The sequence below is a fragment of the Pseudorca crassidens genome, chromosome 1 (assembly GCF_039906515.1).
Source record: "Pseudorca crassidens isolate mPseCra1 chromosome 1, mPseCra1.hap1, whole genome shotgun sequence".
Lineage (NCBI taxonomy): Eukaryota > Metazoa > Chordata > Mammalia > Artiodactyla > Delphinidae > Pseudorca > Pseudorca crassidens.
The window spans coordinates 71,090,473-71,162,561 of record NC_090296.1 but is presented as its reverse complement, the minus strand read 5'-3'; the positions used below and the strand labels follow the sequence as shown (position 1 = coordinate 71,162,561).

The window sequence follows — 72,089 nt, the reverse complement described above, 5'->3', positions numbered from 1 at the left end:
ATGCAAACCAAAATCACACTGAGATAACCACCCCTAAGATGGTTAAAGAAAATTTTTAAAGATATATAGTAAGAAGGCTGGCAAAACTGTGGAGAAAATGGTAACCCTCATACATTGTTGGTGGTAGTGTAAAATAATACAGCCATTTTGAGGCGGTTTGTTCCTCAAATTGTTAAATCTATAGCTATCATAATCCAGAAAGTCCACTCCTAGGTACTTTTCCAAGAGAAATGAAAACCTACGTCCATATAAAATTTTGTATGTGAAAGTTCATAATGGTATTATTATGATAGCCAAAAATGAAAACAAATATTCATCAACTGATGAATGGATAAACAAATGTGATCTATTATTCAGCTATACAAAGGAATGAAGTATTGATACATGCTACAGTATAAATGAGTCTTGAAAACATGATGCTAAATAAAATAATCCAGTCATAACAAACTCATTGTATGATTCTATGTATATGAAATGTCCAGACTAGGCAAATGCGTAGAGACAGAAATAGATTAGTGGTTGTTAGGGGCCGAAAAGAGGGACAGATGCAGAGTGAATGCTAATAAGCATGAGGTTTCTTTTTTTAGGATGATGAAAATATTCTGGATTAGATATGACGGTTGAACAACTCTGAATTTCCTAAAAACCAATGAATTGTATATTTTAAAGAGTGAATTTTATGGTATATGATTTATTTCTCAGTAAAGCTTTCATAAAAATAAAAACAACCCAAAGTAATTGTCTAAAGTGAAAATCTAACCTTGTTAAATCTAATTTTTAGAAAACGCTTTCCAATGGCCTCTTCTTGTATTTAGAATAAACTTCAAAGGCTTTGACTTAGGCTTCTTTTTTTGTTTGTTTTTTTAATAAATTTATTTATGTATTTATTTATTTTGGCTGTGTTTGGTCTTCGTTGCAGTGCGTGGGTTTCTCATTGCAGTGGCTGCTCTTGCGGAGCATGGGCTCTAGGCACGTGGGCTCAGTAGTTGTGACATGCAGGCTTCAGCAGTTGTGGCTCACGGGCTCCAGGGTGCAGGTTCAGTAGTTGTGACGCACAGGCTTAGTTGCTCCGTGGCATGTGGGAAATTCCTGGACCAGGAATCGAACCCATGTCCCCTGCATTGGTAGGCGGATTCTTTACCACTGTGCCACCAAGGAAGTCTGACTTGGGCTTCTTGTACGCTTTGTATGGTGATCTCTGAGTAATTCTAGTTTCATTTCTTGGCATTCCCTGCCCCAAATATAGATACACCAAACTCTATGGTTCTGTCATATTCAGCCTCCTTCAAGTCTGTACCTCTAGAACTTTGAGTATTTTATGCTGAAGTTTTCAAACAGCCCTTCTCCATCTTTTAGTCCACTATGAAACTTCCTTTGTCCATCACTCATTATTAATAGGTTAGATATACTTGTTCAATTATTCCATAATATACTAATAGGTACTCTACTTGACTATAATTGCTTGTTTAATTTTTTGCCTCTCCCACTAGACTGGAAAATCTATGAAGGTAGAAATTGTGTCTCTTCTGGTCCCATTTTCATTCCCAGTGCTAGAAGTAACAAAACACATGTTTGTTGAATGAATATATCAGTGAATGAGCTCACACTAGTGTTATTTTCTGAGTACTCTTTTGGATGATGGCTTTAGAAATAATTCTAATTAATGAAGCTGGACATTTTTCTAAAAAATATTAAATTTTTCTTACAGAAAATTTACCTGAATTTGTATTCCATATTTATGATGTTGCAAAACTGCTACCTTGATAGACATTAGAGTAGGACCATGGGTACATTTCTAACTATGAATATCTGTGTCTTCACAAGCATCCTTAGTCTTCATGCAAATAATGCTTAATCATCTGAATAATTAGTTTCTGCTTAATAAAAAAAATAATAATATAAATAAATTTTCACAGCATCATATAGCTTGAAGGATGAACAAGAATTTGAGTTTTCTTTTCAAAACAGCTCTATTCTTCCCGTCTAACATCAAAAACTTATTTTGGTCAAACAAGTCAGTTTCCATAATCCTATGTCTGCTCAAAGTCAGCTATGCAGAGATCAAGATTACATAGGCCTCTTAACAGATTTCCAAGTCAGCTCTGCAGTTTGTTTTAATAAAAGCATTTGTGTCAACTTACATTTTCAGGTGGGTTATATTATTAAAACAGACAGGCACAAAGATGGTAGAATGCTTGTTTAAAACCAATAAAGATGGGACTTCCCTGGTGGTGCAGTGGTTAAGAATTCTCCTGCCAATGCAGGGGACACGGGTTCGATCCCTGGTCCAAGAAGGTCCCACATGCCACAGAGCAGCTCAGCCTGTGCGCCACAAGTACGAGCCTGCGCTCTAGAGCCCGCGAGCCACAGCTACTGAAGCCCGTGTACCTGGACCCCGTGCTCTGCAACAGGAGAAGCCACCGCAGTGAGAAACCTGTGCACCGCGGTGAAGAGTGGCCCCCGCTCGCAGCAACTGGAGAGGGCCCGCTAGCAGCAACAAAGACCCAGCGCAGCTTAAAAAAAACAAAACAAAACAAAAAAAACAACAAAGATGATGATGTTTTCCATCTAAATAATGGGGTTTATTTGATAATGCTGGATTAGTAATTAGTGATTTGTTAGATAATGCTTACTTGGTGATTAATGTAACGTACTGTGATACAATCACAGCTTAACAGGTGTATTAGTCAGGGTTCTCCAGAGAAACAGCCAATAGGATGTAGAAATGAGAGAGAAAGAGATTGACTGATTGATTGGTTGATTATAAGGAATTGGCTCATGCAGTTGTGGAGGCTGATAAGTTCTAAGATTGGTAGCTTGCTAGCTGGAGAGCCAGGAGAGCTGATAGTGTGGTTTCAGTCTGCAGACCCACAGACCTGAGACTCAGAAGAGCCAGTGTTTCAGTTTGAGTCTGAAGGCAGGAAGAAAACAAAACAAAACAGAACACTATGATGCAGCTCAAAAGTAGTCAGGCAAGAGGAATCCCCCCTTATTTGGGAGAAGGTCAGCCTTTTGTTTTATTCAGGCCTTCAACTAATTGGATGAGTCCTACTTACATTAGGGAAGGAAATCTACTTTACTCATTTTATTGATTTAAATATTAAATTCATCCAAAAATACTCTCACAGAAATGCCTGTAATGATGATTGACTAAATATCTGGGCACCCCATGGTCCAGTCAAGCTAGCACGTAAAAGTAATCATTACAACAGGCACTTATTATGTGCATCTATTAGGTATTTTCCTTTTTGTTATTATTTTATATTTTTCTTTTTTGAGGAGTTGATAATAGGTGGACTTTCGAGGAGGTGGTAATAGGTGAAACTCCTTGTGCTTCAGTTTTCAAATTTGTATCTGTGGTAGGCAGAATTCTAAGATAATCCCCAATGAGTCATGCCTTTGTATAATCATCTTGAGTGGGAATTGAACTTGTGACTTGCTTCTAGCCAATAGAATATGGCAAAGGTAATCGGAAAGTCATTCCCTTGTTGTTATACAGTACCAGATGCTCTTCTGTTTTAGCAGACTGGAATAAGAGTTTCTCCTGCTGGCTTCGAAGAAGTAAGTGGCAATATTATGAGAGCACTAAGTAGCAAGGAACAGCCAGGGCCTCTAGTTGCTGAGAGTTGCTAACAGCCAGCAGGAAAGCAGCGACCTCAGTCCTACAACCACAAGAAATTAAAATTTTCTGACAATCATGTCCGCAGCCTGGCAAACAACTAGATTGCAACCTATGAGATGCTGAGCAGAGGACCCAGTTAAACCATGCCTAGACTCCTGATCCATCAGAACTGTGAGATAATAAATGTATGTTGTTCTAAGCCTCTAAGTTTATAATAATTTGTTAAGCAGCAATATAATTAATGCAGTATCCCTGCTGCAAAACTCTGCTCTGACCCCAGCATTAAAAACTTTTCTAGTCATATTTTGTAAAGTGGGTGGGCAAATTGCATTTAATTATAGCATACTAGGGCAGACATAGAAGGTCCAAAAATCAGATTGAGAATTGAGACCTGTGCAGGGGCAGGGCTGAAAGAAATTCCAGTCTGATAAACAGTAAAGATTTGACTTAGAAATTTAACATGAAGCAAAAGCGTGTTGGCAACAAGTGCAAAATGTATTCAAGTATAGTATGGGGGATAAGAGAGTAGGCATATTTTGATATCTAAGCAGGCTCTTCATGTTGCCAAGTTTGTAAAATCATAGCAGGGGTTTGGCTTCCAGGCATAACACTCAAATATCTAAGAGAAACTACACAAAGTCAAGGCTCTATTCTAATGAAAGCCAGCAGCCTAAGCAAGCAGGAGCAGGATTTAGGGCTGTTAATAAGACAGTTTCTCACTTATGGGAACCGGATTACGTGTAACAAATTCTGAAACTCCAGTATCTGTAGTATAGTTACTTTTAATTAGGTTTAATTCAGAGAGTTCTAGATTTCTTCCTCATCTCTGACAAAATAAATATCATTGACATCTAAACAGTTAAAGCAAAGATCTTTGTACTAAATTGCAGAGTAGAATACAAATACATATATACATAAAATGACCCTTTTATTCCTGAGTAGTCCACATGTGTTATAGAATGAGGACCTCCCTTAGAGGTTCCAGCTGCCTGATTATCACCGAGTACCCATAGTAGGGGAAGGAGGGTTGCACTAAAAGACAGATTTGGGCCCAAGCCCATGTCTCTGATACTGTTCAGAAAACATCCACAGCAACAACCCAAACTATTCTCACAAGATGATTTAATGAAAAATATTAGCAGTTGAATGAAATATTATGAATGAAAAATATTAGGCAGTTGGTCACTGCCTACCTCGTTCCAAACTGAATCAGTTCATGAAACATTTGGAGTTCTTTTTAACTTTTTTTTTTCCTCATTTGTCTAACAAATCCACTTATCTCTGTTTGCCTTTATTCAATGAGCAGCAACCCTAGATTTTTCTTGCTACTCTTAGATGCACATTTACCTAATAAGTGATTGTAAAGTTATACAAGTTTTTAAATGTTTGCTGAGGAATTCTCAATAAAAACTCATTTTCACATCATCTCTTAATACCGAGAGTACATAAACAGTACAAGCATGCAGGCACAACTGGATGGAAAAAACAACCTAAGATTATTTTGTCACATTAGGACTCCCTGTCTCAGGTCAGGCTGGTCCTAGAGAAGGAACCGAACAAGTCAAATGGCTGCGGCTTAGAATAAAAGGAATATAGAGTCTAATAATGAGGTTCCAAACAATATTACTGGAGCCAGCTCTTTGTAAGGCCAGCATTCAACTAAAATTTCTCATTTAGGTTCAGACAAAATTATAAAATTTTCAGCATCATATTCCCAATTCCCCACGATCTGGACACACTGTATATTTCTAATCTTAAGTGTTGCTTTTGATTTTTGTACTCCAGCCAAAAATAGATACTTTTCATTTTAGTCTAGGATGTCCTATCATTTTTGACCCCTTTATATGCGCTCTCTCTGTTCTTTTTGTCTGGAACACCCTTTATCTGATATTACTTGCTGGAATACTTCAGTTTCCTTAAGTTTTACACCTTATATTCTGCCTAAAAACATGGTAAAATGTTTTTGTCCTAAAAGAAATATGTCCTAAATGCTGTTCTTGCTTTAAATTATTTCCCTATCTTTCTTTCATTTATACCAAAAATCATCTTATATTATCACTGCCAGCAAGATAGCTGACTAGATAGCCTAGAAAAAAAAGTTCCTCCCACTGTAGACATCCTAAAAAATGCTAAGTAAAATACAACCACCAACCTTGTGCTCTCAAGAAAATAAGTGAAATCTGCAGGTGGTTAGAGTGATAAAGTAGAAAACAAGTTTGTTATGAGGATGCTGAAACCACAGGTGCCTTGAGGCTGTTTACAGATCTTACTAACCTAGAATCTTGGGAAAGTAAAATCTTTTTCTGAGATTTCACATGTGAAGGTCTTTCTCCTTTTACTGGGGATTGAAATTTGTTATTTATATTACCTATATGGTCCAAGAAACCCTAAGTTGGAACATTAATTTAAAAATTATTATTGCCTAGTGGTGCCTAACAGAAATAAAAATATTCTCTGAAGGGATTCACCTCCATTTAGGACACATAGATTCCCACATGTAAAATCCTGCCAAAGTTGAGCTCACAATAAAACATTTCCAAAAGTAGAAATAAACAAGCCACCATAACTAAGAATTACTGGAAATAACAAGCAGCAAAATGAGAAGCCAAAAAAACTACAGATACTGAAAATTTGGAAACAGAATATATGCTGTGTTTAAAAGATATAAATAAATAAAGATTTTACTTGAATAAATAAAGAAGAAACTTTGAAAACATACCTAGCATTATTCAATGTAGGAGAAAGAAGTTACGTCCACACGTCAGAAAAATAGTCCAACTGGAAAAAGGTTTCCATGTAATATATGAAATAAAGTACTAGGAGGACTCATGGAAGAATATTTTATAAACTCTGAGTGTATAAATTCTTTCTGAAAATAAAAAAAAAACATTAAAGAAAGGACTGAAAAATTCCTCTATAGAAACGTAGAAATATTCTGCATGGTGACATCCAACAACAACAGATTGAAAAGAAAAATGACAACGTGGGAAAAAAATTGTGACTCATATCACAGAAAAAGAAAGGTGAGACAGCCTCCCTTATATTAGTAAAGTATGCCTACAAATTGAAAAGAAAAAGAATAAACTTCAATATAATATGGGTATAGGATATGAACATGTAGTTCTCAGTAAAAGAAATATAAATAACTTTTAAACATGAAAATGTCTTTCAAACACCAATATAAAGGCAATGCCAATCAAAACAACTAGGAAGTAGCGTATCTCAGATATCAGATTAATAATCTTGCAAACATCTGATGATACACTGTACTATTTAGACTGCAGGTTACTAGACTCTGTCATACATTGCAGATGGAACTGCAAATGACTTTAATCCTAAGAGAGTGCAATTTGACAGAATTATTAAGACAATAGAGTCATATAACTTTGACCCAGCAAATCTACATGAACATTGATTTATACATTAAGTTATTTATTGAAAGATCACTAGTAATAACATGATATAAATAATCTAAATATCCATTATTAGAGGGTTGAAAAAATGAATTAACGTATATTCATAAATGGACTACTATGCATTTATTAAATATCACAATGAAGAAACTCCCTATGTACTGGCAGGATCACCACCATAGTATATTATAATAACAAAAAAAAAGATACCAAGTTGAAGAAAATTGACTATTGCATATCAATATTGTATATGCAAATGGTGATAATGCTTCTCACCATTTGTGATAAAAAAAGATGAGAACTCATAGTTTAACTGCTTTAATAGGTATAAAAATATCTCTATATTAGCTCCAAATAGCATTAACAAAAATATTAGTAGTAGGTAGTGGGAATCAGGTGAATGGGGTTCAGAAGAGAGTTTTCATAGTATTTCTTTGTGTCATTCAAGGTCATGTCAAGAAAGTGAATTCAATAGATGGTTAAACTAAAGATATTTTTAACCAGGAGGTTTCAACTAAGCATTAGGCAAAGTTGAAGAAATTAACAAGAAAATTTGAGGCACCTAGAGATTAGCAACACTAGGAAGCCATTATACCTGCTACCAATAGAAAAGGGGAGGGAATAGTTTTGTAGGAATTCAATGACAGCCCCTGTAATAAAAGACCACCTGATCAGATCTGTGGTTGGAGTGGGACTCAGCAACTGGCAGAATCCCTATGCCAAAGCAGAGGAAAGGAGGAAGAAATATTTATATTTCTTTTCCCTCCAGCCCTCTCATCTTCTCCCTGTGCCTTTCATTAGACAAACTCAACCAGAAGCCAGATAGCAAGGAACCCTAGCAATGCAGTCCGTAAGGGTGAGTTGGAGCACAGAGCAGGAGAAAGAATAATAAAAATATATTCTTATATGCAAATTAATATCAGAATTATATACTGTGTGGCACAGAGATTGAAAAACTTGTCTGACGACTCTGTGTTAGTAAGACTTTGGCTCAAAAGCAATTCTTGTACATGACCAATGGATAGGTAAATTGATAGACCCTTTGGAAAGCAATTCAGCAATATCTAAATAGTTAAAGTTGAAGACGTACATTCTTATGAACCAGGAATTCCATCCTACAATAAATCATTCTAAGGAAACACACTCATTTGCACCTGGAGACATGCACCAGAATGTTCACCACAGTTTCTCTGTAATAGTATAAATGATGACAAATCACTTGAATATCCATTAACAAGACAGTGGAAATTTGTGCCATCTTCATTTCATACAACAAGAGTGGACAGCAGTGAAAGTGAATGAATTAGAACTACAGTCTATCAAACACAAATAGCACACAAAGAAGACAAATTGCTGATGATACTATTTATGTAAAGTTTAGCAGCATGTAAAATTATATATTGTTTAGGGATAATAATAAGGATAATGCCATATTCAGGATAGAGGTTAGCTCTGAGGCCTGAGAGATAGGTATGCAGAAGATTTTCTTCTTTGAAAACTGTTTCTTTTTTCTTAAGTTATGAAGTGAATATGATAGTGCTCATTATATTTTGGTAAGTTCTTAGGTATATCTGAAATATAATAAAATTTAAGAATATATTAAATAGGACCAAAGTAAAAAATATGTGTATATATGAGTGTACATGTGTGTGTGTGTGTGTATATATATATATATATATATATATATATAAAATAAAAGAATACATGTGTTATAAACTGAATTCTATCCCCCCAAATCCATATGTTGAAGCCCTAACCTCCAGTGTGACTCTACTTGGAGGTAGGGCCTTTAAAGAGGTAATAAGTTTAAATGAGATCATAAGAGTGGCGCCCTAATCCAAGAAGACTAGTGTCCTTATAAGAACAGGAAGAGATACCAGTGCGTGGGGTGGTGGTGAGGGCACACAGAAAAAAGGACATATGAGGTCGCAGAAAGAACGCGGCCGTCTAAAAGCCAAGGAGAGAAGAGTCAGGAGAAACCAAACCTGTCAACATTTTGAGCTTGGACTTCTAGCCTCCAGAACTATGAGAAAATAAATTTCTGTTGTTTTAGCCACCCAAACTGTGGTATTTTGTTATAGCAGCCCTAGCAAACTAATACAGCATGCAGTTTATTTTTTGGTATCCACAGACATTACCTCTGAAATTCTGACATTTCTCTGCCTTTCTATTGAATTTCCTTTCATAATGCTTCCTAACAGTAAAATTCAGTGGTCCTTTAAGTTTTTTTTTAATATACCTCAGTGTACCTCTGAAGAAATGACTGCCATTACACCTTCTTTTATATTCTTTTTTGTTTGTGTTCATCCTGTTGAGTTTTACTGATTCTCCTCCAAAATCTATAATCTGCTATTTACTTCCACATTTGTTCATTCTCCATCTGCTGAGAGATAACTTCCCCCAGGTCTGTGTCTCGCCTCTCTTGTGTCTCTTCACTTTTCTTCATAGAATATCATTAAACTAAATTATTTTCATTATCACACTCATGTAAATAATTCTGAAAGCCATATCTGAAAGCCTTTTCTCTCTCTTATTTCCCAAGGACAGAAACTAACTTCCGCTGGGCACTATGACTAGGTACTAGGTCATTTTATTATGCACTGACATATATTGTCACTTAGTATCTACAACTACTCTAGGAACATTGAGGGCTCTTAGTCACTGCTATTACAGTAGCAATGGGTGATACAATGTCACAAATAATGTAGTTTAACCAAAAGGTAAAATAATCCCAGCTAATAATGAGAAGACAAAGGCAGAAAGGATCTCAGAGCTAACCACACGTAGAAGTGTGTTTCAACCCATACCCTTTTTATTTTTAATTGGAGTATAATTGCTTTACAATGTTGTGTTAGTTTCTGCTGTACAATGAAGTAAATCAGCTATATGTATACATATATCCCCTCCCTCTAGGATCTCCCTCCCAACCCCCCCATCCCACCCATCTAGGTTGTCACAGAGCACGGAGCTGAGCTCCCTGTGCTATACTGCAGGTTCCCACTAGCTGTCTATTTTACACATGGTAGTGTATTTATGTCAAACCTAGTCTCCCAGTGTGTCCCACCCTCCCCTCCCACCCGATGTCCACACGCCCATTCTCTACATCTACATCTCTGTTCCTGCCCTGGAACTAGTTTCATCTGTACCATTTTTCTAGATTCCACATACATGCGTTAACATGATATTTATTTTTCTCTTGCTGGCTTACTTCACTCTGTATGACAGACCCTAGGTCCATCCACATCTCTACAAATGACCCAATTTTGTTCCTTTTTATGGTTGAGTAATATTCCATTGTATATATGTACCACATCTTCTTTATCCATTCATCTGTCGATGGACACAGGTTGTTTCCATGTCCTGGCTATTGTAAATAGTGCTGCAGTGAACATTGGGGTAAATATGTCTTTTTGAATTATGGTTTTCTCAGGGTATATGCATAGTAGTGGGATTGCTGGGTTATATAGTAGTTTTATTTTTAGTTTTTTAAGGAACCTCCATACTGTTCTCCATAGTGGCTGTATCAATTTACATTCCCACCAACAGTGCAAGAGTGTTCCCTTTTCTCCACACTCTCTCCAGCATTTATTATTTGTACATTTTTTTATGATGGCTATTCTGACTGGTGTGAGGTGATACCTCATTGTAGTTTTGATTTGCATTTCTCTAATAATTAGTGATGTTGAGCAGCTTTTCATGTGCTTCTGGCCATCTCTATGTCTTCTTTGGTCTTCTGCCCATTTTTTGATTGGGTTGTTTGGTTGTTTTTGATACTGAGCTGCTTTTGAATGCAGATTTTGCTACTGATTCTCAACCTCTGCTTATAATTTCCAGCTCCACATTCCATTAATACCTCTAAAAACATATTCTAAAATTGAATTCATAATTTTATCCTCATATCTGTTTTTACATTTTCTTTACCACCTTTATTTCCATTGCCATCTTCTGAGTCACTCAAGCATAAAAACTTTGTATCATTTCTAATTCCTTTTCCTCTTTCTTGCTTTCCACATGCAGTAAATTACTTCCATAAGCCCTTAATATTCATTTCCATCTTTCTCTTCCTATTGCTTTATTTCTTATAAGGCTGTTGAAATCATATTTTAACTGATCTTTTCTTTCCAGTCCCCTTCCTCTAGTAGCTTAATTAGCAGAGTAATCTTCTTGAAACCTAACTGCAATCCTACCAAGCCCCTGATGTAAAATTTCTATTTCAGGACTAATACATTCCCGTGCTCCAGGGAAAATTTTCTTTTAAGGCTTTGCCACAGTTTCTTGACTGTCTCACCAATCCATCATGATCTTATACATTCACTTTCATACCAGTTCCTGCTCGCTTCCCAATGGCCTTGAATTTCCATTTGTGAATGCCATTCGTGTCTTGGTTAAAGTATGTCCTTGATTTATGATTTATTATGAACATAGCTTAATTTCTGTCTTCAGGTCCTATGTATTAAAATATTTTTGTCTTGGTATCAACCATATATTTGTAACATCTCTTCAGTCACTGAGGGATTTTTCCAGCTTGTTTATAAACTTGACTATTGGAGGGAGACTCAACAGTTGGTTTGGGATTTTAATACATGTGGTCAGCAAAAACAGTTCCTTCACAAAACAGTTTAACATACTTTAATATTTTCTCCAACTTTTCCCTCTTATGTACATGATTCTCCAACTTTTTATAACATAGCACATGCAGAAAATTATATTTGTGTTTATATGGACTAATATCATGAATGAAGGCAGATGCTGCAGAAATGACAAGATGAGGCCTTCTGCTAATCCACACAAATTAGATGCACATTTTGGCACACAGTTAATTCATTCAAGATATGCACATCAATTTCTAAAGCTCACCAGTTAGGAAGATTTTCTTTAAGTAACATTGATTATTGAACACTATATTTAATAATTTAATTAAAAACGGAAAAAGTTACAAATCCTTTGTATTTTGACATTTTTAATATTTGTGACACCTATACCAGAATTATCAACGTTCACCAACATTAATTTCTCCTCAGCTCTTGAGTACAGGAACAATGCCACTGTCTATCCACTTAATTCATTGTCAAGGGGATTGTTTCCATATACCATTGTTTGTTCATTTTAAGATGCCAATGATTGCAGGACACTCTGTCTCTTTAACAGTAGCATGTTGGTGAAACATAAAGAAACATTACATTAAGTGCATTTATTGACTGTCTGAAAATTCTCAATGTCAGAAATATTTATTTAAATAAACAGTTATGTCTGTAATCAAGGAAATACAATGTTTAGGAATTATCCATTTATTCAAGGGAGAATGTATCTTTACACTTTGTTTCCAGGTGACATTTTCTGGTGGACAGAAGCTTTTAATTTTCTTTGTAAACTGACAAACCTAGTAGCGGTGTAACCATGTCTATTTAATTAGCTCTGTGTATTGCCTGTTTGAGCCTTTTGTGTGACACGTATGTTCTCTTTGTAGTTATGTGAAAATTAAAGTAGATCTCCAAGTGGCTGTTAAAAGCCATGCATGAAATACCCAAAGATACAGGACAGAATAGGATTCCTTCCCAATCATAGTACATATGATTTCCCCTCTTTCACATTTGTGATCTCCATTTGAAAAATGGTAGGTAGGTACACGTGTGAGTGCAAGTACCAGCACCAGGGCTCTAGTTGTGAAAATTAAGTTCACTATCTAGACAATATATGTACATTATCATGTACAGTTTCAAAATTCTCAATACTATTAATGTCAGCAAAACGTTGATTTTTAAGCTTACTTTTTTTTTTTCCCTGAGGGCTTGCTAGGGTTGCCTCGCTGAGAATTCCAGATGGAGAAGGACTGCTCTCTGGCTCATGAATGGAAGCCCGCCAAAGAGGGAGAGGCTGTAGTTTAAATTAATCTTCAAGGGGGTGGGGAAGACCTCAGCAGTCCCCTGGAGGGTTTGAAAAACATATTTACACCTCCTGTTTGCCAACAGCGACAGCAAAACAAATCATTGCTCTGTACAGACAGCATGATGGAAGCATATTTAACTGAGGGGAAGTTAAAAACAACAGTTGCTCAGATTACCTCAGAACAAGGCATTTCAAGAAGGCACTCCATTTTTTTCTGTCCCTTAATTTTTTCAGAGATAACAGAACATTCTCCACCTTATTCTCCACCCCTCCCCCATTCTACTCTAAAGGATACTCTGATCTCAGAAAGGGTTCTTTCCTAATACCCTTTCCCTAGTCCCTACGATTCCAAAGCAAATATATCATTGACATATTGTAATTGTCAAAGGGGTAAAGACTTGAGTCTGGCTTCTGTAATGTCTTTGACTCTTAATCCAAAGTTAACAGATGCAGTACTGAGTTCATGGAGATATTATTGCTAAGAGTCATAATGACCCATTCCTCTTCCCCGTCCTTGTTTTCTTCATTCAGTTTCTTGGTGTGGGATGGTAAGGAATGTGTCAAGATTTCAGGAAAATGTTTCATGCATTTTATCTCATCTTTTCTCTGCTTGTATCCATTTACGCATGTATTTAACTCTTATGTTGTATTTCATGTTGCAAATTTGCCAGCCTGTTCTCTCAAATCCTCAGAAAGCCAATCCACATGACAGTTTTGTGAATTTCAGCAGTCCTGTAGACATCTGTGATATTACTACGTTTGTGAACACGATATCACAAACAATTCCATGGAAGTAAAAACTTACATTCCATTATGCAAAGTCTCCTTTTGTTTAAATTTTGTCATAAAACTATACTGATACATATTTCTCATAGAACTATTTAGTCTTCAGAATGGAAGAGCCCTGAGTGACCTCATGTTTTTTTTTCAATATAAGAGATTGGCTGGTCAATATATAAGAGATTGGCAGATCAATATATCAGTTTTCCAGACTTATAATCAAGTGCTTTGCCTACATTAGCCTTGCTTTGGGACATATTTAATATTTCTCAGGTGCCCCCAGTTATAATTTATCAGCTTTGAGAAGCATTCATTCTGAAATGGTGTACCAGGTAACCAGAATCAATTCTGGATGATGGCAAATTAACAAGCATTTCAAAACTGGACTTTGGAGAACTCTTTGGAACAGTTGGTGATAGAGTCAACTCATGAAGTGACAAAGAGAAGAGAGCGGCAAATACTGTTAAGAAAAAAATCAAAGTCTCATGCAAATATGCACTCATGCCAAACATTCCGAATACCCACTCCCCGTTGATCACACAGATTGTATAGCATGCCCTCCCATTCTCCTGTGTACCACCAGGCTGTATGATTACTCTCTGTAGCATATTTTCTCATTAAAGGGTATCCTTGATCTTGATTTAATCTGTAGAGTCATAAAATTGTTGTAGTCCATAAAATACAACTTTAATTAGAGGAAATGTTCAGAGTTTGACTAAGTAATCAGACATTCCCAATAGTGCTAAATATTTATCCATAAAGAAAAGTGTACATTAAATATAACAGGAAAATCTTTATTTAAAAATTCACTACCATGAACCTTAAATGACCCTTTTTCATTAATTATTTGAAAAGTGAAATCTTTTTGGAAATATATTTATCATCTAGAGTGTCATTAGGATTATATTTAAAGTAGAGGATTAATCCATTTAAAATAGCCTTGAAAAATACATTCTCAAGAACCTGTTTCACCACCCGAGTTACTAGTTCACAGAGGAAAGTAAAACATCCTTTAGTCATTCAGACAACAACTGAATGTTGAACACTCTCAGAGTTCCAAGTGGTATGGGGGACGCTTGGTATAAATATATAAGGACAGATACTTTCCTCTAAAATCTAACAGTGAAAAGAAAATACAGGCCTACCTTGTTTTATTGCACTTCACTTTATTGTGCTTCACAGATACTGTGTTTTTTACCAGTTGAAGGTTTGAGGCAACCCTACTATGAGCAAGTCTGTTGGTGCTATTTTTTTCCAACAGCATTTGCTCACTTCATATTTGATAATTCTCGCAATATTTCACTTTTTCATTATTACTGTATTTGTTATGGTGATCTGTGGTTAGTGATCTTTGATGTTACAATTATAATTGTTTGGGGGCACCACGAACTGTGGTCATATAAGACAGCAAACTTAATTGATAAATGTGTGTATTTTGACTGCTCCACTGACAGGTTATTCCCCCATCTCTCCCCCTTTCTTTGGGCCTCCCTATTTCCTGAGACAACAATATTGGAATTAGCCCAATTAATAATCTTACAGTGGCCTCTAGATGTTCGAGTGAAAGAAAGTTGCATGTTATTTCACTTTAAATCAAAAGATAGAAATGATTAAGCTTAGTGAGAAAGGCACGTCGAAAGCCGAGGTAGACCGAAAGCTAGGCCTCTTGTGCCAAACAGCCAAGTTGTGAATGCAAAGGAAAGTTCTTGAAGGAAATTGAAAGTGCTGCTCCAGTGAACACATGGATGATAAGAAAACAGAACAGGCTTATTGCTGATATGGAGAAAGTTTTAGTGATCTGGATAGAAGATCAAACCAACCACAACATTCCCTCAAGGCAAAGCCTAATTTAAAATAAGGCCCTAACTGTTTAATTCTGTGAAGGCTGAGAGAGGTGAGGAAGCTGCAGAAGAAAAGTTTGAAGCTAGCAGAGGCTAGCTCATGAGGTTTAAGAGAAGAAGCCATCTCCAGAACACAAAAGTGCAACTTGAAGGAAGCAAGTTATCTGGAAGATCTAGCTAAGATAACGAAGGTGGCTACACTAAACAACAGATTTTCAATGTGGACAAAACAGCCTTTTGTTGGAAGAAGATGCCTTCTAGGACTTTCATAGCTAGAGAGGAGAAGTCAATGCCTGACTTCAAAGTTTTGAAGGACAGGCTGACTCTTGCTAGGGGCTAATGCAGCAGGAGACTTCAAGTTGAAGCCAACACTCATTTACAATTCTAAAAATCCTTGGGGACTTCCATGTTGGTGCAGTGGTTAAGAATCCACCTGCCAATTTAGGGGACACAAGTTCAATCCCTGGTCTGGGAAGATACCATGCCACGGAGCAACTAAGCCTGTGCGCCCCAACTACTGAGCCTGCGCTTTAGAGACTGCGAGCCAAAACTACTGAACCCGCACGCCACAACTACTGAAGTCTGCGTACCTAGAGCCTGTGCTCTGCAACAAGAGAAGCCACCACAATGAGAAGCCCACCCACCACAATGAAGAGTAGTCCCTGCTTGCCGCAACTAGAGAAAGCCCACTCGCAGCAATGAAGACCCAATGCAGCCAAAATAGTAAATTTAAAAAATTAAAAAAAAAATCCTTGGTACCTTAAGAATTATGCTAAATCTACTGTGCCTGTGCTCTATAAATGGAACAATATAGCCTGGATAACAGCACATCTTTTACAATATGGTTTACTGAATATTTTAAGCCCACTGCTGACAACTGCTGCTTAGATATCTTTCAAAATATAATAGCTCATTGACAATGCACCTGGTCACTCAAGAGCTCTGGAGGAGATGTACAATGAGATTCATGTTGTTTTCCTGCCTGCTAACACAAAATCCATTCTGCAGCCTATGGATCAAGGAGTAATTTTGACTTTCAAGTCTTATTATTTAACGAACATATTTTCTAAGGCTATAGCTGCCATAGATAGTTAATCCTCTGATAGAACTGGGCAAAGTAAATGGAAAACCTTCTGGAAAGGATTCACCATTCTAGATGCCATTAAGAACATTCATGATTCATGTGAAAATATCAACATTAATAGGAGTTTGGAAGAAGTTGATTCCAATACCCATGGATGATTTGAGGGGTTCAAGACTTCAGTGAAGGAAGTAACTGTAGATATGATGGAAATAGCAAGAGAACTAGAATTAGAAGTGAGCCTGAAGATGTGACTGAATTGCTGCAATCATGATAAAATTTTAATGGATAAGGATTTGCAAGTGGTTTCTTGAGATGGAATCTACTCCTTGTGAAGATGTTATGAAGATTGTTGAAATGACAACAAAGGATTTAGAATATTACATAAACTTAGTTGATAAAGAAGCAGCAGCATTTGAGAAGATTGACTCCAATTTTGAAAGAAGTTCTACTGTGGGTATAATGGTATCAAACAGCATTGTATGCTACAGAAAAGTGGTTCATGAAAGAAAGAGTCAATGGATGTGGCCAACTTCATTGTTGTCCTATTTTAATAAATTGTCACAGTCACCCCAGCCTTCGATAATCATTATATGCAGAACCAAATAAATAATGAAATTATGGGGGGAGAGAGGAAGGGGGGGGAGGGAAATCTTAAGTTGCAGGCATATCAAATAGAATTCAAGAAAAGGAAGTATAGTTGAATCTCGCAAGGCCCAAATCCAGCAAAGTGCTGAAAAGATATCAAGAATTAGGGGTTCCAGCTTCTCTTTCTCTCACAGGTCACAGGGTCTCCTATGACAGCTTACAGCTTAGATCTTTGGCATTGTTTTTCTCTTTCTCTACAAATCAGTTTTCTCTCAACTTACACAAGGCCCAAATAAAATTCCTAATATACCTTCATACCCAGTAATAACAGCTAATTGATAGAATCTCTTTGTGTCTCAATTCCAGACTCCTAAGACAAGTTTATCATCTTAGTTTGGTGCAGGTGACTGCCCTTCATCGGGTTAGACTTGTAAGCTATTTTTGAGTAAAAATTATCTATGAAATTGGCACACAGATAGTTAAGAAGAACTCACTTCAGGAGATAATAATTGGCTGGCATTTCTAACATATTCTGATATAGTCTCATTTATTCAATTATTAATTGAGCACTTCTATGGAAAAACACTGCTAATTTGACAAATATAGAGATTAACAGTTCATAGTTCTTGCATGTAAGGAGTGGGGTGGAGGAGACAAAAGAAAACAAATTACCAATTTCAGGGATATATATGATACCAATGGTCCCCACACTTTAGATATATCCACTCTGGTTGTCTCTTGTTGACTCTTCTCAACAGAGTGAGGAGTACACAGAGCCCAGATGTCACAGAACTCTCTTTGCATATCCTGGGATAGAATTAGCCTCCCAGATGGCCTGAGGCCATGTGTAGGCTTCATCTACATGATTGTTTTCTAGAGGATTGTCCCACCAGTGTGCATTTCCCCTATGCCTGAAAGGTAAGGCAAGGATAGTTGTTTGGGGAAAGGGTATGTAACTCAACTTTGGAAGAAACCTGTGTTTAAGGCCCCTGGAAAGGAAGGGTGTAAAATAGAGATAGGGTGGAAAGCTAAAGAACATGGAATTTGAACTGGGCACCTTTCTTTCTACTCTGTCCTAGATAACAAATGTTAGGGGCTAGTCTGGATACCTACTAAGGGACTATGATATAGATATTTTCTTTGTGTTAAGGGAAGACAGAAGACAGTAAAAGCTGGTCAAGATACATTGGAAAACAAGGTGACATTATATCTGAGTTTTAAAAGGCTATTAATAGTTATGTGAGCAAAGTGATGAATTTCTTAGAAGGTGCAGCATGTGAAAAGGCAGGCAAATCTATATTTATCTGCTGTGGTATGACATTCATAAGGATCTACAGAGGGACTTTATGCGTGGCACAGAATTCATACATGTGAATGGATACTAAAAGTTGTCATCTTCCTCTGATATCAACAGTGGCCTAAGTTATTCCCCTTCCTTCCCATCTGTGGCCTCACAAGTTTTCTAACACTCCTTAGTTGATGATTTCCTAGGAGTAAAAAATATTCACCTATTCAGAATATTTAACAATCATTACAGGACAGACACTCCATTCATCTGAGCTTTTCCTCTGGCAATTATTTATGGGCTGGTTATTTCATTTGCTATAAGTGTGAATATAAGAGCACCCTAAGGAGTAGATAGTCTACGTGTTCTCCATACAATAAAGTAGAGTTTCAATTAATGAAGATTTAAATAAATATTAGGGCATCCAGTTAAATATGGTGGATTTGTCATACACATTATCTTCCATCCCTTCCTGAAATACCAATAAATTGACAACAAGGGAACTTATAAAGATACTGAAGCCAAAAAAGGCAAAGATGTTAGAGTATAATAGTGCAATGTTAAGAAGAGAAGGAACCAGATGTATACATGGTATGATGTTTAATTTTATGTGTCAACTTGACTGGGCCTCAGGATGCCTAGATATCTGATCAAATATTATTTCTGGGTGTGTCTATGAGGGTGTTTCTGGAGAAACTGGCATTTGAGTTGGTGAGCTGAGTAAAACAGATTGCCCTTCCCAATGTGAGTGGGCATCATACAGTCTGTTGAGGACCTGAATAAAACAAAAAGGTGGATGAAGGGAGAATTCCATTTCTGTGTGACTGCTAGAGCTGGAACATTGGTCTTCTTCTGTCCTTGGATTGGGATTTATACCACCTGTGCTCCTTGTTCTTAGGCCTTTGAATTCAAACTAGAACTACACCACTGGTTCTCCTGGACTTCCAGCTTGCAGAGGCAGATCATGGGACTTCTCAGCCTCCATAATTACATGAGCCTCATAATAAATCTCATAATCAACTAGTCTCTCTCTCTCTCTCTCTCTCTCTTTATCTCTATCTCTATGTATAGGTGTGATGTGTGGCTTTCTGAGGAGAACTCTGACTAATACATATGACAAATTACTTTAGAAACCTGAGAAGGATGATTTATACCTAGAAATGAGCAAAGCTGATTTTTAAAAATCTGATATTATACTTTGGAACCCTCAAAAAGGGATACTGGAAAAAAAAAAAAGAAAAAAGAAAGGGATACCCACGTGCCTTTTTAAGTGGGAAAAATGTAAATCCAAAATAAAAAGATTGTTGAAAATTTCATATTTAAAGTTGGACTCCCTCCATCTGTTGTGAGCCACTACTCAGCTGTCAATACCATTTATGTATTTATGAATTGTATATAGGGAACATTTATGTAACCTAAATGACAATAATATATCAGGAGGAGGAGGGTTTAGGAAGTGTGCATGGGTGTGGGGGAGGGGTGATGGGGGGAGGTGGTGGTGTGCAAAGGATATCTAGATCCTCATTTTTTACGAAGGGATGTCAACAGAGAATGCCTAAGAGTAAAACATTTTAAAATAGTAATATAAATATTTATTTACATATATGGGTATATATATCTCCATGTATATTGATATGGATATATCAGTAGAATAATTTTTTTTTTTTTGCGGTACACGGGCCTACCACTGCCGTGGCCTCTCCCGTTGTGGAGCACAGGCTCCAGACGCGCAGGCTCAGCGGCCATGGCTCATGGGCCCAGCCGCTCCGTGGCATGTGGGATCCTCCCGGACCTGGGCACGAACCCGTGTCCCCTGCATCGGCAGGCGGACGCTCAAGCACTGGGACACCAGGGAAGCCCAGTAGAATAAATTTTAAAAGATGAAAGTGGTTGCCTCTGCAGAGTGGTAAATTGAAGTGGGGATTAGCATACTGTTGATTTTTGCCATAAGTCATATAGTATTATTTGAGCCTTTAAACTATATGTAACTATTGCTTAGAAGTAAAAATAAAATCAAAAGAAATAACATCAAGTTCCCATAAATTTGATATTTTCCCAGAAGAGTACTTGAAGTGTTAATGTTCCATGTTGTACTTTTATTGTAATCTTGCATCTTTAATAATCAAGTGAGCTAAAGGTACATTTTTGCCCTTATTTGAACCTTCTTGGTTTCTCCACCTGTAAAATAAATACAGTTGTGTGCAGTCTTATATTCCTTGCATGGATATTCTGAGGATACTTGATATACCACAGGACAGAAATATAATCTATTTAAGGTCAACTGTAGGTAATTTAAATTTTATCTATCATTTGATCAGTGTTGAGAGGAGAAATAAATGAGACCATTGGAGGTTAATGACTTGCATGAGAAATTTCTATTGGCAAATAATCATAATGATAAGAGAGTCCTTTAGTACTGTCAGGTGCTTAACAGAGGCATCCAAATTATAATTTTTATTCTCTTGTTCACACCAAAAAAAGGAAGAGAGGCTATACTTAAATTTTAATTCTGATTGCTTTCACAAAAAAATGGAAGCAGTATCTCTATAGAAATATCCTGGAATATTTCATAAATATACTGCGTGATAGTTCCATTAATTTAATTTGAAAGTGTCAGCATGAAAAACTTTGATTCATAAAGAATTTTAAAAATATATCTGATGTATATTTTTGTTTTTGTTTTGACATGTCATTGTTATGTGAGTCTGTGAGCTCATAGCTAGATGACTGCAGTCAGCAGAGCCAACTAGCCAAGGACCATCCTTGATCCTCCTACATCCATGCTACACAACACTTTCCTTATCATCTGCTCCAGGAAAATGCTATTTATCAAGCCTCCTCAGGCAAAACCTCCCTAGGGTAAGGTGAGTTCCAGAGTCAACTTTAACAGTACAGGAGAAATCTAGCTGAAATAAATACTAAGGAGAAATTCAAACAAAGAAATAATTCACAGAAGTGCTGAAGTACAAAAACAGAGGAATATAAGGTATTTAAGGGTTCTTTTGCAGGTCTTTTATTTTTTCACTCACTGCAGAGGGAAATTCAAGTATCTCTAAGCCCTCTACTCTCTCCAAGATATATCAGTTATTGGTAAGAATGTTTATTTTTACTCAAGCACACAATTTCTTCTTGACAAAATTAGGTTGCTGTAAATCTTCAGTATTTCTATCAGATGATTCAATCAAGGTTTTTATATTTAAATCGTAAGAAATATTCAGTAGACAGTACTTATTGATAGAAGTAAAGGTTAGCTTAGATCAAGGTCTTAAGTCTCTTTCTGTAAAGGATCAGGTAGCAAACATTTTCTACTTTGCAGACCATACAATCTCTTTGACAGATACTCAACACTGCCATTGTAGCATAAGACCAGCCAGAAATGATACACAAATGAATGGGCATGGCTAATTTTCAATAAACCTTTATAAAACAGACATCCAGTGGAATTTGGCTCATGGGCAGGAATTTGCCGACATCCTGGATTAGGTGGTATTACAGCTAAGTAATCAGAGATGATTGAATCGCATGTCCACTACTTCCCAAGAAGTCGCCAGGAAGAATATACAAAGTAGTAGCAGTCATATGGGAAATTAAATACCAGTTTAGGAGGGTTGAAGTCAGGCAATATCCAATACAAAGCTGTGGATCTATCTGGGTGAATCACATGAATAAGGCTATGGGCCAAAATGGGGGTTTCTTTTCTTTTTTTTTTTTTTTTAACATCTTTATTGGAGTATAATGGCTGTACAATGGTGTGTTAGTTTCTGCTTTGGAACAAAGTGAGTCAGCTATACATATACATATATCCCCATATCTCCTCCCTCTTGCATCTCCCTCCCACCGTCCCTATCCCTCCCCTCTAGGTCATCACAAAGCACTGAACTGATCTCCCTGTGCTATGCGGCTGCTTCCCACTAGCTATCTATTTTACATTTGGTAGTCTATATAAGTCCATGCCACTCTCTCACTTTGTCCCAGCTTACCCTTCCTCCTCCCCGTGTCCTCCAGTCCATTCTCTACGTCTGCGCCTTTATTCCTGTCCTGCCCCTAGGTTCTTCGTAACCTTTTCTGTTTTTTTTTTTCTTTTTAGATTCCATATATATGTGTTAGCATACGGCATTTATTTTTCTCTTTCTGACTTACTTCACTCTGTATGACAGACTCTAGGTCCATCCACCTGACTACAAATAACTCAATTCCGTTTCTCTTTATGGTTGAGTAATATTCCATTGAATCTGATTCTTTGATCTCCTTCTGGTCACACCCCACAAAAAATAGAAACAGTGGCAATCACGCAGAGGTAAAGAGTGTTGAAAGAGTGCTGAAAGCAGCGGAGCACCCACTAAGCCACCATGCTGAATGTAGTAGGAAGGGATGGACCGGAGCAGCTCCAGCACAGAACTGGCCATAGTTTAATTTACTGAGATAGCTAGATACTCAGAGAAAGTATAACAGAGATCATCCATGAATTAGTATGAATTTGCTTTTCAGAGAATGGAGATACAATTAGTAGTGAATGTGGAATAATATATCATTAGTTGCTAATCATTCAGGTTATTAATTCTTCTCCCTGTATGGCGAGCCAAGGAGTAGAATAAAAAGGACTGAAACTCCTCCCAGAGAGAGAGAGAGAGAGAGAGAGTTTAAATGAGATTAAAAAAACAGTCTTTCAAAGCAGTTCATAACACTTGATAATACCTCAATAAATGTTGCTTTTACTTTGCCCTGAGGTCTAGCCTTGGCCTTTCCACAAATTAGCTGCATACATGGCAAATTTATAAACATTCCTAGGCCCTAATTTTGTTATCTGAAAGATACGATAGTATTAAAACAACCTTACTCAAAGCCTATTCCCAACTTCAGCTTTGTCAGGAAAGCCTGGTGTGATCTCCTGACTTAGGGAAGTCAGCCTAATATACATTTCGTTGTTCCATCTACCACAGTATCATATACCTCTCCTTTATAATCACACAGTAATTACCATGTTGTTTTATATTCACTTATGTAGTTATTTGCTTAACCTCTCTCTCCTCACTGAACCATATGTCTACTGGGGGAGACACCTTTTTCACTCGCTAGTGCAGATTTTGGAACTCTTTTCTATTAGTAGTTCCAAGGAATATGCACCCAGATACAAAACTATGATTCTGTGATTCTCAAGAATAATACAATATTATTCAATTTTGTATTTATTCATCCTTATATTCTTTCATTATGGAGGCACTTCCATTCTATGACCATGCATTGTGCTAGGTCCTGGTGGGACAGGCATGGAATGGCAGAAAAATGTCACCCTCTCATGGAGCATCGAGTCAAGAGTAGGAAACTGTAGATGTCAACATACAAATACTTATTCAAGTATAGTTTTTAAAAAGGTGTTAAAAAACAAGTATAGAGTGTTATGGGTGTATAAAATTAATAGATTTGACCCAGTTTGGGAGTGAGGTGAGTAGGTGTTAAAGAGGAAGTGACATTTAAGCTTATACTTGAAAGATGAATGCGTTAGTGAAAAGACATTAAATAGACAGATTAAATACACATATACAGACACACACACACAGTCCACAAGGCAGTGCATGATAAATGCACATACCATAATATAATAACTGTAGATTTTAATAAGAAAAGAACAGAATGTCCAGAAGTAGTCTAAGCTTAGATTTGAGACATGATTTTTTTCAGATCAAGACAGTTAGGATCAGAATATTACCCTAGTAATGAATTTAAAGGCAATCCAGATTAGCCTGTGATCTTCTCTCTCTCTCTCTCTCTCTCCCCCCCTTCCTTCTGTATCTCTCTCTCTCTCTCTCCACAAACACACACACACACACACACACACACAGAGACATACCCACACATTTACCACAACTCAGCATGGAAAGTCTAAAGTACTATACCTAACAAAAATAAAATTTCTCAGATAATTTGAGATTTTACAGATATAAAATACCTTATTCGTATTCAGACATAGCTTAATTTTTTTCAAGTCCCTATTTTACAGTCTTTATTGTATGAGAACTGATCATCCACATTGTCTTCTCTCTGAATTTTAATAAAGGATAATTTAAGACACAAGTGTTCTCCTTTCCTGTCTTAGATAGTTTTTCAAGGATAATTAAAGTCAATGGGGCAAAATAAAGAAAGAATATAGCTTTCAACCAAGAGTTTCTAAAATGGAAAAAAACAAGAAACAAAAAAATAAAAACTAAGTACTTTCGACTAATAGAAGGCCAGTCTAAACTGCAAATTATTTTAAATATATATATTTTACTTATTTTACCTACATTCAGTAACTAAAATTGGATGTCAGGACTATGTGTTGGAAGTTGCTTTAAGGAACAGATAAGAATGATTTATAAGTAGACACACTGATAAGATAAAAATTACTTTGAAATACCAGAGAGTACTTAAAAGCAGTTATCCAGATAATAGACTATATGGATCTAATAATCTATCTACAATTTTTTTTTTACTATCATAAATACGTAGGGAAAATTTTCTTCACAATTAGTAAAAAGATCAGTGTCAACTCAGACATTTATTTAGTCATATGAAATTATAAAGTAGTGAGGTTTCTTCTTTGTATTTTTATGCTGTAAACCTGCGGCATTCCTCTAGACATATCACCACCTCTAATATGTTCAAAAAAAAAAAACATGAGCAGTTTTAATGCATGCACTACTTTCACCAAATCTAGTAACAAAATTTCAAAATGTTTAGCAGCTTTCTCGTTTTGTTTAACCCTGCTCCAAACATGGAGATTATTTGATTGCAGAACAGTCGGATTATTATTATTCTTTCCTTTTAAACAAGTGGATGAGTCATTGAATAGGAAATACAATTTTACACTTATTTTCAGGGAACCCTTTGTGGGTTTTAAAGGCAAACCTTGGGGAGAGGAAGACACCCTTGGGTGCTGAGATGTCAGTCCAAAGATAATAATAACACGTTTTTGGAATACTGCTGGCTCAGAGATGTTACAATGTGTCAGAAGAAAACAGTCCCACTCATTCTGGTAGCTTTATTGCTTATGGCATGTTATGATTAGAGATGTGTGTGGTTTTAAAACTACAAAGATTAAATTGCCTAACACACTATGTATTGGAAGGCCTGGACCAAATGGAAGCTTAATCAGCATTTTTCTTCTTTCTAAATGTAAATGGTATAATGCAGTGTCCTGTAAATGATGCTGTTTATCATATACTGTCAGAAGATGCTGCTGAAAGATGCATTTCCATTTGTTTCCTTACTTGAGTTTGATTTGTAAAATCAGATTTAAACAGTGAATGAAATTGAATTTAAATTTCAAGGACAGACAACCTAATGATATTTATCATAACTGGAACAGAGTCTAGAAATGTTTATTCTAAGTCCAACTTCCACGATTTGGAGAACAATGTGTCTTTATTTTTATCTTTAAAATAATTAGTCCAAATGTAATTAATTTTATGGTAATTATAGGCATTAGCATTGGAAACCTAATCTTAGCCAAAATATTCCTGTGTGTACTGCATTTTGTATACTCTTCTTTTTTTATTATTTATACAGCAGGTTCTTATTAGTTAACTACTTTATACATGTTAGTGTATATATGTCAATCCCAATCTCCTAATTCATCCCACCACCACCCACCCCACTTTCCCCCCTGGTGTCCATACGTTTGTTCGCTACATCTGTGTCTCTATTTCTGTCTTGCAAACCTGTTCATTTGTACCATTTTTCTGGATTCCATATATATGCATTAATATATGTTATTTATTTTTCTCTTTCTGACTTACTTCACTCTGCATGACAGTCTCTAGTCCATCCTTGTCTCAACAAATGACTCAATTTCGTTCCCTTTTATGCCTGAATAATACTCCATTGTATATATGTACCACATCTTCTTTATGCATTCATCTGTCTGTTAACATTTAGGTTGCTTCCATGACCTGGCTATTGTAAATAGTGCTGCAATGCACATTGGGGTGCATGTGTCTTTTTGAATTATGGTTTTCTCTGGGTATATGCCCAGTAATGGGATTGCTGGGTCATATGGTAATTCTAGTTTTAGTTTTGTAAGGAACCTCAATACTGTTCTCCATAGTGGCTGTATCATTATACATTCCCACCAACAGTGCAAGAGGGTTCCCTTTTCTCCACACCCTCTCCAACATTTGTTGTTTGTAGATTTTCTGATGATGCCCATTCTGACTGGTGTGAGGTGATACCTCATTGTAGTTTTGATTTGCATTTCTCTAATAATTAATGATGTTGAGCAGCTTTTCATGTGCTTCTTGGCCATCTGTATGTACTCTTTTGAGAGCTGTCTATATAGGTCTGCCCATTTTTCGATTGGGTTGTTTGTGTTTTTAACGTTGAGCTGCATGAGCTGTTTATACATTTTGGAGATTAATCCTTTGTCCATTGATTCATTTGCAAATATTTTCTCCCATTCTGAGCGTTGTCTTTTCATTTTGTTTATAGTTTCCTTTGCTGTGCAAAAGTTTTTAAGTTTCATTAGGTCCCATTTGTTTATTTTTGTTTTTATTTCCATTACTCTAGGAGGTGGGTCAAAAAAGATATCGTGATTTATGTCAAAGACTGTTCTTCCTATGTTTTCCTCTAAGAGTTTTACAGTGTCTGTAAAACTCTTACATTTAGGTGTTTAATCCATTTTTAATTTATTTTTTGTATGGTTTTAGGGAGTGTTCTGATTTCATTCTTTTACATGTAGCTGTCCAGTTTTCCCAGCACCACTTATTGAAGAGACTGTCTTTTCTCCATTGTATATCCTTGCCTCCTTTGTCATAGATTAGTTGACCATAGGTGCATGGGTTTATCTCTGGGCTTTCTATCCTGTTCCATTGATCTGTATTTCTGTTTTTGTGTCAGTACCATACTGTCTTGATTACTGTAGCTTTGTAGTATAATCTGAAGTCAGGGAGTCTGATTCCTCCAGCTCCGATTTTTTCCCTCAAGACTGCTTTGACTCTTTGGGGTCTTTTGTGTCTCCATACAAATTTTAAGATTTTTTGTTCTACTTCTGTACAAAATGCCACTGGTATTTTGGTAGGGGTTGCATTAAATGTGTAGATTGCTTTGTATATTATAGTCATTTTCACAATGTTGATTCTTCCAATCCAAGAACATGGTATATCTCTCCATCTGTGCCTTCTTTGATTTCTTTCATCAGTGTCTTATTGTTTTCTGCATACAAGTCTTTTACCTCCTTAAGTAGGTTTATTCCTAGGTGTTTTATTCTTTTTGTTGCAATGGTGAATGGGATTGTTTCCTTAACTTCTCTTTCTGATCTTTAATTGTTAATGTATAGGAATGCAAGAGATTTCTGTGCTTTAGTTTTGTATCCTGCAACTTTACCAAATTCATTGATTAGTTTTCTGGTGGCATCTTTAGGATTATCTATGTATAGTATAATGTCATCTGCAAACAATGACAGCTTTACTTCTTCTTTTCCAATTTGTATTCCTTTTATTTCTTTTTCTTCTCTGATTGCTGTGGCTAGGACTTCCAAAACTATGTTGAATAATAGTGGTGAGAGTAGACATCCTTGTCTTGTTCCTGATATTAGAGGAAATGCTTTCAGTTTTTCACCATTGAGAATGATGTTTCCTGTGGGTTTGTCATATATGGCCTTTATTATGTTGCAATCGGTTCGCTCTATGCCCACTTTCTGGAGAGTTTTTGTCATAAAACAGTGTTGAATTTTGTGAAAAGCTTTTTGTGCATCTGTTGAGATGATCATATGGTTTTTATTCTTCAGTTTGTTAATATGGTGCATCACATTGATTGATTTGCATATATTGAAGAGTCTTTGCATCCCTGGGATAAATCCCATTTGATCATGGTGTATGACCCTTTTAATGTGTAGTTGGATTGTTTGCTATTATTTTGTTCCGGATTTTTGCATCTATATTCATCAGTGATATTGGTCTGTAATTTTCTTTTTTTGTAGTATCTCTGTCTGGTGTTGGTATCAGGGTGATGGTGGCCTCATAGAATGAGTTTGGGAGTATTCCTTCCTCTGCAAATTTTTGGAAGAGTTTGAGAAGGATGGGTGTTAGCTCTTCTCTAAATGTTTGATAGAATTCACCTGTGAAGCCATCTTATCCTGGACTTTTGTTTGTTGGAAGATTTTTAATCACAGTTTAAATTTCATTACTTATGATTGGTCTGTTCATATTTTCTATTTCTTCCTGGCTCAGTCTTGGAAGGTTATACCTTTCTAAGAATTTGTCCATTTCTTCCAGGTTGTCCATTTTATTGGCATAGAATTGTTTGTAGTAGTCTCTTATGATGCTTTGTATTTCTGTGGTGTCTGTTGTAACTTCTTCTTTTTAATTTTATTGATTTGAGCCCTGTCCCTCATTTTCTTGATGAGTTTGGCTAAAGAGTCTGGCTTATCAGTTTTGTTTATCTTCTCAAAGAACCAGCTTCTAGTTTTATTGATCTTTGCTGTTGTTTGCTTTGTTTCTCTTTCATTTATTTGTGGTCTGATCTTTATGATTTCTTTCCTTCTACTAACTTTGGGTTTTGTTTGTTCTTCTTTCTCTAGTTCCTTTATGTGTAAGTTTAGATTGTTTATTTGAGATGTTTCTTGTTTCTTGAGGTAGGATTCTATTGCTATAAACTTCCCTCTTAGAACTGCTTTTTCTGTATCCCATAGGTTTTGGATTGTCGTTTTTTTGTTGTAATTTGTCTCTAGGTGTTTGATTTCCTCTTTGATTTCTTCAGTGATTTCCTGGTTATTTAGTAACATATTATTTAGTTTCCATGTGTTTGTTATGTTTTTTTCCCTGTAATTGATTTCTAATCTCATAGTGTTGTGGTCAGAAAAGATGGTTGATATGATTTCAGTTTTCTTAAATTTACCAAGTCTTGATTTGTGTCCCAAGATATGCTCTATCCTGGAGAATGTTCTGTGTGCATTTGAGAAGAAAGTGTATTCTGTTTTCAGATGGAATGTCCTATAAATATCAATTAAATATATCTGGTCTATTGTGTCATTTAAAGCTCGTGTTTCTTTATTAATTTTCTGTCTGAATGATCTGTCCATTGGTGTAAGTGAGGTGTTAAAGTCCCCCACTATTTTTGTGTTACTTTCAATTTCCTTTTTTATGGCTGTTAGCAGTTGCCTTATGTATTGAGGTGCACCTATGTTGGGTGCATATATATTTATAACTGTTATATCTTCTTCTTGGATTGATCCCTTGATCGTTACATAGTGTCCTTCCTTGTCTCTTGTAACATTCTTTATTTTAACGTCTATTTTATCTGATATGTGTATTGCCACTCCAGCTTTCTTTTGATTTCCATTTGCATGGAATATATTTTTCCATCCCCTCACTTTCAGTCTGTATGTGTTCCTAGGTCTGAAGTGGGCATGTTGTAGACAGCGTATATATGGGTCTTGTTTTTGTATCCATGCAGCGAGCCTGTGTCTTTTGGTTGGAACATTTAATCCATTCACATTTAAGGTAATTATCGATATGTATGTTCGTATTACCATTTTCTTGATTGTTATGGGTTTGTTTTTGTAGATCCTTTTCTTCTCTTGTGTTTCCCACTTAGAGAAGTTCCTTTAGCATTTGTTGTAAAGCTGGTTTGGTGGTCCTGAATTCTCTTAGTTTTTGCTTGTCTATAACGCTTTTGATTTCTCTGTCAAATCTGAATGAGATCCTTGCTGGGTAGAGTAATCTTGGTTGTTAGTTGTTCCCTTTCATCACTTTAAATATATTGTGTCACTTCCTTCTGGCTTGTAGAGTTTCTGCTGAAAGATACAGCTGTTAACCTTATGGGAGTTCCCTTGTATGTTATTTGTTGTTTTTTCCCTTGTTGCTTTGAATAATTTTTCTTTGTCTTTAATTTTTGTCAACTTGATTACTACATGTCCCAGCATTTTTCTCCTTGGGTTTATCTTGCCTGGGACTCTCTTCCCTTCCTGGACTCGGGTGGCTATTTCCTTTCTCATGTTAGGGAAGTTTTCGACTGTAGTCTCTTCAAATATTTTCTTGGGTCCTTTCTGTCTCTCTTCTCCTTCTGGGACCCCTATAACACGACTGTTGTTGTTTTTAATGTTGTCCCAGACGTCTCTTAGGCTGTTTTCATATCTTTTCATTCTTTTTTCTTTATTCTGTTCTGTGGCAGTGAACTCCACCATTCTGTCTTCCAGGTCACTTATCCATTCTTCGGCCTCAGTTATTCTGCTATTGATTCCTTCTAGTGTATTTTTCATTTAAGTTATTGTATTGTTCATCTCTGTTTGTTTTTTAATTGTCCTAGGTGTTTATTAAACATTTCTTACATCTTCTCAATCTTTGTCTCCATTCTTTTTCCGAGGTCCTGGATTATCTTCACTATCATTATTCTAATAATTTTTCTGGAAGGTTTCCTATCTCCACTTCATTTAGTTGGTTTTTTTGGGGTTTTATCTTGTTCCTTCATCCTGTACATAGTCCTCTGCCTTTTCATTTTGTGTGTCTTTCTGTGAATGTGTTTTTCATTCCACAGGCTGCAGAATTGTAGTTCTTCTTGTTTCTTCTCTGTATACTCTTTTTTCTGACACATTTATAGTACCACAAGCAATTTTAAAATGTGACAGAGACATTGCTTTGATTTATAAGTATTTTTATAATATAGTTATTTTTATGTGAATTCTTCAGTAACTCGGAAAACACATGGCAATGTATGTATACAAATCTTTCTGGCAGATAATCATGTGCTTAAAAAGGTTAGGAAACCTTGATATACTTTATCCATGTTCTCAGTTGATTGTACCCAGTCTGAAATCATTGTGAACCCCCCAGGCATGCCAAAAGCCTGGGATCTTTTAAGACTTCATTCTGAGTATTGTTACAATAAATATATTACAAGATTGCAAACTTTAGGCATCAGGGAAGTGCCATTCTTAGTTACAGGCATCATTAGCAACCCACTTTAAAGATCTTCTGCAAACCAGAAACACTGAAGTATAAGTCATTTTTTTCCTGTTATGCCCAAATGGAAATTTTTTTTTAATGTTTGCTAACAAATTCCAGTTTTGTTAAAGAGTCACTCGAACCGAACTACTGCCAAAGAAAACGTGTGGAGATAACTTATATTTGGGAGTTAATAGATTAGAGATTATGTGCTGAATTATGGGAATAGAAGGAAATCCCTTTGGGGGACATATAGAAGGAGAAAACCTGAGGGCTATAAGCAAACTCTGAAGAGTATACCATCATAGAGGGGGGATGTGCTACAGAGGGAGAGGGAGAAAAAAATTGTCAAAATGGTATGAAATAGCCAAAAAAGAGTGCTATGATAGATGTCTAGGAAAGAGTTTGAGAAATATGAGATATTCACTAGGGACCAATGTTAGAGTGAGGAATATTACAATAAGGAAAAAAGTGAGATTACTGTTCTGGACACTTAATAAACCTTTGGTTACTTTAGCAAAAACATGTTTAGAATAAAGTAAGAGTGGAAGAACTCAGAATTTAATTTGTTGAGGAGTCAGTGAGCATTCACGTAGTTGGAAGAGAAAGGAATAAATAAATAAGATAGTACTTTAAGAATCCAGGGCGTGTTTTGTTTGCTTGTTTTGTTTTTGTTTTTTATTTTCACAGGAGAATTCAGCTTGTTTTTTTTAGCTAGGGAAGCCAGAGGAGATTGTAGCTCTCAGAAAGAGTGGATATAATTAACTGGGCAAGATCTCAGAGGGAAGACTGGAGAGAATAAAGCCCAGTTAAAAGGTTATCAGGAGTAGAAAGAAGGAAAATCACCTTTTATTTGACAAAAGGAAGCATTAGCCATAGATCATTCTAGTGCCATTTCAATCTAAAATTCATAGAAACATTATTGAAAGAAAAACAAATTGCCTTCTTTTAAAATGTTCATAGGCTGCTGACATCCTATTCCAGCTACATAATTAAATTACATTTATAACAACGGACATAGGCTATGGCTATACTGAGACCTTATATATACTCTCCCAAATACAGAGATAATTTTTAATATTAATACATACAGAATAGAACTCCATATAAGCAGAGATTTCATTAGCTACTAATGAGAATTTATGTCCACACCTCCCACATAGTACTTTAAAGTATATGATAATATTAGTACTAATGGGAGAGTGGAAGAAATATATAATATGTTGATGCTATCTTGTAACATCCAGTGTAGCAACAACAGAGCTAGGAACTCTGACACTCGTGTATTTAATGAACGTCTTTTGGTTTTGAGAAAATTTGGAAAAAAAACTCTCAAATATTAATTGCACTTCTTCAAGTGATTACATTGAAAAGTTGTTAGACATGGCTGTAAAGAACATAAATATCATTATGTTGTAACAACAAAACTAAATTCCCACAAGTTCCAGAATTTTGATATTAATATAGAATGTGCAAACACTGGCCACACTGGTAATGGCTTTTGTATAGATCTGTTGTCTCTATTTTTCCTTATTTTGCTTGTCTTCCTTTCTTATTTGTTTTCTTTCATTGCATGTATTTTGTTTCCTAAGCTCACTTTTGAAACCAGTCAAATATGTCAATGAATAAAATAACATGTCCATATCAGAGTTTTACATTTACTTTATAAATGCAGAACCATTCCTTTATTCTAATGAAGATGAAAATTAGATTTTTTTTCTACATTATAGATAATGCTGCTGAGAATGTTTTGTCCACACATCATGTATACATAAACACACTTTTGGTGTATATAATTTCAACATCACTAGAAATGTCTATACTGCTTTCAAAAGAAACTATACCACCTACAGGGTATGGATATTCCTAGTAGTCTACATTCTTACCTATTCTTGATATTGTATTACTTCTTACTTTGTACTAAGTTGGTTGTATAGTAGTATTTCATTGGAGTTTTAATTTCATTCTAGCAATGATATATTTCTGGCCCCCTCAGCACCGTCAATGGATATGGAGGGCAGTGGTTATGGTTAGGAAGGTCCCTTTGATACTGCAAATGGGGCATTTTCCCCCATGAGAATATGAGGTTTTTATCTTTCCAACACCAAAGAGCATATTGGGCATTGATATCCTACAAGATCAAACTCTGCAAACCTCTGTCGGTGAAATCCACCTCCTGGTTAGAGTAATCAAGCCAGTACCTGAGGGGAAAAGCCAACTGGGAACCAGTAAGTCTACAGTCCCTGTTAGAGTGGTAACTGTCAAATAATATAAATTGTCTGAGAGACATAGGGAAATGGGAGAAACTATCCAAGAACTGCACCAAGTACATATTGCACCTTTCATCCATAGTGCTTTCAACATCTCGGTATAGCCAGTAAGAAGCAGATGGCTCTTGGCAGATGGCTACAGCTTACTGATCATTGAACAACGTAGTGCCCTCCATTGGTGCAGCTGTGCCAACATTGCTGCCATCTTAGATACCTTGGTCTTGGTTCTAGGAGTGCACCAAGCTGTATTGGACTTAGCAAATGCTTTTTCAGTACAGTATACCCCTGGCTGCTGAGTCATAAGATGAATTTGCCTTCATGTGGGACGGGCAGCAATGGACCTTTCAAGTGCTTCCCCAAGGCCATCTACACAGCCCCGTGACAGATCATGTGATGGTAGCCCGAGAGCTGTCCCTGTTCTCCTTCCCTACATCAGTAGAATGGGCCCATTACATTGATGACATAATGTTGACATGGGAAGACTTGTCTCTGCTGCAGGCCAGTCTGTAGATTTTGCTGGAACATCTGTGAGCAAATGGATGGGCAATGAACCTGCAGAAAATTCAAGGCCCAGGCACTGCTGTAAAGTTCTTGGGAGTCATATGGGTGCGTGACACAAGTGTTGTCCCAGAGGCTGTTATCAACAATGTGCAGACCTATCCAAACCCTAAGAATGTGGAAGAAGTGCAAGCTTTTGAGAGATTTGGGTTTGGGAGGACTTTTATTCCTCACTTGGCACAGTGCATTTGTCCATTATACTGCCTACTGCCTGGTAAAGAAAGAGCACATAGCGGATCAGAGCAACAAGCTGCCTTTGAGAAAGCAAAAATACTAGTGAAGCAGATTAAAGCTCTGGGCATCTCCAAAGCGGGGCTACAATTTGAGTTAAATGTGCCCATGACTCTGGAAGGTATGGGTTGGGCACTTTGGCAGAAACAACAGAAGGAGAGAGGATCCCTAGGATTTTGGTCCCGGGTCTGGAAAGGGGCAGAAAACTGGTATATTCCTGTAGAACAACTGTTCTTGTCAGTGTACACAGCACCCCTCCAGGTAGAGCCTCTTAAGAAGGAACAGCATATCATGGTAAGAATGTCCCTTCCTGTCAAGAGGTGGATGGAGAATATGTTCCATCAACCCATCTCTACCAAGGCTCAGCTTGTCACTTTGACTAAGTAGCATGCCTCTTTGCATCAGAGGAGTATCCTGTCTGCCAACCGTCTCTAGAAACGCAGGTTGTACTAGGCCCTGTAGAATATGTATCAGTAGATCCTTCAAATGCCCCCACTTCCTGTGGCAGCCTTTGTGGCCTGTAGAGAGGGAAGGGGGGAAATTCCCACTGATGCCTGGCATACAAATGGGTCTAGTCTGGGCAGACCACCTACATGGACTGCAGTCACTATTCAGCCCAACACTGACACCATCTGGATGAAAAGAGGAATGAACTGAAGCAGCCAGTGGGCTGAACTCAGAGAGATTTGGCTGGTGATCATCACTCATGAGCCTTGGCCATTAACCCTTTGCACTGACAGTTGGGCTGTTCTAAAGGGGTTAACCCTATGGCTTAGACACTGAGAAGACGAGGTGTGGGTGATCATCAAGGTGTGAATAAGCCCTTGTGGGGTCAGGATATGTGGAAAGACATTTGGGTTTGCCTGCAAGGCCTGAGGCAGTCCCCACTCTCTTCCTCTTCCCCACTCATCTTCATAAGGTGCTGACACCCCTTAGCAATCAGGAAGTTAGTGCCCTAGCCCAGGTATGAGCCTAGCAATGGACCCTTCAGTAGACACAGCAGACTGGGTGCATAGGAGGAGCGGCCACCATAGTACCTGGGTGGGATGGTGTATTGCTGAGGATGCCAGATTGCTCTTGAAATACAGTGACTTCATTAATGCAGTAACAGCATGTCCTGGGTATTCTAAACAGTGCCCAAGGCAATTGCCATAGGAATCTTGGGGCCATCCACCAGAGTTCCCAATCAATGAGAGACTGACATGTTGATTATATTGGTCCCCTCCTTCTGAGTGAGGGTTCTAAATATGCCTTGGCTTGTGTGGACACTGCGTCTGGCCTAACCCAAGCTTTCCCCATCACCATGCAAACCAGGCTGCCACCATTAGGGGATTAGAGAAGCTGAGTACCATGAAGAGATACGCTCATCCAGTAGACAGTCATTGGGGATCATATTTCAAAGGTCACAATATACAAGACTGGGCAAAAGAACATGACATTGAATGGAGGTTCCATTTCCCTTGCAACCTATAAGTAGCGGGGTTGGTAGAAAGGAAGAATGGAAAATTAAAGCAGCAAATTAAATAACTAGCTGGTAAAACCACCTTGGCCAGGTGGACTAAAGTACTATCCCAGGCTTTAATACATTTGAATGATCAACCAGTAAGGCCTGTTGCCCCATATGTCAGACTAGGGACCCCTACACCCAACACCATAAAGATATGGAGTCTTGGGAGATGGTCATTGTCCCAACTCTCACCATGGATCACTGTGCTGTGCTGCTGAGAATACTCAACTCCACCACGCCTGGCAAAGGTAATCTACTGGAATTTGCAATGGGTGAGTTATACCCTTGGGTGAGCAGGAACTACTCAATATCCACTCGGATCCCATTGTCCTGCTGCAAGCTGGACTTGTTGAAATGCACAGTGCCTAGAATGGAATATACACTACTGAAAGAGGGGAGAAAGTGAGGGTGCCTGTCTGGCGCACCCCACACCCAGTCCATCTCCATGCCTGAAGTGCTGTTTCCCCAGCCAACATGTATGGTATGCACAACCAGGTCAGATTCCTAAAGCTGCTGCCATACTAACATCTAAGGATTGGGCCGCAAGTGTAATTATTATAGAAGGGGAAGACCTTCCCATACAAGTTCCTATTAAATATCTATCTTTTTGACCTAAGACTCCCTTTGCTCCTATGGCATCCAGTCATGGAATGGGCACCTAATGAGAATACCTTTCTACAGTGGGCCTCCTCTTAGTAAGCCTGGCAAAGGAATCCATCCAGCTGTTGAGTATGTGGTCAGTTACCCCTCTCTAGCTCATCAGGATTGCCATGGAGGGTATCACCACTCTAGGAAGGGGACTGGAATGCACTAAAGCAATAAATTAAGGAATAATAAGCTAAGATTAGGACTCTCAATTCATCTGATATTACCAATACTGATCCAGAAGCCTGGCCTGTGTCACACACTAATAATAAGCTAGGTATGGGTATTCTTTTTCTGTCGATCAAGCTACCTAGGCAGCCCATCAAACTGCTGACCAGAAGGTCCTAAAAATACCACCATCAGAGTCATGGGTGGCTACACTCATATTTGGGATGGATTCATGTGGCCTACCCTGAGTTATGGACATTTGTACACTAGTGCACCCCTATGATGGGGACAGAAAAATCACTCTAAACAGAACCAACACAAGTGTACCAGGGATATGAGCTAGATATCACCAGAACTGTGTAGTCATTCTGTCACATGAAAGAATGGTGACTGGCTTGGCACTGACTGGTTGTGCTGGCCAGGTATTTATTGGGTAGCCCTGAATGGGATCCAGTAGTTGTGTGGCAAAAACCTTTGGGCTCTTGCACCCTGGGTTTTCCCTGGACATAGGAGACAATCTGCCCCATGGTAACAAAAGTTGCAAACCACCATCTCCTCAAGGCCAGATGGGCATGTTCTGTTTCCTACTGGAATGATCGTTTGGCCACCATCTCTGTTCCCTCCGTTGGCCTAAAGGACATTAATAGCACTCATAGAAGGCCTTACTAAATTCACCCAGAAAGTCTTAAATGATAGATGACAAAGTCTGTTCTTACTGAACACTGAAGTGTCTCTAATGAGAAAATCTGTCCTCTGAAATAGGATGGGCTTGGACATTGTTACTGCCTCTCAAGGAGGCATCTGTGCCGTTATCCAAACAGAATGTTGTGTATTCATACCTGATGAGTCCACTAATACATCATCTTTATTAAATCACATGGGAACACAACTGAACGCCATGAGGGACTTGACCCCCAGCCTAGGGGACGTAATAAATCAGTGGTTCAGATCCTGGGGTGGAAAACATTATTATTTATTTTGGGAATTATTATCTTAACCTGGTTTTTCTCTTGCATGTGCCTGTACTGTTGCTGTGGTATCTGCCTGCAGGACAACCAGATAGCTGGCAAATGAGCCACCTCCATGGTAGTAAAACCTGCTGACTGCTCAGGGCACAGTATACTGGGGGAAGGGGGCGGGGCTTGTAAGGCCAACAGCTGGTTGATCTTCTAGCCGGACCTGGGCAATTGGAGGCTCCTTACCCACTCCTCTGTCCCTAAAATGTACGTTCTTCACTAGGAGCTGCTTCAAGGACGCAGCCTTGAGAGAGTCTGTGTTATTGAGACCATCTGGACTGTATACAAGACTGAACCCTGTTAAGGCCTCTATATAAGCTCTTAAGATTCTGTTGGGCAGGTGCAGAGACCTACTCATCTTGCAGCCGCCTGCCTACCAATCTGGAGTGGCCCTCCTCTTTCTCCAATCTCTCCTTGCCTTTCACATACATGGGCTAGTTGTGAATTTCAACCGGAAAATCCCAGGGTTGCAAACCCCACCAGGTCAAAGTTGTACACGTCTCCCTTCACTTCCTCACCCTGATGATGTTGTAAACATAAAGAAGCACCTTGAATAGAATATTGTAAACAGCATGGCATCAACGGCCCCTGTAGTCATGGCCTTCATATTGGAAAGCGTCTACATTTTATTTAACATCTTAATTGGAGTATAATTGCTTTATAATGGTGTGTTTCTGCTTTACAACAAAACGAATCAGTTATATATATACATATGTTCCCATATCTCTTTCCGCTGGCGTCTCCCTCCCTCCCACCCTCTCTATCCCACCCCTCCAGGCGATCACAAAGCACCGAGCTGATCTCCCTGTGCTATGCGGCTGCTTCCCACTAGCTATCTACCTTACGTTTGATAGTGTATGTATGTCCATGCCTCTCTCTCGCTTTGTCACAGCTTACCCTTCCCCCTCCCCATATCCTCAAGTCCGTTCTCTAGTAGGTCTGTGTCTTTATTCCTGTCTTACCCCTAGGTTCTTCATGACATTTTTTTTCTTAAATTCCATATATATGTGTTAGCATACGGTATTTGTCTCTCTCTTTCTGACTTACTTCACTCTGTATGACAGACTCTAGGTCTATCCACCTCATTACAAATAGCTCAATTTCGTTTCTTTTTATGGCTGAGTAATATTCCATTGTATATATGTGCCACATCTTCTTTATCCATTCATCCGATGATGGACATTTAGGTTGTTTCCATCTCTGGGCTATTGTAAATAGAGCTGCAATTAACATTTTGGTACATGACTCTTTTTGAATTATGGTTTTCTCAGGGTATATGCCCAGTAGTGGGATTGCTGGGTCATATGGTAGTTCTATTTGTAGTTTTTTAAGGAACCTCCATACTGTTCTCCACAGTGGCTGTATCAATTTACATTCCCACCAACAGTGTAAGAGGGTTCCCTTTTCTCTACACCCTCTCCAGCATTTATTGTTTCTAGATTTTTTGATGATGGCCATTCTGACTGGTGTGAGATGATATCTCATTGTAGTTTTGATTTGCATTTCTCTAATGATGAGTGATGTTGAGCATTCTTTCATGTGTTTGTTGGCAGTCTGTATATCTTCTTTGGAGAAATGTCTATTTAGTTCTTCTGCCCATTTTTGGATTGGGTTGTTTGTTTTTTGTTGTTGAGCTGCATGTACTGCTTATAAATTTTGGAGATTAATCCTTTGTCAGTTGCTTCGTTTGCAAATATTTTCTCCCATTCTGAGGGTTGTCTTTTGGTCTTGTTTATGGTTTCCTTTGCTGCACAAAAGCTTTTAAGTTTCATTAGGTCCCATTTGTTTATTTTTGTTTTTATTTCCATTTCTCTAGGAGGTGGGTCAAAAAGGACCTTGCTGTGATTTATGTCATAGAGTGTCCTGCCTATGTTTTCCTCTAAGAGTTTGATAGTTTCTGGCCTTACATTTAGGTCTTTAATCCATTTTGAGCTTATTTTTGTGTACGGTGTTAGGGAGTGATCTAATCTCATACTTTTACATGTAGCTGTCCAGTTTTCCCAGCACCACTTATTGAAGAGGCTGTCCTTTCTCCACTGTACATTCCTGCCTCCTTTATCAAAGATAAGGTGACCATATATGCATGGGTTTATCTCTGGGCTTTCTGTCCTGTTCCACTGATCTGTATTTCTGTTTTTGTGCCAGTACCATACTGTGTTGATTACTGTAGCTTTGTAGTATAGTCTGAAGTCAGGGAGCCTGATTCCTCCAGCTCCGTTTTTTGTTCTCAAGATTGTTTTGGCTATTCGGGGTCTTTTGTGTTTCCATACAAATTGTGAATTTTTTGTTCTAGTTCTGTGAAAAATGCCAGTGGTAGTTTGATAGGGCTTGCATTGAATCTGTAGATTGCTTTGGGTAGTAGAGTCATTTTCACAATGTTGATTCTTCCAATCCAAGAACATGGTATATCTCTCCATCTATTTGTGTCATCTTTAATTTCTTTCATCAGTGTCTTATAATTTTCTGTATACAGGTCTTTTGTCTCCTTAGGTAGGTTTATTCCTAGATATTTTATTCTTTTTGTTGCAATGGTAAATGGGAGTGTTTTCTTGATTTCACTTTCAGATTTTTCATCCTTAGTGTATAGGAATGCCAGAGATTTCTGTGCATTAATTTTGTATCCTGCTACTTTACCGAATTAATTGATTAGCTCTAGTAGTTTTCTGGTAGCGTCTTTAGGATTCTCTATGTATAGTATCATGTCATCTGCAAACAGTGACAGCTTTACTTCTTCTTTTCCGATTTGGATTCCTTTTATTTCCTTTTCTTCTCTGATTGCTGTGGCTAAAACTTCCAAAACTATGTTGAATAAGAGTGTTGAGAGTGGGCAACCTTGTCTTGTTCCTGATCTTAGTGGAAATGCTTTCAGTTTTTCAGCATTGAGGATGATGTTGGCTGTGGGTTTGTCATATATGGCCTTTATTATGTTGAGGAAAGTTCCCTCTATGCCTACTTTCTGCAGGGTTTTTATCATAAATGGGTGTTGAATTTTGTCAAAAGCTTTCTCTGCATCTATTGAGATGATCATATGGTTTTTCTACTTCAATTTGTTAATATGGTGTATCACGCTGATTGATTTGCATATATTGAAGAATCCTTGCATTCCTGGAATAAACCCCAGTTGATCATGGTGTATGATCCTTTTAATGTGCTGTTGGATTCTGTTTGCTAGTATTTTGTTGAGGATTTTTGCATCTATGTTCATCAGTGATATTGGTCTGTAGTTTTCTTTCTTTGTGACATCCTTGTCTGGTTTTGGTATCAGGGTGATGGTGGCCTTGTAGAAAGAGTTGGGGAGTGTTCCTCCCTCTGCTATATTTTGGAAGAGTTTGAGAAGGATAGGTGATAGCTCTTCTCTAAATGTTTGATAGAATTCGCCTGTGAAGCCATCTGGTCCTGGGCTTTTGCTTGTTGGAAGATTTTTAATCTAAGTTTCAATTTCAGTGCTTGTGATTGGTCTGTTCATATTTTCTATTTCTTCCTGATTCAGTCTTGGCAGGTTGTGCCTTTCTAAGAATTTGTCCATTTCTTCCAGGTTGTCCATTTTATTGGCATAGAGTTGCTTGTAGTAATCTCTCATGATCTTTTGTATTTCTGCAGTGTCAGTTGTTACTTCTTCTTTTTCATTTCCAATTCTATTGATTTGAGTCTTCGCCCTTTTTTTCTTGATGAGTCTGGCTAATGGTTTATCAATTTTGTTTATCCTTTCAAAGAACCAGCTTTTAGTTTTATTGATCTTTGCTATTGTTTCCTTCATTTCTTTTTCATTTATTTCTGATCTGATTTTTATGATTTCTTTCCTTCTGCAAACTTTGGGTTTTTTTGGTTCTTCTTTCTCTAATTGCTTTAGGTGCAAGGTTAGGTTGTTTATTCGAGATGTTTCCTGTTTCTTAAGGTAGGATTGTATTGCTATAAACTTCCCTCTTAGAACTGCTTTTGCTGCATCCCATAGATTTTGAGTCGTCGTGTCTCCATTGTCATTTGTTTCTAGGTATTTTTTGATTTCCTCTTTGATTTCTTCAGTGATCACTTCGTTATTAAGTAGTGTATTGTTTAGCCTCCATGTGTTTGTATTTTTTACAGATCTTTTCCCGTAATTGATATCTAGTCTCATAGCGTTGTGGTCAGAAAAGATACTTGATACAATTTCAGTTTTCTTAAATTTACCAAGGCTTGATTTGTGACCCAAGATATGATCTATCCTGGAGAATATTCCATGAGCACTTGAGAAACATGTGTATTCTGTTGTTTTTGGATGGAATGTCCTATAAATATTAATTAAGTCCATCTTGTTTGATGTATCATTTAAAGCTTGTGTTTCCTTATTTATTTTCTTTTTGGATGATCTGTCCATGGGTGAAAGTGGGGTGTTAAAGTCCCCTACTATGAATGTGTTACTGTCGATTTCCCCTTTTATGGCTGTTAGTATTTGCCTTATGTATTGAGGTGCTCGTATGTTGGGTGCATAAATATTTGCAATTGTTATATCTTCTTCTTGGATCGATCCCTTGATCATTATGTAGTGTCCTTCTTTGTCTCTTCTAATAGTCTTTATTTTAAAGTCTATTTTGTCTGATATGAGAATTGCTACTCCAGCTTTCTTTTGGTTTCCATTTGCATGAAATACCTTTTTCCATCCCCTTAGTTTCAGTCTGTATGTGTCTCTAGGTCTGAAGTGGGTCTCTTGTAGACAGCAAATATATGGGTCTTGTTTTTGTATCGATTCAGCCAATCTGTGTCTTTTGGTGGGAGCATTTAGTCCATTTACATTTAAGGTAATTATCGATATGTATGTTCCCATTCCCATTTTCTTAATTGTTTTGGGTTCGCTATTGTAGGTCTTTTCCTTCTTTTTTGTTTCTTGCCTAGAGAAGTTCCTTTAGCATTTGTTGTAGAGCTGGTTTGGTGGTGCTGAACTCTCTCAGCTTTTGCTTGTCTGTAAAGGTTTTAATTTCTCCATCAAATCTGAATGAGATCCTTGCTGGGTAGAGTAATCTTGGTTGCAGGTTTTTCTCCTTCATCACTTTCAATATGTCCTGCCACTCCCTTCTGGCTTGCAGAGTTTCTGCTGAAAGATCAGCTGTTAACCTGATGGGGATTCCCTTGTGTGTTATTTGTTGTTTTTCCCTTGCTGCTTTTAATATGCTTTCTTTGTATTTAATTTTTGACAGTTTGATTAATATGTGTCTTGGCGTATTTCTCCTTGTATTTATCCTGTATGGGACTCTCTGTGCTTCCTGGACTTGATTAACTATTTCCTTTCCCATATTAGGGAAGTTTTCAACTATAATCTCTTCAAATATTTTCTCAGTCCCTTTCTTTTTCTCTTCTTCTTCTGGAACCCCTATAATTCGAATGTTGGTGCGTTTAATGTTGTCCCAGAGGTCTCTGAGACTGTCCTCAGTTCTTTTCATTCTTTTTTCTTTATTCTGCTCTGCAGTACTTATTTCCACTATTTTATCTTCCAGGTCACTTATCCGTTCTTCTGCCTCAGTTATTCTGCTATTGATCCCATCTAGAGTACTTTTAATTTCATTTATTGTGTTGTTCATCGTTGCTTGTTTCATCTTCTAGGTCCTTGTTAACTGATTCTTGCAATTTGTCCATTCTATTGTCCATTCTATCTCCAAGATTTCGGATCAACCTTACTATCATTATTCTGAATTCTTTTTCAGATAGACTGCCTATTTCCTCTTCATTTGTTAGGTCTGGTGGGTTTTTATCTTGCTCCTTCATCTGCTGTGTGTTTTTCTGTCTTTTCATTTTGCTTATCTTACTGTGTTTGGGGTCTCCTTTTTTGCAGGCTGAAGGTTCGTAGTTCCTGTTGTTTTTTGTGTCTGTCCCCAGTGGCTAAGGTTGGTTCAGTGGGTTGTGTAGGCTTCCTGGTGGAGGGGACTAGTGCCTGTGTTCTGGTGGATGAGGCTGGATCTTGTCTTTCTGGTGGGCAGGTCCACGTCTGGTGGTGTGTTTTGGGGTATCTGTAGACTTATTATGATTTTGGGCAGCCTCTCTGCTAACGGGTGGGGTTGTGTTCCTGTCTTGCTAGTTGTTTGGCATAGGATGTCCTGCACTATGGCTTGCTGGTCGTTGAGTGAAGCTGGGTGCTGGCGTTGAGATGGAGATCTCTGGGAGATTTTCGCCGTTTGATATTATGTGCAGCTGGGAGGCCTCTTGTGGACCAGTGTCCTGAAGTTGGCTCTCCCACCTCAGAGGCACAGCACTGACTCCTGGCTGCAGCACCAAGAGCCTTTCATCCACAGGGCTCCTTAATTTGGGATGATTCGTTGTCTATTCAGGTATTCCACAGATGCAGGGTATATCAAGTTGATTGTGGAGGTTTAATCCGCTGCTTCTGAGGCTGCTTGGAGAGATTTCCCTTTCTCTTCTTTGTTCTCACAGTTCCCAGGGGCTCAGCTTTGGATTTGGCCCCGCCTGTGCGTGTAGGTCGCCAGAGGGCGTCTGTTCTTTGCTCAGACAGGACGGGGTTAAAGGAGCCGCTGATTCGGAGGCTCTGGCTCACCCAGGCCGGGGGGTAGGGAGGGTCACGGAGTGCGGGGCGGGCCTGCAGCGGCAGAGGCCGGCGTGACGGCGTGACGCTGCAGCCTGAGGCGCGCCGAGCGCTCTCCCGAGGGAGCCGTCCCTGGATCCCGGGACCCTGGCAGTGGCGGGCTGCACAGGCTCCCCGGAAGGGTACGTGGCTAGTGACCTGTGTTCGCACAGAGGCCTCCTGGCTGCGGCAGCAGCGGCCTTAGCGTCCCATGTCCGTCTCCGGGCTCCGCACTCTTAGCCGGGCTCGCGCCCGTCCCTGGAGCTCTCCCAAGCAGCGCTCTTAATCCCCTCTCCTCGTGCACCAGGAAACAAAGAGGGATGTAAAAGTCTCTTGCCTCTTCGGCAGCTCCAGACCCCTCCCCGGACTCTCTCCCAGCCAGCCGCGGTGCACCAACGCCCTGCAGGCTGTGTTCACGCCGCCAACCTCAGTCCTCTCCCGGCGCTCCGACAAAAGCCGGAGCCTCAGCTCCCAGCCCCGCCCGCCCCGGCGGGTGAGCAGACAAGCCTCTCAGCTGGTGAGTGCTGGTCAGCCCCGATCCTCTGCGCTGGAATCTCCCCGCTTTGCCTTCCGCACCCCTGTTGCTGCGCTCTCCTCCGCGGCACCGAAGCTCCCCCACTCTGCCACCTGCAGTCTCCGCCCGCGAAGGGGCTTCCTAGTGTGTGGACAGTTTTCCTCCTTCACAGCTCCCTCCCGCTGGTGCAGTACCCGTCCCTATCCTTTTGTCTCTGTTTATTTTTTTTCCTTTTGCCCTAACCAGGTACGCAGGGGGTTTCTTGCCTTCTGGGAGGTCTGAGGTCCTCTGCCAGCGTTCAGTAGATGCTCTGCAGGAGTTGTTCCACGTGTAGATGTATTTCTGGTGTATCTGTGGGGAGGAAGGTGATCTCCGCGTCTTACTCTTCCGCCATCTTCCCGGAGGTCCTGTTTAAATGTTTTCTAATAGAAGTTCTAGAATATCAGAGAAGATGGGGTGGGAAAATTGACAAAGAAATAATTCATGAGAGTCCCTAGAACAGAAAAAAAAAATTAATCCATATTGAAAAGTTATTAACTGAGTACCAGCCCAATGGATTAAAATGTTTCCAACCAAGATATACCATTATCATGCAATTTTGTAATACCAGAAATAGGAGAAAAGTTTTCAGAGGGAAAAAAGAAAACACACCAAAACACAGGATTATGTGATTATAGTATTCTAGCAATACAGAGAAAACTCTAAAATGTTTCTGAAGAAATTTTTTAAAAGTTATTTACAAAGAATGACTTAAAATTACAAAATTAGAAAATTACAACACTTTCAAAACATGTCTATATTTGTAAGTCTTGAGCATAGGCATATGCCTCCAAAAATGTATCAAGATTCTTTTTCATGATATGAAGCAAGGTGTTATGCAGTTGATTTAGCGTGTGTGTGTGTGTGTGTGTGTGTGTGTGTGTGTGTGTGTGTAAAATGCTTCATGAATTTGCATGTCGTCTTTGTGCAGGGGGCATGCTAACCTTCTCTGTATCATTCCAGTTTTAATATATGTGCTACTGAAGCAAATACTCATTTAGGATTTTGATTAATATAAATACTAGTAACTAAGATAATCAGAAAAACTATTTTAAGTGTTGCAAATAGGGATCACATATTACTGCAATAGGAGAGACAATAAATCTTTCTAAATCACTAACTACCCTGTGCTGGACCTAAGGACGCTAGAAAGTAAAATATTGATGTATTGACAACTATTTAAGTGTTACATGTTTAGAAAATATTAAACATTTTAATTTAAAAAAAGGTAAATTGTGGAAATTTACCATTTTGATCACTGCAACACATGATAGTGACTGGATATCATCCCTGATAATTATGGGTTTCTATGTAACAGTGAAATGTAATCACAAAGAACAGCCATCACAGGAAGCAGAAGTTGAAAAAAGGTATTTATCATTATATCACTTGATTCATTCCTATGTTATGCAGTCTTGGCACCTGTGTGCCAGAGAATTTAGCCTCTACATTTCCAAAAAATATTTTGAAAGTCACTATGAATATTCTAGTTTTTATTCCTTCTGAAAGAAAGTCATCTCTTTCCTTTTCCTCTTTTTTATATTGCATGATATGCACCTTGGTAGCAGGGAATAGAGAGGAGTAATATGTTTCTTTGCTATTAAAATAGAGACTCTCATAAACAATGTGTTTCTACGGCCATAGTGCCTGTGCATGTGCCAGTATATGTGTGTTAACCTCATCAGCGTTTAATCCTTAACTGTACTATAGGAGATTAGTTAGTACAGGATTTCTTTTTATAACCTCATAGAAGTGAGTTTTGAAGGAGGAATACTTTTTGTTGTGTTATTTACTGCATGCGGTGCAGCTCAGTAAATAAATTGTACACAGATATAGTTTATTGTATAAAGGAGAACTCTATCCAGAGCAAAGATGACTACACTGGCGTGCTCCACACTAATCCCTCATGCTTTTTGTATTTGTGCCAAAGTACTTTTGGTAATATTAATTGAGAGGGAACCACATGGTATTTTAAATAGAGTCATGGGAATTTGTCCCATTATACAGCTGAGTAACTGTACAAAACATCCATCAGTAGTGACCACAACATAGAATATTGCATTGTGGCATCAACCCAAGACATTACATTTACCTAATCATTGACTTCACATTTATCTCAATCTATTTCAAGACAAGAAATGAAATGTTTGCTGCAAAATTACATTTCCAGCAATTTCTGATAAAGGAAGGAGATGAACTTTGGAGCAGTTGTTTTCTAAATGGATTTTTAAGACATGTTATATTGGGTCTTGAGTTCATTGATTTGTATTGGACCAAAAGGCACAGGTTGAAAGGGGACAACTCTCCAGTAGAAGAGAGAGTTGGAAGGGGATTGCTTGTTCCCTGAATCAGAGGCATCAAGCCAAATTTAAAAACCTGCTCACAGAGCAAATTTCTTTTGATTCCTTAAAATAAAATTTCAAAACCCTGTAAGCACAGTGACATCTTATATCTTTTGAGACATTTTAAAGAGAAAAATGCATTACTTCAGTAGATAGTTCAAATAATTGGAAATGGGATATAGGACCTTTTACCCCTGGGTTACCATATGATGAATGCCACCCAGGTTTAAAATGATCACAATTCTTTCCATTGTGTTGCACTGTGGTCATTTAAGGAGTAATAAGATTTCATCAAGATAGAAACCCTTGGATTCCTGGATAGGAGGCTATCATAGATCATTTATTTTGATTTCTGAACCTGAAAAAAAACTATGCTAGTTGTTTGTGAAAATATATTGACTTATCGTAAAGCAGAATAAAAGGCAAAGCTCTCCCCACTTTAGCATTTAAATTTTATTAATGAAGCACGCAAACATAAAGCCTTTAATTGTTTTATCCCCAGCTAAAATAACTACAGATTCTCTTTCCATTCACTAAATCAAATCCATTTTTTAATTCCATTAAACTATTTGCTTCAGTATTATCCTGTGGAAATAAAATGCATTAATAAAAACAAAGTTTAATTCTTGTCTCTTAATACCATTAACTGTTTTTCTCATCCTTTTAGCAGATAAAATGTAAATAAGAAGGCAAATAATAATATACAGATAGCATTTTCTCTTCCCTTTTCATAATTTTGGTAGTTATATTTCTCCACCATTAAGGACGATGAGTTTGCTGTTTTTTGGTTTTGGTTCAGTACTTCCCTTTGGAATTCAATTTTAAAACATTTATCAACATAAAACATCCATACAAATGGGTTGCATGGAAATTCCAAGCTATTTTGAAGAGAACCTGAGAGGTTCTTGTGCAGTCAATAACCAGTCTTATCCCTATCTTGCTTTCAAGCCATTGAATTCAGGGAATGGTTGTGTCCCAGGAATCTCTCATCAAGGGATCTTGGTTTTAAGAGCATCTGATGGGACTAATCAGTGATTCTGTGGTCGCCTTCTATTCAAAGTATCAGGTCATGCACTACTCTGGCACAGAGAGTTGCTTATTTTTCTAGAGAAAGAATGTTAGAAGAGAAGTGGTTTAAAAAAAAAGAAAAAGAAAGAAAGAAAAACAGAAACACAAACAAAACAAAAACCTTGCAATGTTCTCCTTTTGAATAAATCTAGGGTTATTCATTTGATTTTGAATTCAAGATGCCATGGTTCAAAAAGTGTTTATTTTAAAAATTTTTTTTCCCATTTCTCTCTCCAAATTATAGATAAAATAGCTGGCTTTCAAATGGAAAATAAATTGTTATTGGCCATTTCAGACTTGTAAATAATCTACTCAAAGGCTTACAGATGGATGGAATGCAAATTCCTATTTCGAAGAGAACCTGAGAGGTGTTATTTTAATGATTTATGAAGGAAACTGGTGTGATGATATATTCAAAATGCATCTGAGCCTCTCATTTCTTCAGTCTCCAATATTCAGACGTTCTTTCCCTCCTTATCTTTCTTACTCTCTTTCTTCCCTCTATCCCTCTCTCTCATTCTCTCTTTAATGCTCTGAAAGGAAATCAGCATGTTTTTGACTTTTCCATTATTGCTTCAGTTTTGGGAGAAGACTAGATGATAAATATCCAACTGATTGTAAAAATAGAGTTTAAATCTGTGGAGTTACAAGCAGGTTGATATCAATAAATTATATTCCTGAAGAGCGTAAGCACATAGCAAACTAGAGTGCTGAACAACTTTTAGGTGATGGTATTGAATTTCATATTTCATGGTAGAGTCATGAGTTTGAAGCTGGTAAAATTTATAAAGATCATACTCTAATTGAATGTGATGATTTCAGTGCATAATTCATCATTTCATATCAAATCTGCATCCCAGAAGACAGTCTATATCTATGAAAAAACATTATTAATGGGTAAATATGAGATTAGATGATCAGAGACTACATTGTACCACATGAAGCTATCATAAGTGATAACTAATAATATACTATATGCACTATACTTTCTTCTACTTTGGTTTTGACTGAGATTATGTAGGATGTGTAAAGATATTAATGTCATCTACAAATAAATGTATGGAAATACTTTTTTTAGCATGTTCCATATGTGGAGTTACTTTTGCAGTGATTTTTGTTTTGATATTTTGTTTTCATTTAAATGAGTTTAGCTCTTATCTGTTGGCACTCCACCTTAAATTATCCATGATATTGACTCAGATCCACATTTCACATTGTGTAAAACAAGTCAATGACAATCTACACCCCCCCAACCTCTGCCTCAAGATTAGGGTAATTCTCTTTGTGGCTTACATCATCATAATCCTCTCTGGCTCAGAGCTTCTTCTTCAACAGATTAATTTCATGGATCAACTCAGTATCCTATCCATGCTTCCCATTCCACACACACTTGGATGTAAACTGTCCACTCGTGAAACTACACACACAGTCTCATGAGATATTTGTGTGTGCTGCATAGTTTACTTATCAATTTAGGAAATGGTAAAAACATCCCCCACATTGTCTATTTCTGACTAAATAATAGCATTTGTTCTAAAAGTAGGTTTTTTTCCTCCCCAAGTTTTCACTGGTAATTATTCATTTGCCATGCTGCTCAAATAATGTCTGTCCTCATGACACCTTTTTGATTGTTTTTCCTTCCTTTACTCTTCTCACTTTTCATGGTGGAGAAATCATTAGGGAAGCAAACAAAAGATTCTATGTGTTCCTCATGCAAAGGAATTTAGTACTCCCTCATTTTCCCCTTTCCATCTAGACTGTGACAATGACCCTTTTCTCCATCAAAGATGTTTCTAAGCAAGGACAGTTAACCCTCAGGACAACTTCTTATTCTGTTTTTTCAATACTGTAAGTATTTATATAGATAAAATGTGAGACAATGGAATCTGTTACCCATATACAATCCAGTTTGTCAAGATCATATTTTCTTCCAAGAATATAAGAACCTGGTAATCACACTCAGCAATTTGTCACGGGTTGGTCTCTCACCAAATAACATGTAGTTAATTATTATCCTGAAATCAATTTTCTTCCAACCCCAAGTATATGGGAACACCACCAATGGAATTTTTGCTAAATTCACACGTTAGAATGCTGATGACTTCAGTGGTACACTTTTTAAAAATTTAACTCTTATTATGTGCCTACCAAAATATGAGACACTGAGATTATAGCAGTGTAGACAAAAATCACAGAACATCTCTTATAGAGCTCACTAACAGAAAAGTTAGATCTTTCTCAAAACTGTATCCTTCTGGTGATTTAGCTTCCAGTGTCCTAAAAATTGATGATTTCAGGGCCAGGGAGCTTCAGTTTGAAATCTTGATATAGCTTTTGAATATTTCCCAGCACCAGTTGAATATAAATAAATAATAATACTGCTAAATGCACCACTGGTATCAGTACATTACCTGTATGATGAGATTCCCCAAAAGGTCACCAGAAAAATATATTGAAGTATAACTAAGTTTATTACACTTTCTGCAGTAAGACAGAACATTTTGAAATAGCTTTAGTAGTATCTCAGAAGAGGGAATTCAGGAGAGGGTATGTATAAGATTTTTAAAGCCTGGGCTATGTGATTACATGATGACTCTTCTAAATTGAGAAATTGGTTGGTGTTGATAGAGTTTGTGAGATAATTGCTTTGGATTGGAGAGCAAGTGTCTTTGAGCAAGACTTGAAAAGTCACTTTTTATACGTAAGTTATTTTAGTTGCTTCATAGTTTTCCAGGAGTATGTATTTCATGGAGCAGCTAACTAAGTTATTTTTGTTTATTTTCAATATTATTTAGCCTAGGAAAAGTAGTGTATGCCCAATATCAGCCATGTATAATACAGGACTCAAATTATGTTGTTTCAGGTTTTGGCTCACTTAGGAAACTAACATATTAGAAAGGTGTTAGAGCATTTTTAGTGAGGCATATTCATGAAACTTTTAATTATGATAGATTTTGCCTTTGAGACTTTATTTTGCTATATACTTTAGTGATATAGGACCTAAAGTCAACACCATTTACTTCAATTGGGAAAAAAATATATATATATACACACACACATACATATATAATATTGCATAATACATAATATATAAATATGTATAACATATTTATATATTAAACATATATGATTTTCCTTTCTTGTTTTATTTCTTTGCGGGGGGTGGGAATCTTTCCACAGTATTGTACCAAAGATCCTGCAGCCCTACTACTATCAAATTCTTTTCTTTATAATTAATCCTGCATGTTTCATCTATGGCGAGTCATTTCAGAAAAATAAACTCAACATTATTGAATACATTTTTACCTATGTTTTTCCCTCTTCATGAAGTGCCCTTCTTTCTCTGTGTGCCTAGTTTTTTGTTATCCTTCAAGACTCATTACAAGCATTTCATTCTTAGGGAAAATTCTAATGACTTAAGGCAGAATGAATTTTCCCTAATCAAATAATGCATTATAAATAGTTTTGGAAAATTCATAGTTTCCTAAGGAAAAAAAAAACACCTTAACTAAATGATTAATAAACATGAGATACATTTGTTGGTAATACAAATAATGGCAAAAAAAAATGTTTTTAAAAATTCATTTGTTGCAGATAAAGCAAAGAAGGGATGAGATGGTCTCACAGAAACCAAAGGTAGAAAGCTGCACTGGGATAAATGAAACTAAAAGAAAACCTGTTTCAAAGTGTCAAAAACTGCAGGATAGAAAAGTACAATGACAGTGAATTGAACATAAAGTTTAGAAGTTTGAGGTAATAACAAGTTTGTCAAAGTAGCTTAAATGTAAGGGTGGAGATAAAAACAGGATTTAAGGGGGCCGAGGTGTAATTGAGAAGAGAGGAATAATTATAGACCATACTCAAAAGGTTGGGTGTGATAGTGGAGAGAAATTATGTAGAAGGACCCATAGTTAGGGCTGGGACCTCTTTTGCTTTGCAGGATGGGAAAACAACAGATGGAATATTTATAACTTGGGAGGGAAAGAAAGAAGGTAAAATAGTTGTATCAAAATCCAAGAAGATGTAAAATGAGGTAGTAATGAGGTAAAACATGAGTAGTAGTATTATTCTTGAACTGGAAAAGTGGCATAGGTTACAGAGATGGGGAGAAAGAGGGAAAGAATGGCTGCAGATGTAAATAAGTGCCTGAATCAAGATTAGTATATATGTGAAGATGGACCTAAGGCAATCAGAGAAAGAAGTGTGTGCTGGCTGAGTAGGAGACTTAAGGGAAGGAGGTCTGGAATAGCAATTACAATAATAAAAGTTGCTCATCAAGGATAATTAAAAAGATTGGTAAATTGCTTTGAGAGGTCAACTAAGTTTAGAAACTGAGAATTTATAATGGCAACAGAGTACAAATTTATAATGGGAACAAAGTAAAAATTTCTGTAATTTTTATCAGAAGCTCTTAGAATATGAATTGATTTCAGTTAGAGAAAACCATATTTCAGGATGGAGATCTTTTTGAGGACATTTTTTCATGTGAGACAGAAAATCAAGTGGGAAGAGAGTTAGGATGTTAGTGAAAAATATACTCAGCCAAAGGGGCTAAATTTGGGTACGTGAGTCAGCTCTCCCGGTGGCAACAAACAGTCCCCAAATCTTAGGGGATAGTGGCAACAAGCTTTTAAGATTTGCTGACAGATCTGCGGATCAGCCTTGGTTAGGCTCTGTTCTACTCTTTGTCTTCTTAAGAGAATCTTCTCTAACATGGCACTTGTCATGGCCAGTGGCATCTCACTGGCCAAAGCAAGCCATTTCACATGGTCAAGCCTGACCATGGGATAGGTTAATACACACGTCCTACAGGGAGGCCTGGAAAGTGTAAGATATATAAAACTGTTCAGGGAAGGGAGTGGATAATTGGGAAGAATAATAAAATATATCACATTGAACAGGAGGAATGTGAGGCTCAGTGGTAATTTATGGGTTAAAATAAAATGAAGTGGAAGAGGACTGAAGATTAAAACGGTAATGAGTTTAAAGAGAAGAAAGGACTGAGGCAGCTCAGAGATTTATATTGGATGGTAGCTAAAGTTTCTGACGTAGACAACATTCTAGACCTTTCCACTGATGCTAAGTGGTCTACCTCAGGAACATTAGCTACCATCCAATGAAAGGTCTACATTGAGGTCTTGATAAAACGTTGCTGAGGTAGTAAAATGGCGGTGGATTTTATTAGGGGTAATTGTGTGACTAGAATTTAGGGTTGTCACCATATGAATGTTGAAAATATCTAATTTAATAACGAGCAATAGGAGAAAATAAATCAGTGAAATTCCTGAACCTCCAAGAAAATGGAGGAGTAGCCTGGAGGGGTAAATAAACATCTACATGTAGAGCGGGTGTTGAAGACTTCCAGTTTTCATTTTCTGCAAGTAAGGAGCTTGAAAGTCTCCACTCTGTCTTAACAACAAATAAAAAGCTAAACAGATTGAAAAATTAACAACTTTTCTTGGATGCTTAAGAGAGGGGAGGACACAGGGCAAACTACTGCCCTGAGAATGGAAAGACAGACCTGCAAATATAGCAGGTCTCACCTTACCAGAGAGCAGAGACTCATGAGCAGAAACTGCTGTGGGAACCAGCGCCAGGAACCAGTACCTGGGTGAGAACACCAGAACTGTAATTGATGAATTGCTGGAAGCTAGGTGTGGACAAATCTGAGAGTTAAAAAATTCATGAGCTAGTGGCATAGTCTTCATTTAAACGATAGTATAGCTATATTTCTCCTTTCTTGAATTGTCTGTATCTCATTATATTTAAGGATGGCAAAATATTTAAGAATTTTATACAGTGAGCTCAATAAATACTTGCTATCAAACAATAAAAAAACAAAATCACGAGGACCCACTGATCAGCATCCCCCACAGTCTTGTGAGGTTTACCACTAGGAGCTCAACGAGATTCCCACAATAAATATCAGAGAAAAATCCCCTCAAACCGCCTGCTGGATGAGGCGGAAAGGAACCATTTTGAAATAAGCCAGAGCACTCAGCTCTTCTCAAAAAGGCTTGCCCTCACGGGAAGCTTGTTAACCAGAGCCTAAATGGCTGGGATATGATCTGAGACTGACTTACCTGGGGAAGGAAGGTACCCAACTCGAAGCCATTCTAGCCATCCTCTCTCACCTAAGGGGAGAGAAAAAAAAAATTAAACATTTGTGAAATTCAAAGTCCAGAGGCATAGTCTCACTAAGAGAATGAGACCTAATCATAGGACTATACGACCCTTCCTCTCCCCCCACACATCACCACCACATTACTAAAGAGCTATTTATAACAGTTCCTTTTACCCATTACATCATGTCTGGCTATCAAGTAAAACTTTACAAAATGTACGGAGAGGCAAAAAAACACAAATGTGAAGAGACAGAGCAAGCATCAGAAGCAGATGTAGCAGGGATGTTGGAATTATTAGACTAGGAATTTAAAACAACTCTGATTAATATGATAAGGGCTCTAATGGATAAAGTAGCATACAAGAGCAAATGAGTAGTGTAAGCAGAAAGATGGGAAATCCTAAAGAACAAAAAAGAAATGTTAGAAGAAATACTAGTATTTTAGGATATGTAAGGGTCAAAAAAGAAGGATAATAATTTGGGAAATTGTTACACACACACACACACACACATATGTGTGTGTATATATATATGTACACACACACACACATATATATATATCATATGGATAGAAAACAACTCAAATGTTAAAGTAAGAGGTAGCAAAACCTATTAATTCAGTTTGTTATTTATATTAATTTGGGTCAAGTCTAGATTTATTTCCCCTTTACTTTCTGGTTGGCCTAAAATATATGTAAATGGGCATGCTGGAAGGAAGTAGTCATAAAAGTGGGTCTGAGAGAGGACATGCGCTATTTCAAATAGGATGCACAAGGATAACACAAGGGAGTTTAATACAAATGATCACTATAGAGCCAGTCTAAGCCAAGTCTCTCCACTGGAAGAAAACCTGCCTCACAGAGATATTATTGTTTGAAATTATTCATAGCAACTTTGAATGTACTCAGGAAATCAAGGCAAGTTTTAGAGTTTTTCTCAATATTTTTACTAACATTCTAAGGTTATTTTATATCAAAACGAGTTTCAGCTCTCAGTGTTCTTTTATAAGTTAAGCAAACACTGTAATGTGTATCTTGGAAAACTTCAAAAATCCCTGTCCAAGCTTACGGCTGTCTAGGCAGACTGTGAGCTTTTAACATTGCAAATTACGTAACTTATTTTTTTTTAGAAAAAAGATCTTAATAGTATTACAATTCATGGGTACTGGCTTGGTTCCATTAAGTTTTTACAAAACTTCTTCAAATACTTACTAGTCACATACTCATTAAAAAATCAGTTCCAAACAAGCATCCAAACATAAAAGACACAATAGATATCTGTTGCTGCTTAACAAATCACACCAAAAATTAATGGCTTAAAAAACTTTTTATTATATCATAGTTTCTGTGGCTCAGGCATCCAGGTATGTCTTACATGAGTTCTTTGCTGTAGTCTCTCACAAAGTTGCAACCAAGGCCAAAGTCTATGGTTTTATCTGATGACTCAACTAGAAAAGGGTCTAATTTCAAGTTCCCTCAGTAGTTCTTGGCAGCATTCAGTTCCTAAGGGTTGTTGGACTGAGGACCTCAGTTCCTCAATGGCTGTTGGTCAAAGGCCCTTGTAGTTCATTGCCATGTGGGCATTTCCTGCATGGTAGTTTGCTTCATCAACCCTGTAAAGCAAGAAGATAACGGGAAAGTCTGCTAGCAATACAGAAGTAACAATCTTTTATAATACAATCACAGAAATGAGATCCTTCTCCTTTGTCATAGTCTGTCGGTGAAAAACAAGTCATATGTTTCACCAACACTCAGCACATGAGTGTTGGTAAGGACATAAGTACTGGGAGGTAGAAATCATTAGGGACCATTTCAGATGTCTGCTTATCACATACCTTTCCTTAGTTTTATTTATTTTTTACTTTCTATTTTTAATTTTTTCCAGCTTTATTGAGATATAATTGACATATAACATTGTGCAAGTTCAAAGTATATAATGTTATGACTTGATATGTGTGTATATTGTGAAACGTTTACCACAATAAAGTTGGTTAATACATCCATTGCCTCACACAGTTACAATATTTTTTCTTGTGGTGAGAACATTTTAAGATCTACTCTCTTAGCAACTTTCAAATGTGCAATATAGTATTATTAACTAAGTCATCATGCTGTACATCATATCCACATAACTTATCATCTAATAACTGGAAGTTTGTACCATTTGACCACTTTCACCCATTTATCACCCAACCCCCCCAACACACACACACACCCCCCTGGCATTTACCAGTCTGCTCTCAGTTTCTATAAATTTAGGATTTTTTTTTTAAGATTCCACATATAAATGAAATCATACAGTATTTGTCTTTCTCTGACTTATTTCACTTAGTGTAATGCCCTCAAGGCAATCCATGTTATGGAAAATGGCAGGACTTCCTTCTTTTTGTGGTTGAATAATATTCCATTGTATATATACCACATTTTCTTTATCCATTCATCTGTCTGGCACTTTGGTTGTTTCCATGTCTTGGCTATTGTGAATAATGCTGCAATGAACACGGGAGTATGGATATCTTTTTGAGATAATGGTTTTGTTTCCTTTGGATGTATACCCAAAAGTGGAATTGCTAGCTCATATGGTAGTCCTATATTTAATTTTTTGAGGAATCTCCATACTGTTTTCCATAATGGCTGCACCAATTTACATTCACACCAACAATGAACAAGGGTTTCCTTTTCTCTACATCCTCACTAGCACTGGTTATCTCTTGACTTTTTGGTAATAGCTATTGTGACATGTGTGGGGTGATATCTCATTGAGGTTTTGATTTGCATTTCCCTGATGATTAATGATGTTGAGCATCTTTTTGTGTACCTGTTGGCCATCTGTACGTCTTTGGAAAAAAAGTTTGTTCAGATCTTTCACCCATTTTTTAATTGGATTGCTTTTGTTTATTTGTTTTATTTTGGTATTGAGTGGTATGAGTTTCTTATGTATTTTGGAGACTAACACCTTATCAGCCATGTGATTTGCAAATATTTTTTCCCGTTTCATAGGTTACATTTTTACTTTATTGCTCATTTATTTTGCTGCGTTTTTTAGTTTAAAAGTTTTTTAGGGCTTCCCTGGTGGCACAGTGGTTGAGGGTCCGCCTGCCGATGCAGGGGACATGGGTTCGTGTCCCTGTCTGGGAGGATCCCACATGCCGCGGAGTGGCTGGGCCTGTGAGCCATGGCCGCTGAGCCTGCGCGTCCAGAGCCTGTGCTCCGCAGGAGAGGCCACAACAGTGAGAGGCCTGCGTACGGCAAAAAAAAAAAAAAAAAAAAAGATTTTTGGTTTGATGTAGCCCTACTTGTTTATTTTTGCTCTTGTTGTTTGTTCTTCTGGTGCCATAACCATAAAATCATTGCCAAGACCAATGTCAAAGAGGTTGTCCCCTCTGTTTTCTTCTGGGAGTTATGTGATTTCAGGTCTTACATTTCAGTATTTAATCCATTTCATATTTATTTTTGTGAGTGGTCTAAGATAGGGGTCTAGTTTCATTCTCTTGTGTGTGAATATCCATTTTCCCCAATACCATTTATTGAAAAGACTATCCTTTTCCCACTGGGTATTCTTGACACCTTTGCCGAAAATCAGTTGACTGTACATGCATGGGTTTATTTCTGGGCTCTATATTTCTTTCATTGATTAATATGTATGTTTTTATGCTGGTACTAAACTGTTTTGAATACTGTAGCTTGTAATATATTTTGAAATCAGGAAGTGTGATGCCTATAGGCTTAGTGTAATGCATATAGGTTTATCACCATGATTTTCGTTCAACATACGATGTTATTTAACATTGGCTATGAATAGATCCAGTTTATTAGTACATTTAAAGCAGTCTGTCTTTGGGTTATATATCCTGTATTCCAGAAAAGAATATGTTTCAATAATGATCGCTTAGTGTTGAATTGCTTCTTGAACAACTTGGCCTATCACACTAGGCAATCACTGTGAACAGGTTTTCAAAGTTCAGTTTTATTTTATTTTATTTATTTTATTTTTTTGAAGAATAGTTGATGTACAATGTTCTTTTAGTTTCTGGTGTACAGCAAAGTGATTCAGTTTTATACATATATAGATATCTATCTATCTATACACACACACATATACATATATATATATAAATATATATATGTATTCTTTTTCATATTCTTTTCTATTATGGTTTATTACAGGGTATTGAATATAGTTCCCTGTGCTATAAAAAAGGACCTTGTTTCTTACCATTCTATATGTAATAATTTGTATCTGTTAGCCCCAAACTCCCAATCCAACCCTTCCCCACCCCCCTCCCCTTTGGCAACCAGGAGTCTGTTCTCTATGTCTGTGGGTCTGTTTCTGTTTCATAGATTTTTCATTTTGGCATATTTTAGATTCCACATATAAGTGATATCATTCGGTGTTTGTCTTTTTCTTTCTGACTTATTTCGCTTAGCATGGTAAACTCTAGGTCCAACCATGTAGCTGCAAACGGCATTATTTCATTCATTCCATTGTATATATATACCACATCTTCTTAATCCATTCATCTGTTGATAGATATTTAGGTTGTTTCCATGTCTTGGCTATTGTAAATAGTGCTGCAATGAACATTGGGGTGCATGTGTCTTTCAAATTATAGTTTTCTCTGGATATTTGCCCAGGAATGGGATTACTGGATCATATGGCAACTCTATTTTTAGTTTTTTTTTGAGGAACCTCCATACTGTTCTCCATAGTGGCTGCACAAACTTACATTTTTGCCAACAGTGTATGAGGTTTCCATTTTCTCCACACCCTCTCCAGCATTGGTTATTTGCAGACTTTTTAATCATGGCCATTCTGACTGGTGTGAGGTGGTACCTCACTGTAGTTTTGATTTGCATTTCTCTAATGATTAGCGATGTTGACCATCTTTTCATATGCCTGTTGACCTGTTGGCCATCGGTATATCTTCTTTGCAGAAATGTCTATTTAGATCTTCTGTCTATTTGTCAATTGGTTTGTTTGTTTTTTTTGTTATTGAGTTGTGTGAGCTATTTGTATATTTTGGAAATTAAGCCCTTGTTGGTTGCATTGTTTGCAAATATTTTCTCCCAGTTTGTAGGTTGTCTTTTCGTGTATGGTTTCCTTTGCTGTGCAAAAGCTTATAAGTTTGATTAGGTCCCATGTGTTTATTTTTCCTTTTATTTATATTGCCTTGGGAGACTGACCTAAGAAAATATTGGTACAATTTATGTTAGAGAATGTTTTGCCTACGTTCTCTTCAAGGAGTTTTATGGTGTCCTGTCTTGTATTTGAGTCTTTAAGCCATTTTGAGTTTATTTTTGTGTATGGTGTGAGAGTGTGTTTTAACTTCACTGATTTACATGAGGCGTCCAACTTTTCCAACACCAGTTGCTGAAGAGACTGTCTTTTCCCCATTGTATATTTTTGCCTCTTTTGTCAAAGATTAATTGATCATAGGTGTGTGGGTTTATTTCTAGGCTCTCTATTCTGTTGAAAGTTCAATTTTAAAATGTGACATTAGGGGCTTCCCTGGTGGTGCAGTGGTTGAGGGTCCGCCTGCCAATGCAGGGGACACGGGTTTGTGTCCCGGTCCGGGAAGATCCCACATGCCGCAGAGCGGCTAGGCCCGTGAGCCATGGCCACTGAGCCTGTGCGTCTGGAGCCTGTGCTCCGTAGCGGGAGAGGCCACAACAGTGAGAGGCCCGCATACTGCAAAAAATAAATAAATAAATAAATAAAATGTGACATGATTTGACAACAGGTTACACAAAAATACACAAACAAGCAACTATCATCCAAGAATTTGATCTCTGTTAATTTATTCTGAATAGTCTATTAAATGCTGACATTCCAACTGTAATGGGCTCCCCTCTTTTTCCAGATACTCCTGAAAATTTCATTGATGTAACTTCTAAAACACTTTCTACTATAACTATTACAAACAATAACAAATACAAGCATTTGCTAGGATCTTACCAAGAACCAGGAACGTTATATACATTATCCTGCTTAATTCATTACGCTAATCTACAATACAACAAATTGTGTAGTGTGAGGATATTAACTGAGAAAAATTAGCTACGGGTCAAGATTGGAACAGATAACTTTGAGAAAACTTTTGTATACTGGAAAAGTCTCTTTTCTAATTCAAAATCCTTTAGATATGGCATTAAAGGTAAATGCAGAGAATAATTACAATGAAGTACCTTTGTAAAGCCACCATACGTATGAATAGCTCAAAGCACTTTTTATTGCATTACTTGATTAATCTTTGTGGTATCCTACTGAGTGAGGGTGAAAGGAATTTTATTTCTCTTTTATGGATATTTTATAAAATGAAACAAGAACTTTAACTTCCAGGTGCTTTCTCCATAGCATATCTATGACTGCTTGAACTAAAAAGTGGTAGGCAAGCTTAGATCTCCTATACAAAATACTTCATTAACTTATTAAATCATACTTTCAGCTAATAGTTTTGAGTGCAAATGTACATTATATGACTTAAAATGAAGGATCTGAAAGAAACCTACAATCTAACAGACAAAGGTCTTAAATATTTGGCTAAGTGGACTTAAATTGGAGCTGACATAATAAAAGCTGCAACCTAGCATTTTATTTTATTTTATTTTATTTTTTATTTTTTTATAGATCTCTACTGGAGTATAATTGCTTCACAATACTGTTAGTTTCTGTTGTACAACAAAGTGAATCAGCCATATGCATACATATATCCCCATTTCCCCTCCCTCTTGAGCTTCCCTCCCACCCTCCTTATCCCACCCCTCTAGGTCATCACAGAGCACAGAGCTGACCTCCCTGTGCTATGCTGCTGCTTCCCACTAGCTAACTATTTTACATTTGGTAGTGTATATATGTTGCTGCTATTCTCACTTCACCCCAGCTTCCCCCTCCCCCGCCATGTCCTTAGGTCCATTTTCTACGTCTACGTCTTTATTCCTGCCCTGCCACTTGGTTCCTCAGTACCATTTTTTTTTTTTTTTTTTTAGATTCCATATATATGCATTAGCATATGGTATTTGTTTTTCTGTTCCTGACTTACTTCACTCTATAGGACAGACTCTTAAGTCCCTCCACCTCACTACAAATAACCCAATTTCGTTTCTTTTTATGGCTGAGTAATATTCCATTGTATATATGTGCCACATCTTCTTTATCCATTCATCTGTCTGTTGACATTTAGGTTGCTTCCATGTCCTGGGCTATTGTAAATAGTGCTGCAGTGAACATGTGGTACATGTCTCTTTTTGAATTATGGTTTTCTCAGGGTACATGCCCAGTAGTGGGATTGCTGGGTCATATGGTAGTTCTATTTTTAGTTTTGTAAGGAACCTTCATACTGTTCTCCATAATGGTTGTATCAGTTTACATTCCCACCAACAGTGCAAGAGGGTTCTCTTTTCACCACACCCTTTCCAGCATTTATTGTTTCTAGATTTTTTGATAATGGCCAATCTGACAGGCATGAGGTTATACCTCACTGTAGTTTTAATTTGCATTTCTCTAATAATTAGTGATGTTGAGCATCTTTTCATGTGCTTCTTGGCCATCTGTATGTCTTCTTTGGTGAAATGTCTATTTAGGTCTTCTGCCCGTTTATTAATTGGGTTTGCTTTTTTGATATTGAGCTCCATGAGCTCTTTGTATATTTTGGAGATTAATTCTCTGTCTGTTATTTCATTTGCAAATATTTTTTGCCATTCTGAGGATTGTCTTTTCATCTTGTTTATGGTTTCCTTTGCTGTACAAAAGCTTTTAAGTTTAATTAGGTCCCATTTGTTTATTTTTGTTTTTATTTTCATTACTCTAGGAGATGAGTCAAAAAAGATCTTGCTGTGGTTTATGTCAAGCAATATTTTTTCTGTATTTTCCTCTAAGCGTTTTATAGTGTCTGGTCTCATATTTAGGTCTTTAATCCATTTGGAGTTTATTTATGTGTATGGTGTTAGGTAGTTGTTCTAATTTCATTCTTTTACATGTAGCTGTCCTGTTTTCCCAGCACCACTTATTGAAAAGGCTGTCTTTTCTCCATTGTATGTTTTTGCCTCTTTTGTTGTAAATTAGGTGACCATATGTTTGTGGGTCTATCTTCGAGCTTTCTATCCTGTTCCATTGATCTATCTTTCTGTTTTTGTGCCAGTACCATACTGTCTTCATTACTGTAGCTTTGTAGTATAGACTGAAGTCAGGGAGCCTGATTCCTCCAGCTCAGTTTTTCATTCTCAAGATTGCTTTGGCTATTTGGGGTCTTTTGTATTTCCATACAAATTGTGAAATTTTTTGTTCTAGTTCTGTGAAAAATACCAGTGGTAGTTTGATAGGGCTTGCATTGAATTTGTAGATTGCTTTGGTTAGTATAGTCATTTTCACATTATTGATTCTTCCAATCCAAGAACATGGTATATTTCTCCATCTGTTTATGTTTGATTTTTTTCATCAGTGTTTTATAGTTTTCTGAGTACAAGTCTTTTGCCTCTTTAGGTAGGTTTATTCCTAGGTATTTTATTCGTTTTTTTGAGATGGTAAATGTGATTGTTTCCTTAATTTCTCTTTCTGATTTTTCATTGTTAGTGTATAGGAATGCCAGAGATTTCTGTGCGTTAATTTTGTATCCTGCAACCTTACCAAATTCATTGATTAGTTCTAGTAGTTTTCTGGTGACATCTTTAGGGTTTTCTATGTATAGTATCATGTCATCTGCAAAGAGTGACAGTCTTACTTCTTCTTTTCCAATTTGTTTTCCTTTTATTTCTTTTTATACTCCAATTGCCATGGCTAGGACTTCCAAAACTATGTTGAATAAGAATGGTGAGAGTGGGCATCCTTGTCTTGTTCCTAATCTTAGTGGAAATGCTCTCAGTTTTTCACCATTGAGTATGATGTTTGCTGTGGGTTTGCTATATATTGCCTTTATTATGTTGAGGTAAGTTCCCTCTGTGCTCACTTTCTTTTATTTTTTTAAATTAATTAATTTGTTTTATTTATTTATTTTCGACTGTGTTGGGTCTTCCCCACTGCACACGTGCTCTCTCTAGTTGCAGTGAGTGGGGGCTACTCTTTGTTGTGGTGCGCGGGCCTCTCACTGCACTGGCCTCTCCCGTTGTGGAGCATGGGCTCTAGGCACATGGGCTTCCGTAGTTGTGTCTCACAGGCTCTAGAGCACAGGCCCAGCAGTTGTGGCGCACGGGCTCCATTGCTCTGCATCACATGGAAACCTCCTGACTAGGGTTTGAACCCCTGTCCCCTGCATTGGCAGGTGGACTCCCAACCACCGCGCCACCAGAGAAACCCTATGCCCAATTTCTGGAGAGTTTTTATCATAAATGGGTGTTGAATTTTGTCAAAAGCTTTTTCTGCTTCTACTGAGATGATCATATGGTTTTTATTCTTCAATTTGTTAATATGGTATATCACATTGATTGATTTACATATAGAAGAATCCTTGCATCCCTGGGATAAATCCCACTTGATCATCGTGTATGATCCTTTTAATATGTTGTTGGATTTTGTTTGTTAGTATTTTGTTCAGGGTTTTTGTGTCTATGTTCATCAGTGATATTGGTCTATAATTTTCTTTCTTTGTGACATCTCTGTCTGGTTTTTGTATCAGGGTGATGGTGGCTTCGTAGAATGAATCTGGGAGTGTTCTTCCCTCTACAAATTTTTGGAAGAGTTTGAGAAGGATGGGTGTTAGCTCTTTTCTGAATGTTTGGTAGAATTCGCCTGTGAAGCCATCTGGTCCTGGACTTTTGTTTGTTGGAAGATTTTTAATTACAGTTTCAATTTCATTACTTGTGGTAGGTCTGTTTATATTTTCTAATTCTTCCTGGTTCAGTCTTGGAAAATTGTACCTTTCCAAGAATTTGTCCATTTCTTCCAGGTTGTCCATTTTATTGGCATATTGTTGTTTGTAGTAGTCTCTTATGATCCTTTGTATTTCTGCAGCGTCACTTGTGATTTCTCCTTTTTCATTTCTAATTTTATTGATTTGTGTCCTCTCCATTTTTTTCTTGATGTGTCTGGCTAGGGTTTATCAGTTTTGTTTATCTTCTCAAAGAACCAGTTTTAGTTTCATTGATCTTTGCTATTATTTTCTTCGATTCTATATCATTTATTTTTGCTCTGATCTTTATGACTTCTTTCCTTCTACTGACTTTGGGTTTTCTTTTTTCTTCTTTCTCTAGTTGCTTTAGGTGTAGGGTTAGATTGTTTATTTGAGATTTTTCTTCTTTCTTGAGGTGACTTGTATTGCTATAAACTTCCCTCTTAGAACTGGTTTTGCTACATCCCATAGGTTTTGGGTCATCTTGTTTTCATTGTCATTTGTCTCTAGGTACCTTTTTTTTTGCGGTACGCGGGCCTCTCACTGTTGTGGCCCCTCCAATTGTGGAGCACAGGCTCTGGATGCACAGGCTCAGCAGCCATGGCTCACGGGCCTAGCTGCTCCGCGGCATGGGGGAGCTTCCTGGTCCGAGGCACGAACCCGTGTCCCCTGCATCGGCAGGTGGACTCTCAACCACTGTGCCACCAGGGAAGCCCTCTAGGTACTTTTTTATTTCTTCTTTGATATCTTCAGTGATCTCTTGGTTATTTAATAGCACACTGTTTAGCCTCCATGTATTTGTGTTTTTTAACGTTTTTTTCCTGTAATTGATTTCCAGTCTCATAGCATTGTGGTCAGAAAAAATGTTTGATATTATTTCAGTTTTCTTAAATTTTCCGTTGCTTGATTTGTGACTCAAGATGTGATCTATCCTGGAGAATGTTCCATGTGCATTTGTGAAGAAAGTGTATACATCTCACTTTTGGGTGGAATGTTCTATAAATATCAATTAAATCTATCTGGTCTATTGTGTCATTTAAAACTTTTGTTTCCTTATTTATTTCTGTTTGGATGATCTGTCCATTGGTGTAATTGGGGTGTTAAAGTCTCCTACTATTATTGTGTTACTGTCGATTTCTCACTTCATGGTTGTTAGCATTTGCCTTATGTATTGAGGTGCTCCTATGTTAGGTGCATAAACAATTATAATTGTTATATCTTCTTCTTGGATTGATCCCTTGATCATTACATAGTGTCCTTTTTAAATGTTCATTTTTATGAAGTAAATAGGGAAGGAATCTCTGAAGAGCTTTGTGAAAAAGCACTCCCTCTATCCAAGATTTTTTATCTAGACAAGGCTTAAGGAGATTTGGTCTGTCGTCTTAATTCAAGATATATTTAGCAAGCCCCTATAGTGGCCAAGCTGCTGAATATAGAAGTAAGTGAGAATGTCTGTTCCTAGAAAATATTCAGTCCCATAGGGAGGATGAAACAAGTACTTAAATATCTGTAGTATGTGGCACATAATAAACATCATTAGAGAGGTGAAACAAGGTGATATTGGGGTATAAAGGAGAAAGAAAAGTCATGTGCTGGCTGCAAATCAAGAGAGATTTCAGAAAGATAACTCCTCCTGTATGACAGGTACACCGGTGAATGAAGCCATTTGTCTGTGTTATACCCACGGTGATTTTGAATAAACAGAATTTCAGCATGCTCATATGAGATGGATGTGAGAGGGCATTCCCCCAAAGGAAAACATTTTTTTAAAAAGGCAAGAATAAACATTTACTTTGCAACAATTACTAGTCATGTAATTTACCTTGAGAGCAAATACATGGAAAGAATCTATCACCATCAGGAAAAGATGATTTTGAAGGACTTTTAATACCAGATTTACTTCTCCTGCAATATATATGTATATATGTATATGTGGTTCATCACAAAGCAATTTATAACTAATATGTTAAATAATATTATTTTTTATAATGATCCCTTCATAGTATCTAATTGCTTTATTTTATATTGCATTTTCAGTCTTTGTTATCCTAATGATCTGCTAACACCTCACCTCTACTATCAAGACACTATTTCTTCTGCTTTCAGTTGCACTGTTTACTCTGGAGGCTTCATGCGTAACTTTCACTGTGCACTTCTCTTCAGTGCCCTCCTGGCTAGTATTTACTTTTCCCTGGGTACCCCATCTTCTTCCTTTTGAGTTACTCTTTCAGTTTGCTTGTGTACATCTGCAAGTAACTTCCCAGTTAAAGATGGATAGCAGATAAGATTTCTTATGTTTAATCCTGAACTCATACTTTAAAATTTTATTTAAGTGGACATATAACTCACAGAGAAAATAACTTCCGTTTAAAGCTTTGGAGTCGTTTTCCATTTTCTATTGTCTTTTTTGGTATGCAGTTTTTCTGAGGCAAGCTCTGATGCCATTCTTACTTCTGTTCAGTTTTTGTTTTCTATCTTGGTATTTGTTTCTGTGATTGTTTTTTCTTTCCTTTCTGTAAGCTATTTGTTATTTTCTTCATCCCTGTTATATGGAAAAAAAATCACTGAGATTTTAGTTGAAGTCATTGTGTCCATGTGTGTTCCTGTTGTGTGTATGCGTGTGTATACTTAATCCTTTTCTGTGCTTAGGGATCCTGTCAATTTTAAGTCTCCTGTCACTTTTTATTACTGTAAAATTTTCTGCTATTAGTTTCTTATAATCTGTACTATATTTTCTCTTTCCAGGAATTCTGTTATTTGTGTATTTGACAACATGCAGTATACCTTTATGTCTCCCAAATTTTTAGTTTCTTGTTTTGCTCTAAATTCTACAAGGTTTCCTTAATTCTTCTGTCACTTTTTCAGCTCTCCTAATTTTCAAGGGGTATTTCTTCTTTTGTAATTTTTTTTCTGACTTTTCATAGAACCCCATTCTATTTTTTATGAATATAAAATCTAGAATTGTTCTAAGGATACCTATTAGATATAGTTTTTTTTTTTTCTCCAGTGTTTGAAATATCATTCTTTCATCTGGGACCAGAGGTTAGCTTTCTTATTTGTGTTGAAAGCTTTTTTCACATGTTTGGTGATCCTTGAATATCCACTCATTTCTAATAGTGGGTGGGACTTTCAGGCTGGCAGACTTCAGCTAGTAATATGCTGGCAGGAATTTAGCTATTATGTAGGTATCCCCAAGCCCATAACATGAAACTTGCATGGAGACTTTATAACTGTGACAGGTATCCCATCATTCTGTTTCTTCTAAGACTATTTGTTCAAACTCTTTAGAGATAACTTATTTTGGATCTTTATGGTTTTCCTTGTAATTGGACTAGAAAGACTGGGTCAAGAGTGGGTGGACCATTGCACTTACATGCACTCAGTACCTCAAGTTCCCACCCCCTCTTCTCATACCTACCTCTGCTGTCACTATATTTCTGGAGTCCAGCATTTCTTGATATTCTTCAGGGCTATTCTACTATATCCTCTGCTACTGTTAACATTTTTTTTTTTTTTGTGGTACATGGGCCACTCACTGTTGTGGCCTCTCCCGTTGCGGAGCATAGGCTCCGGACGCAGAGGCTCAGCGGCCATGGCTCATGGCCCCAGCCGCTCTGCGGCATGTGGGATCTTCCCGGACCGGGACATGAACCTGTGTCCCCTGCATTGGTAGGTGGACTCTCAACCACTGCACCACCAGGGAAGCCCTGTTAACATTTTTTAAACTTTGTTTTTATCAGTCCACCCATCTCTGTCTATTTTTTGTCTTCTAGAGAAGTTTTAGAGTTTCTTACCCACATCCTACATATTACATTCTGTTTATTGATGTATATACTTTTCTGTTTTCTACTTCACCCTTATTTTAGTGTATTCTTAAGTGGGACAGATTATAAGCATATGTTGTTGATTTGCCATCTTAAATCATAAGTTGACACCATTGTTTTTCTTTTTTAATCAGGGAAGTGATTATTATCTGAGATGTGTTTTAGAAAAATAACATAGTAGTGTGCAATATGGATTGGAGTGGGTACAGGGAATATAGATTTTGAGGTTGAGTCTACTCAGTGTGTCAAAAGAGATATAATAAGGATGGGAACAGAGGAAATGGAAAGGTAGAGCTTTTTAGAGTTGAATTTATGGAATCTGTCAACTTTATGTGCTTTGGACCAAATTTTGCTGGTCTATAAGTGCTGGAAGTTAAAGAAAAAGCAACATATCAAATACCATATAAGACAAAATAGAAAAAAAGCTACATGATTAAAAGTCTGATTTTTTAAAAAAAATTTTATTGTGAAAAAATATATATTGAAAACTTTATGAACCTGTTAGTAGTTTAACAAATTGTTATAAACTGACCACTTGTTCTAATTACCATGAAAACATAACAAATAAACCTAAAACTTGCAGTCTAAAATATCCGTTATTATGCTTATGAATTCTGTGAGCAAGGAATGTAGACAGGGGCACCAGGAGTTGGCTTTTCTCTTTTATACTGTGTCTGACTTTAGCTAAAAGGCTTGAAGGCTTATTCACTCCTGAGCTTGGTGATTAATGTTGGCAGTTGGCTGGATGCCTCAGATCCTTTCCAATAAGACCTCTCCATGCAGTCTCTCCATGAGGTCCCTTTTCATGGGCTAATTTGAACTTCCTCACACCATATTAATTGGATTCCAAAGGCAAGTTTCCTGACAGAGAGCAAGGCAGAAGCTTTATCCTATTTATGACTTAACTCACTCCGTATACTACTGGTCTAAGCAGTCACAAACACCCATTTTCTATTAGGGGTGTTAGTCACAATGGAAGGTCATAGAGGTTAGTGTTTCCATCTGTGGAAAATGTCACCCTGATCAAGAATTAAAACATTGCTAACAGGGTATAATCTACTTCTTCATCTTTCTTGATCCCAAATTTTTGCATTGCCTTAGAGGTAATGACTTTCTTGATTTTTATAGTACTTATTTACATTTCTTTAAAATTTTGCTACCTTTTTGTTTATCAATAAATAAATACTTTACTTTTGGCTAGCTTTTAGACACTATGTGTATAAAATCGTACTGCGGTTATTCTTTTGTATCTTGTCTTTTTAAATTAACATTATGTATGTGAGATCCACGTTGTTGCATGGAGGTCATTCTGAAGCTTACTGTGTATTAGAGTACATTCAGCTCCAGTATTAACCATAGCTGTCACCTTTTGTTTACTTCTGGGGTACCAGCAAATAATGAGCTCAACATGAGGCATCTGATGGCCCCCAGCGTCCCTCATCTGGATGTGATCTTGGCCTGTGTCCTATATGCAGGTGTAGGAGACACCTAGCCAAACAGGACTGTATCCCTGAGGCCTCTGCTGGAGCAGGTGCGGCACTAGAAATGGTAGGGGTGGTAGGGACTGGCAGGTCTGAATTGTTGTTCTAGTTGTAAGGTTTTCCATAGACCAACCAACACAGCATTGGGTTGCCAGTTTATCTTTTTAGGTTGGGTTCCAGTAGCAATGAAGTCAAACCACATTTGCTTCCTGGTTACCTTTACTGGACCCTTTACAGCAGATTGGGATAGCCTTTTGGCTTCTTAAGCTCCCTCTGTCTCAGTTCTTTCCCACAGCCACCTGTACCTATTCCGGGGATTTGTCAGTTTCCCCCTGATCAGCAATGAATTGTTGCATCATATGTATCTTGTTCCACACTGAGCTCAGCATGGATATCAGCATCCCATACCAGCTACTGACGGTGGACTGGAGTAATTTGGCTTTCATTCCTATAGTGAATGTGGCCCAGTCAGGGCCTTCGAAGACAGGAGTATGGATGGTCTGTCTCATTCCCAATGCCCTTAGAGTTTGTCATACCTCATCTATAGATTTCGAGGGTCCCACATGCCTGGAAAGATCCCCGGTCATTGGGCCAGGCTGCCTTGCAGGCTAGAATAATCCAATCTATAAGGGAGAGAGTACATTGAACTCCCTAAATGCCATCCAGGTGCTGTTGGAGGGCAGGGTGTGTGATGATGTTGCTCCTCCTCTGTCTTCTGCCTGGTCAGAGAAATGCCACAGCTCCCTGTATCCCACAGCTGCACTAGCCATACCTGGTACTTTCCCTGGTCTTTTGTTGGAACTTGGCAGCTATATCAGTAAGCTCAGCAAGTATATATTTTCTCATCATGAATGTTTCCTGACTCTTAGGCTGCCCTGCTGGCTGGGGTTGTTTTCTCTGGGCTTTTGCTTTCCTTCGTATTAGGGATCAGATGGCAGGGGGGTCTCCATTTGTTTCACTGTCAATCACCACAGCATACTTCTCTGTTCTTCTGACTTTCCCAGAGATTCCACCTCTTAGCATCCCAATCAGGCTTTGTAACAAATGCTCAGACCTTAATCCAAGGCAGTTTGTATCCCCCTAACTTTGCAAACGACACACTTATTATCCTACTCTCCCACTTTGTCTGCCAGCCCTGAAGCTGGCAGAGTAGTGGACAACTTAAAGTCCTTCTCTAACTTCAGCTCTTCCAACTTTCTAACTTGAGCTTTAGCCTCTCATTGGGCATCAGGTGTCCAGCTGAACTGCCCATGGTGAAGGCCAGCCTACTGTTGCAGCCATTGGTTTCCCTTCTTTGCTATAGTGTGCTACGTGCAGTTCCTCAAACAAGTGTATTAAACCAGCTGGCATTTTGGGGGCATCCCCGAATTCACATGGTGACTCATCTAACATTCAGGCCACCTCTCCCCACATAGAGGTCAATAGCCAACTCAGGATTTCACTCCTCAGTTGCCTCTTTCCCAAGACCCATTTCTTTAGTCTCCTGGCTGGCTTACCAATTGTTGGTTCACAACCTCACAAGTTCCCTGGGGGAAATTCAACAATGGCGTGCATATACAAAGAGACCAAAGGAAGAGGCAGACTGCTCCAGATTGATAGGGTGCAGTTTTATTAAGCAAGGGAACTTACATATGAGGCTTGTCTTGGATGGCTGCAAAATGAATTGATCTCTGCACCCACTCGCCAGATTCTTATGAGTTTTATACAGAGGCTTTAATGAGGTTAAGTCACATACATGGGCCAGATGGTCTTAATAACACAGTACTTCCTCAAGGCTGTGTCCTTGAAGTAGCTCCTAGTGCAGGAACAATGTGCAGACTATACAGTCCAAGGACAGGGGAAGGGGCAAGGTGCCTCTGTTTGCCCAAGACCAGGTAGAAGGTCATCTGGCAGTCATATCCTCTTGCAGATCTCGAGGACCTCCTTCAACAGGATCCTAGCAGAGAGATTCCTTCAAGTCTGGAGACTCAGCAAATACCACACTACTGCTCCTGCTTGACAACCAGGTTGGTTTTAAGAACACACAGAATGTGGAGTGTATCCCACTGTCCTTAGAGCCATGTGGCTGGTAAGAAACATTTTCATTTCTGCAACTGAGTGGGATGTGTACACCAGAGGCTCACTCAGGATCTGCGCTCTGACCAAAGAGAGCATCAGGAAGGAGACTGTTCCCCTGAGGAAGGATTGATTTGTGTGCTGTTATCAATCAGTTCAAAACTGGTTAAGGACTAATTTGTTTTATTAAAAAATAAAATCTGAAGTACTCATTATGTCACAAACAGAATATATATATATATCTCTCTACCTAGGAATATTAGCTTGGATTGGTGTTTTCAGCAGAGGACAGGAAGAGGAATTTGGAAACTCACTGTATAGTGTGTAGAATTGTACTTTATCTCCCTATACAGGGACAGATAGTAAATATTTTTGACCTTGTGGAACATATGGTCTCTGTTACAACTACAGTTGACCCTTGAACAATATGAGTTTGAACTGCAGCGGTCCACTTGTACAAGGATTTCTTT

At 37.6% G+C, this 72,089-nt stretch overlaps 1 non-coding gene across 1 annotated transcript; it reads right to left on the bottom strand.

The window, feature by feature from the left end:
* Nucleotides 1-45,791: 45,791 nt before the first annotated feature.
* LOC137207264 (U6 spliceosomal RNA) lies at nucleotides 45,792-45,894 on the bottom strand. Its single transcript, XR_010935012.1, has one exon. It is a non-coding gene; the product is annotated as a U6 spliceosomal RNA (small nuclear RNA).
* Nucleotides 45,895-72,089: the final 26,195 nt, after the last annotated feature.